We start from the raw sequence: 72,089 nt of genomic DNA on the forward strand, positions 1-72,089 counted from the left end.
CTTTGGTGCGAGCCGTTCTGAACCCTATCAGAGGCCCTTTGTCTGGAAGAGTACATTGCAGCAGAGAGTGCTTAAGTGAGAGCCCGACTGAAGCGAAGGATCGGTGTGTTCTTTTGGTCTGCCCGTCGCTTCGTCTTTGTGCTCATGTTCGCTTCGTTTTTGCTTGTGCTGCTTCTGTAGCCTGAAACGCCAGCTGCCCACATAGTCCACAGTTGGCGTCTTTTCTGGTACGCCTCTACTGCATCCCAGACACATCAGCCCATACCAGGCCCATCAGTTTTGACCATCAGTACCATGAACGCTTGTAGGGATTTTTGGTAATGTCTATTGACTCGACGGCACACTTTACCTTTACCCCCTTAAGAAGGCAAATAGGTGATAGCATTGTTGCACTTAAAGCGTTCTCTGTGTCCACACCCTTTCTTTATCCCCACCCTCAAACAGTGAGGGCAAAATTGTAGTCATTTTAGCACAGAGGAAAGGGTTAGGGTCAGAGTACAAATCATTGGAGGGGGCTCTGCCCTGCGTGCCGATGGTGAGAGAGGCTCAGTTGTCAAGCATGTGGGACAGGGCCTTCTCAGTCGTGGCCCCCAGGCTTTGGAATGTTCTCCCAGTTGATTTCCACTCCTCAGTCTCCTTGACAGTTTTTCGGGGGAAAGTAAAGACGTGGCTCTTCTCACAGGCTTTCGAATGAACGTATTGTTTTTGCTGCTGCTGCTTTGTGTTTTCTGTATTGTTTTTAAAGGGTTATTCAATTTTTAAATACATATATTATTGTTATTTTAATTTACATTATCTGTGCTTTTGTTTTTAATGATGTCTTGTTTTAATTATATTGAAAATTGCTTTGAAATCATCTGTACTTTTGCATTTTAATCATGCCTTGTTTTAATCCTATCGTAAATCACTCTGAGATTATTTTAATGAAAAGCGGTATATAAATCAAACAATAAACAGACAAACAAACAAAAGCATGAGAACACACTGGATGCTGAACATCTTGCCATGCCATCACCTCTTTTCCATCTCCAGGGGTGGAGACCCTGTCATCTGGCCTCCATAAATGACTCTACTCTAAAACACTATGGACAAGTTCATGTAAAGAAACCACCCCCTGGTAAATGTTAAATCCTAGATTTGTAAAGCACACGCACTCCCAATTTCTGCCATGCAAACCTGGAAATTCTTGGCGATGTGAGGTCAGCAACGCAACTGACTTGATATCGACCTTAGATCGACAACGGTGGCTCAGATCTTAGATTATTGATGTCAGGTACGTGTTGGGGTGGCAACCCCATATGGCCCAGAGTTTCCAAGTTGGCCCTCAGAATATGCGATCGTTTGAAACACAACGGAGGAGCTGAAACCCGGACAAATGCTTGCCTAACTTCAGATCTGGATAGTCTCCGTGTCCGAGGCTGCTGAGAACCTGCATGCCTGGCCCTCCCGAGGAAGAACAGCTCCAGGACAGCCACTAACTTGGAAATGATTAGTTGCCAAGGAGTATTTCAAAAGCTTCTGACCTGACAAGAGCTGACCTTTAATCTGGTAAATGGGAACTTTGCCCTACAGAGGCAGAGAAAGAGCATAGCGAAGAGGAGGAGGAGAGATGGTTGGAGAGGTGGGGAAGGACCGAGGGAGACAGGCTGATGCTAACCTGAGAAAGCTCAACAGGCACAAATTGCTGAACCAGTGATGTCTGCATTATGGGCAGAGATTTTGATGCTTGCCTTTGCTGAAGGACTTGGGCTATATCATGGGATGAACTTGTGAACTGAAGAGGAGACCCACAATTCCTATTTTCCCAGTGTATATATGTTTTATATAGAAAGCTGCCTTATATGGAGTCAGACTACTGGTCCATCTAGCTCAATATTATCCACACTGGCTGGTAGCAGCTCTTCAGGGTTTCAGGCAGGACTCTTTCCCAGGCCTACCTGGAGATGCTGCCAGGGATTGAACCTGGGACCTTCTGCACGCAAAGGAAATGCTCTTCCAGTGAGCTATGGCCCCATCATAAAAGCGCACAGAGTTTATTTTCTTGTGCTTACAGTATGTACCAGAAGAACCATCCTTCCCCTTAAAAACTCAAACAACAACTACAACTACTACTCCTTCCATATATTCACATACCACTATTCAACAAAAGGTTCTCAAAGAGGTTTACATAGCAAAAGAAAACAGAACATGGTTCCCTGTCCCTAAGGTCTCACAAACTAAGAAGAAAGACAAAGGAGACACCAGAAAGAGCCACTATGCTGGGCAGAAAAAGTAATGGACAGGAGCAACAGGGGCAGAAAGGAGAAAACTATTGGTGGAGAACAGGCAGAATTGACAGTTGACTGGAGTAGGGGAAGCAAGCAGGCATAGCAGCTGATGGAAGGACAGGCAGGAAAGGATTTATGGCGGAACAGGAGGAGGCCGAGGAGGAGAAAAATAGAGATGTGCACAAAATGAATTTTGCAATTCGTTTCAAATTCAAATCAAATTTTGAAAATTCACTTCAAATTTGAATCAAATTCGAATCTGAACCGAAAATGCGATTCAAATTTGAATTGGATTCAAATTGATTTGACCCTGTTTTGGAACCTTTTTTAACCAGTTCTGAACTGTTTCTAAAAGGTGCTAAACAGTTCTCAAATGGAAATTTCAGTTCCTCACTGGTGCTCCTCAGAACTGCTTCACCCCACGTACTCCCACCCAGAACATTGGGTTCCTACTGCCATGGCACTGGAAGACCATTACACTTCCACGTTGTTCCCATGTTTTTGCCTGGTTCCCTACTTTTTATTTTATTTGGAGGAGATCAAGTTGCCTGTGTGTTATTTAAAAGCCCCTGTGAGACCCCTCCCCCTGACACCCTCCTGCCCTCTCTCCCCCTGTAAATATTTTAGTACTTGTTGAAATCAATTGAGCCTCATCAATAGGAAATAGAGTGTAAATCACTGGGCCTGTGTGGTCACCCCAGAAATCAATTTTCACACATTAGGGCTATTAGCTTATTGAGAGGCACTTGATGGATGGCCGGGATGGATGTGGGTGATGGAGGAGCCACACCTTATGGGCCCCACCTATCTGCTGAGCCAAGGGATGAGGCAGCTGGGTGGGAAGAGAGGGATGGAGAGTGCTCAGACAGGATTCTGCCAGTGGATCAATATTATCTACAAAGCACTAACTCATTCTAGATAGGATTGGAGATGGCAGGCCACTCAAAGCCAACGTTGCTGTCAAGCAGGTGATTTCCCTTCTCGCTCTGAAACAAACTTAATTTAAGAGTCTGCCAGGCCTGGCCCTGCTCCAATCCCGGCGGCCTTGGGGGCTCAGGTTGCAGAGAAGACAGGTGAGGTATCTAGGCCAGGGGCACCATGAGTGGTCAAGACAGGCTGGGGCCAAGAGCCGGATGGAGTTGATGGGGTTTTGAAGGATCAGAGACAAGCATCATCAGAGCCAGGGTGGGAAAGAGATCGTAGACTATGACGGTATTTCCTGACACTTTGCTGTAACGTTCTAGTCCAGGGGTGGGGAACCTTGGCACTCCAGCTGTTGTTGAACTGCAACTCCCATCATCCCTTATTGTGGCTGGGGATGGTGGGAGTTGTAGTTCAAAAACAGCTGGAGTGCCAAGGTTCCCCACCCCTGTTCTAGTCTGTGGATGGAGGGAGTGGGAAATATTTTTAGGGGAGCGCCCGCTACTCCTTGCTACCCCTTGGAGTTGCCCCTGAAGACCGGTAACATACATTTATTTGTTTGTTTGTTTGTTTGTTTGAAACATTTAATATACCACCCACTCCGAAGACTCTGGGCGATATACAAAAACATGGAAAGCAAGACAGCATTAAAATTACATGTGACATTAAAAACTAAAGTAACTTAACAAAAAAAGGGAGTGGAAACAAATAGGTAACCTACAGGGTAAAAGCCTGGCCGAAAAGAAAAGTCTTCAAAAGAGATTTAAAAATCAATAAGGAGCTAAATGAATCTGAAGGGGAAAGGAGTTCCAGAGAGGTGGGGCAGCAACTCTGGGGGTTCACCACCCCATCTCTACTTTTTCTTTCCCTTGAAACGGGCCAGCGGTCCCAGACGTCGCTCCCCAAACCGGAGCACAGCAGAGTATTTCTGCTATCAAAAGACGTTGCCTGGACCCACTTTGTATATCGCGTTGTGTGGGATCAGCTTGGCAACTGCACTGCAGCAAATACAGGAGCAGTTCTTCCTAATCATGATGGGCGGGCGGGTGTCACGTTGGAAGCTGTTTCCATAGTCAACACTCTTGTATGATAAAGCAGAGCTAATGGAGAGGTCTGGGGTGGAGTAGGCCATGGCAACCTTCCCGATGAGCTTTCAAGTGGACGGCAATCAGTCCCTTGCAGAGGTTCGAGACAAGGTCTGTGCACCACTTACATACCACTCGAGGCCTATTTTAAGATCAAGTGGCGCTGGAGGGGCAGAACACAGGCCTCATTCCGACCCTTGGCATGAAGCTGAGATTTGCACCTTATCCGCAGCTGGCGACCACTCAGAGGCTTCTGAAATTAAAAAAAATCACTAGAGCTGGCGGAGACGTCCTGTGGGTCTATAGAGATGGAAGGTAGAGGGACCCTGAGCTGGACAAGTGGAAAGTCTTGGCCTGCTTCCAGGGAGGAGGAGAGCTGGTCTTGTGGTAGCAACTAGCAAGCATGAATTGTCCCCTTTGCTAAGCAGAGTCCGTCCTGGTTTGCATTTGGATGGGAAACTGCATGTGTAAGATATGGAGTTATGAATAGTACATCATCAACCCCTCTTGTGTCTCTCTCTTCATTCCGTGAGGCCTGTTTACTGAAGTTTGCATGCTGTTGACTCTGAGCATGTGTTACTCAGAGCAAGACCCCGATTTACTTTGTATGAATCTGTGTATGTCCGCAGTTCCTGAGCATGTGCAGAGTCATACATTTGTTCACCAACCTCGTTATAAAACTAAAAAGATTATATCAGCTGCTTGTGGACTACGAATTGGGGTTGGCGGGTAGACCAGTCCTTCGAGGCAAGCCAACAGACCAAATCCAGAGTGGAGGTCAGGTCTACCCACCAAGACCAGGCCTCCGCTCTGTCTCCCCAGAAAAAGTCCTCCAAAATGGCACTCAAAACACTCGAAATGTTTCAAGTTTGTTTCATTGGAACAGCTGGCTTGGCTGCTGTTTCAACAAAATGTTTCGTGCATTTTGGGGAAATCCATTTCGTGCACACCCAGAGTATCTAGTCTCTCTATCCCCTTCAGGGATGCCAAGCCACTATTTCCCCCCTTCCATTTTTTTTTCTTCAGAATGAAGATCATCCTGTGGAATGGGGGGATTTCCTTTCTGGAAAGTCAGTGGCTGTGTTGAAGAAAAAGTCCCGCATGAGAATTTCAGAGAACATCTGAAAGTTCAGCAGAAATTCCTCAGAATTCTCTCCCCCTCATATTTCCCCCCTAAGGAATTTTGGAGAATATTTGGGGGGCATATTCTCCCCGAGTCTATCTTAATGCATCAATTCTAGCCCAGAAACAAGAACAAGTAATTCAGCACTCTGAAACCTGGGAAGAAATTCAGATGAGAGGCATTTTAGAAGCATTCGTTCCTAACTGTAATGCCTAATATTGGTGGTTCTTGGCCTCAGTGGTACCTGGAATTACAGAGATCCTTTCATGGGTGCATTTTTTTCAAGACACCAGCACCACCTTTCACATTACCCAGTTTGTCTTTCTTATTATCCAGTTTGCTGTTGCCTCGTGTTGCTCGGGGCTGCGGATTACTACACCTGTGACAGGCAAATTGTGGTTGCATTGTCCAGGCGAAGGGCTGGATTAGTTCTCTGACAGTCCTGGGCTTTTACACTCAGCTAATTACTTTGATCCTTTACACTTGGTAAAAATCCCGACAACCGACGAGACGGACCCCCTGGCTTTAACCTTGTGACCTGGTTGGACCTTGTAAAAAAGGACGGGGGGGGCAGTGGACACACAGGCAGCAGGCCTCACACATATGCAGACACCATCCTGCAAACTTCCTAAAGCTCACTCCTTTATTAGTTTCCTCACAGGACTCCCCAAAACAAGCAAATAAAATCACATTTACAAGGTACTGGGCCTGCTCAGAGACTCGACTCAGTCGAGGAACAGACTCCGTCTCTACGACTTTCCACTGTAATTCCTTCACAGACTTCTCCATTCTGTTTCTTCCTCTTTCTGTGCCCTGACCATCCCATATCCCCTCTGTTTGATCAGATTTTTTAAATAAATAAGATCCGTTTATCTCCAGGGGCCCTGATTGCTCAGAACTGAGACTATAAAAATCAGAAGTTATATATTTGTTGCTGTTTACTGGTCATTCTTAATTTTAGGAGGCTGAAACATTCTACCACTTGCTGATAAATCTGAAGACCAATCAAGGGCCTTGGGTCAATTGCCTAATTTCAGCCTCATTTAACCTGTACAGGATTGTATTTGCCACAGGACTTTTCAAAATGCAAATAGACACAAAGTAACCTAACCCTCCACCCCACCAAAAAAGGGCAATTCTAGATTAATATGTATGCAGTTTAAAATTCAAGCCATGCATAAGTTAGATGATGTAAAAAGTGGCTGATAGGAATGAGAAAAAGTTAAGTGAATATTCCAGGTTCCTCTAGACCCTGATCTGGATACTCATCTGGTATCCAGTTTCAGTTCAGTTTATTGCAATCTTTGATCAAATACACAATCCAGATCAAATAAAAGAAACCTTGAGGGTAGATATCAGTATAAATACATACATGCATATATACATGTCGAATATGTTACATAGAAGATTGAGATAAAAGAGTATAGGATAAAACAAAATTAAGAAGAAAGAATAAGGAGGGACGATTAAAATTGACTGTTTCTGACACACCAAGAGTGGATTTTAATCACACCCATACAGAATCTGGCTACTGAGTACAAGACATAAGTGTGTTTATCAGAAAGAAATAAGGTTATATAAAATTCATCCAAATTGTCGGGGTATCTAAGAATAAGAGGAGCAATATATTTGGAACGCAGCTCACGATAGAAAGAACAATACAGAAGCATGTGGCCAACTGTCTCAATAGTCATTTCAGCAAAGTATTTGTGCACAGACAATGCACAAGTGTGTATTGCAGAGGTTCATGCTAGATGCACAAGCTGCACCCACATATCATTGTGTGTTCTGGGTTTTCTTTTTTTTAAAAGCCCTGGTCTTCCCTGACTGGTTTGTAAATGTCCAAAACAACTCTCATGACACCAATGTTTCTGACATTTACCAGTAAATCTCAAGATCTACTGAGTGCTCTCAGTAAATAACCAGGGACGAATATGTGAAAAGTCCTTTAAAAAAGTGGGATCAGATGGCACAGCCAAGCTATGAGTGCATGGAAGTAAGGCAATCCTAGTGGGTTGGATCCTGACTCATGCAATAATAGTACGAGTGCAAGGAATCTTTCTTAGAGATGTGCAAATCAATTCGAATTTGAATCAATTCAGCTCAGATCTGGGTGATCTGAGTGATTTGAATTCAAATCCAATCACCCTTTTAAAGGGCAATTCGATTTGAATTTGAATCAAATTTTCCTAATTCAATTCAAATTCGATTTGAGAGCCATTTGGCACCTTTTGAAAACCATTCAGGCCCCTGGGTTGTTTTTTAAAGGTGCCAAAACAGAGTTGGATCAATTTGAATTTGATTCAAATTTGGATCGAATATTCGGACCAGATTCAAAGTTGATTCAAATGTGAAATAATTTTTTCAAATTCAATTCAAATTCATAGCAAATTTTTAAAAAATCATTTTGTGCACATCTCTAATCTCTCTCACCCCTCCTCTCCACTGCAATGACTGAAGCTGGGGTGGAACTTGGCACATTTGAACACCTCATCACTTGGGGAAAGGTTCTTGGGCTGGGAGGTCAGCAGGTGGTAGAAAAAGCAATAGCCCACCACTCAACAGTTCTTGCAAGTAGATGATGGGTTGGACCCCAATCAGCATACAGAGTTCTGGGTCAGGAACATCCCGTTGGCACCCCTGAATTTACTTTACTCAAATAATCTCACTTAACTCAAATCAGAGGTCTTGGGGTATATGGAATAGATTAGCCAGAATAGATCCTTGGGCTGTGCTACAATCGCTTGGCACTGTCTCCGAAACAGGCTTGGCACTTGCCAAGTGTGGTGGGTCTTGGGTTTGCTATCAAAGCTTCTGGCCAACACTTCAGCAAGGATTCCATCAGAGCGGAAACAAGCGATGCTAGCACATGCTCAACAGGTTTGAGATGTACTTTGGGGGGGGGTTGGGCCATAGCTCAGAAGCAGAACATCTGCTTGACATGCAGAAGGTCCCAGGTTCAATCCCTGGCATATCCGAGTAGGGCTGGGAAAGACTCCTGCCTGGAACCCTGGAGGTCTTCCCCTTAGGGGATGGGGCTGCTCTGGGAAGAGAACCTGCCTGCTTGTGTGCAGAAGATTCCGAGTTCCCGCTCTGACATCTCCAGATATGGCTGAGAGAGTCTCCTGCCTGCAACCTTGGAGAAGCTGCTGCCAGTCTGGGTAGACAATACTGAGCTAGATGGACCAAGGGTCTGACTCAGTAGGAGGCAGCTTCCTCTGTTTCTGTGTTCTTTCAACTCCTCGGCCATTTCCCTTGTTCTGGCTCCATGATGCATTGTTCCTGGAGCCCAAACCTTTCCCTGGGATTCTCCGGAGCCAAAGCAGCTTCCCGTTCCCTCTGATCTCGGCCCCTCTTTGGCAGTCCTGCTGGAGTTCTTTCATCGCCAAGCCTCCGCTGGCTGCCAGCATTGCTCAAGACAGCCCCGTGAGTGCCGTGGCCCACGTCTCCCGTGCCAGCAGAGGGCTCCCTGGCCAGCCTCCTCTCCTTGATACTCGGGTGAGAGAAGCACCCTCTAAAAATGCTGAAAGAACAAAGCCTGCCAGGCCGTAAAGAGAGGCAATTAAACCTATAAAACTCAGGTTTACAAGGCAATTTATAGTGTCAGAGGCTTTTTATAGCTGTTTCAGATGAGTTTAAATTAAAAAAAAAAAGGAGAGACAGAGGACCTGAAACTTGAGGAGACTTAAAAGTTCAGAGAGAGGTTTTTAAGCAGAGAGGGGTAATAATTAGAGGCACATTTTTCCATTTCACTGTCTTTGCAAATGGCCGTGTGAGAACTCCAAGCTGTAGGAAGCTGTTTTGTCCTGAGATCAGAAGAGGAGACATTCGCCTTCACTCCAGAACCAACAGGCTGGTCTGAAGGGGAGAATCGGCGGCCGGCATTTCTGAAGTGGTGCCGCTTGTCATATGTCAAATGCGGCTACTTGGAGTCTGTCATCAATTAAAGCATGTCAGGAGAGGATGTCAGGACACTCAGACCTACGGACATAGTCGAAAGGAGCATCGGTTTCACCTCACTAACTGGGCAAGGCGGATAGGCCATTAGTCCATTCAGTCCTCTTTGTCCAAAATGTGGGGCCATGCAGACTTTCTCTCTGCTACAGAAATCGGCCCATACAAAACATAGGCACATTAGCAGCTGCCATTTATACTGAGTAAGATAGTCTAGTTCAGTATTGTCCACACTGACTGGCAGCAGCTTCTCCAAGGTTTCAGGCAGGAGTCGCTCCCAGGCCTACCTGCAGATGCAGCCAGGGAGTGAAACTGGGGCCTTCTGCATGCAAGGCAGTTGCTCTTCTGCTGAGCAATGGCCCCATCCCCTGAGGAGAAGGTCTTGCGGCAGATTGTGCTAACATGTGGTCACCCATCCAAGTGCAAACCAAGATGAAAGCTGCTTAACAAAAGAGACAAAGGAGGGGGAGGGGGAGCAGGAGGGGAAGGAGGAAGGGGGCAATATGGAGGAGGAGAGGAAGAATAAAAGGAGGAGGAGGGAGGAGGAGGAGGGGGCAGGTGGAAGAAGGGGGAGAGGTGGAGCAGGAGGAGAGGAGGATGATGATAGAAGGAGGAAGGAGGGGAGGAGGAGGTGAAGGGAGGAGGACGGGAGGAAGAAGAAAAGGAGGAGGAAGGAGGCGGAGAGAAAGAAGAGGAGGAAGGAGGAGGAGCACATAGGAGGAGTAGGAGGAGATGTGGAAGAGGAGATGTGGTGGAGGAGAAGGAGAAGGAGAATTAATTATCAGAGGACAGGAATTCTCCTGGAAAGTGCAAGAGAATCTAAATGCCTCTCTGGCTGCTGACAGGGCATGTAAAGAGCTGGCCCAAACTTAGAGAACTTTCAGTTCGATTGTGACAGTTTCTTTATCTGCTTCTAGGAATGACACGTTGCTTCAGGTGGTGTCTGACATACACACAGAGCATGGAGATTCTATCTCCACAGCTGCAAAGAGAGTAAAGCTGTCTGAAAAGCTGTCCTTGGAGATCATGGGTTGCAGGAGGATTCTGAGTTTCGGGAAGGCTTGGTGAGAGGGGCATCCTGGAAGCACATCTCCACAGCCAGCCCCTCCCAGGCCCTTCGATGCCCTGAGATGCAAGAGCCACCAGCGCCTTGATCTTTTACGGCTCTGGTTAATCATTGATGGTGATCGCATGCATGCATATTTCTTCTGCAACCGTCCTATCAGATCTAACCATCTGGAAGCATGGCTCTGCTGCTCCTGCCTCTTAGCTTTGCAACTCATATTAACTGCTGAACTGTAACAGCTCAGAACCTTTGAAGATCGAAAATGGGCTGGAGTGCAACTCTCTGTTGCTTTTGAGCCCAGGTTACAATTTAAGCTTCCAAAAAAAAAAAAAAGGGTTATCGTTCTTTGCATCTAGAGATTGGGGCAAGCGGCAAGCAGGATCTTGCTGATATACAAAAATCCGAATGTCCACGTCTCCTCCTGGGGAGGAAAGCTGAACTTATGGTATCAAATTGCCCCATTTGCTAAGCAGGGTCTGCCCTGGTTTGCATTTGGATGGGTGACTACATGCTGTAAGATATTCCCCTTAAGGGATGAGGCCGTAGTTCAATGGTAGAGCATCTGCTTTGCGTGCAGAAGGTCTCAGGTTCAATCCCTGGCAGCATCTCCAGGTAGGGCTGGGAGAGACTCCTGTCTGTAACTGGAGAGCTGCTGCCAGTCAGTGTTGACAATGCTGAACTGTAATTCTGCATGCATGTTTAACTTCGTGAGACCAGGATTTTATCCAGTCCAGTTGGGTCTCCTCTGACTTTCAGCAGCTCCCTAGGAGTTTAGGTTCTCCAGGGGTTTAGAGCACGTCTCCTATAAGGAAAGAGGACAACGTTTGGGCCTTTTAAGTTAAGTAAGAAGGCAGGGTAAAGAGGGACATGATAAGAGGTGTCTAAAATTATGCACGGTGTGGATCAAGTGGTTAGTGAGAAGCTTTCCTCCCTCTCTCATAATGTTAGAACTCAAGGTCATCCATTTAAATGCTTACGCTGATGGGATCTGAGCTGTCAGTGACTGACCAGAAGAGGGATCCTGGGGTCATGGGGGACAGCTCGTTGAAAGTGTCGACTCAGTGTGTGGCAGCTGTGAAAAAGGCTAATTCCATGCTAGGGATCATTAGGAAGGGGATTGAAAATAAAACGGCTAATATTATAATACCCTATGGTGTGGCCACACTTGGAGTACTGCATACAATTCTGGTCACCACATCTAAAAAAGGACATTGTAGAACTGGGAAAGGTGCAGAAGAGGGCAACCGAGATGATCAGGAGCCTAGAGCACCTTCCTTATGAGGCAAGGCTACAACACCTGGGGCTATTTAGTTTAGAAAAAAAGATGACTGCAGGGAGACACGATAGAGGTCTATAGAATCATGCATGGTATGGAGAAAGTGGAGAGAGAGAAACTCTTCTCCCTCTCCCATAACACTAGAACCAGGGGTCATCCCATGAAACTGATTGCCAGGAAAGTTAGGACCAGCAAATGGAAGTTCTTTTTCACACAACGCATAATCCGCTTGTGGAATTCTCTGCCACAAGATGTGGTGACAGCCCACAACCTGGATGGCTTGAAGAGCGGTTTGGATCACTTCATGGAGGAGAGGTTGATCAACGGCTACTAGTCGGAGGGCTACAGGCCACCTCCAGCCTCCGAGGCAGGATGCCTCTGAGTTCCAGTTGCAGGGGAGTCACAGCAGTAACAGCACCCGCTCCATTAACCTTGTTTAAGGGGAAGGATAAACCTCGTTTAAGGAGAGCCACTGGGCTAGCCGACTCGGAGCCACCCACAAGCCCGGCGGTTCTGACAATCACCAGGAAGTGGGCTTGGTTCCCTTAGCCCGCTTTCTGCTGATCGTCAGAATAGCGTCTCTGTTTCTAACCCTTCTGATCTAAGATCCAGGGTGTGGAAGCTAGCGGCAGCGACAAGCAGATCAAATGCTCTCCCACTGAGCTCCCACATTCCTGCTGAGCTCCCACGTCCCTCTGAACCCCTTCCCTGCTGCCGTTTCCTAGCGGGCCTGTCCGGACAGGGCAGGCGGCATGCAGCACCCCTTTTCTCCGTGACTCTTTCCCTCCTCCTCCCCACTTGGCCGCTTCTCTTCCTGCTCGCCACCCCAAGTCACTCTCTTCACTGTGCACACACCGACACCTCGCTCCGACACGGACTGCTCTCTTGGCTCCTTTCCGCTCTCTTCTAGGGTGGCTGTACACCCCGGAGGGATGCGCTTTGTCATAGGATATCAAACTTGCTCCTTCATCAACGACATTACTTCAACAGGCCTGCAGAGGGGAGGGCGAGGGAGGCGAAGGCACACCAACGCTTCCCGAGTGTTGCTCCCCACTGACAGCTCGGCTGCGGAGCGTCCCCACTGACAGCTCGGCTGCGGAGCGTCCCTGGGTAGCTCCTGTCTCTGCACCTGAAACAAGTGGAGTTAAGAAAATTGCAACCGAGAGAGGCAGCCGGAGCGAGAAAGCGTCCCTGAGATGAATACACAAGCATGCTGTCCTCAAGCAACCTCCTGGAAACCAGGCTAGGTTCCTCCACTCAGGCTAGGAGTGAGCCTCTTCTCATCGGAACATAGGCAGCTGCCTTCTACCGAGTCTGACCCTTGGTCCGTCTAGCTCAGTATTGTCTGCACAGACTGGCAGCGGCAGCTCCAAGGTTGCAGGAAGACATCTCTCTGAGCCCTCTCTGGAGAGGCCAGGGAAGGAACTTGGAACCTTCTGTATGCAAGCAGGCAGAGGATCTTCCCAGAGTGGCCCCATCTCTTAAGGGGAATATCTTACCGTGTTCACACATGTAGTCTCCCATCCAAATCCAAAGCAGGGCAGACCCTGCTTAACAGAGGGGACCATTCATACTTGCTATTAGAAAGCCAGCTCTTGGGATAGGCTGAGCATCTGAACTGTCATGTTATTATTTTTATTATTTTATTATTATTTTACATTTTATATCCCGCTCTTTCTCCAAGGAGCCCAGAACGGTGTACTACATACTTAGGTTTCTCCTCACAACAACCCTGTGAAGTAGGTTAGGCTGAGAGCGAAGTGACTGGCCCAGAGTCACCCAGCTAGTCTCATGGCTGAATGGGGATTTGAACTCGGGTCTCCCCGGTCCTAGTCCAGCAGCTCCTAACGGCTCTCTGACTTCAGTAGGCAAGACTGATGATTCCCTTATAAGAACAACCTTGCTAGATCTGACCCAAGGTCTTAGTTGGACCCATTCATGGAGGACGTGTCTATCAGTGGTGACTAGTCTTGATGGCTATCGGCTACCTCCAGGTCTAGAGGTAGGATGCCTCTGAACCCCAGCTGCAGCTGAGCACCTATTCCTCACCAGACCCAACCATCCTTCATAACCCGGGTTGAGGGGGAATGCCTTCCGGGGCAGGGGCTCAGGTCTCCCGGCCGGGGTTATTAAACCTGAGCACCCCCCCCCCCTTGCAAAATGGAGCACTAGGCAGCTCATCCTCATAAAGCCAAGTGTTTGCAGTTCAACTGCAAACGTGGCGCTTGCATCCAAGTTTGCTTTGAGACCAGGAAATCAGGAAAGTTGTGGCTTTGTGTGCTGCTCCCCTGCAGGGTGACACATTCCCAAGGCCGTGGCATGTTCCGTGCGGGAGAGATGGAGGGTGTCAAGAGATCTCCCGCTCCCCCGTGTACACACAGCCTCTCACACACTCCGAGTGAGGCAACGCCATAAAAGCTGCCGCGCTGGAAATGCAGAGACCATCCAGAGTTTTCAGGCCATCGCTGTCAGGATGCTTGGCGACATTCGTCACCCCCCACTCTGTGTTGATCAAGATTTACACAGCCGACGGAACGAAGATTAATTTCATGTGAAAAGCTGACAGAATGGCCCATGTCATGGCTTTATTTGTGCCAGCACTCAGTAACTCAATGCAAGTTCCACCGAGGTGGCAGACACCCTGTCCCCCGGAGCCTTGTCTGCCTGCCTCTAATGATGCGCCCATTTTGACAAAACCAAGCGGCAGAGCCGGTACGTGCGAAGTTGGAATTAATTTTCTTACAAAAGGTCAGGAATGTTAATGAGCTTTTGGCTGCCTGCGTTGTCTTCCCTCTGTTGTTGTTTCTTATGGAAGGAAGGAAGGAAGGAAGGAAGGAAGGAAGGAAGGAAGGAAGGAAGGAAGGAAGGTTGGTTACTAGTCCACATGAAGTTCCATGTGATGGATAAGGGAAGGAAGGAAGGAAAAAAAAGTTACTAGTCCATATGATGTTCCATGTTCTCCAAGGAAGGAAGGAAGGAAGGAAGGCAAGTTACTAGTCCACATGAAGTTCCATGTGATGCATAAGGGAAGGAAGGAAGGAAAAAAAGTTACTAGTCCACATGAAGTTCCATGTGATGAAGAAGATTTGTCTATGTGGTGACATCACTGAAGGCAAACAAAGATGATTGAGAGTGAGGGTTCTTTCCCAGCCATACAATTTGCCCTCACTCTAAAGCAGATGCATGAATGCTTTCCTAGTCATGTTACTAGGAGTGGGGGAGTCACAGAGGGGAATGCTGCTCTGTGCAGTCTGTTCATAAAATTTGTTCACCTAGGTTTTTAGTTAGATATTGCTTTGATTGTGTTTTTAATCGTTTTAACATTTTAAAGTTTAATTGTTGTAATGTTTTAATCTTTTTATCTGTTGTTTTTATTGTTTTGTTGTAAACCACCCAGAGACTTGGGGCAGTATACAAATGTGTTTGTTTAATTAATTAATTAATTAATTAATTATGCAATCCCTTTTATGCTTAATCCTCCTGATGGTGGTTACCACATTTTCCCACCCAGGCGTGGATGGAGGCCAGAGGCAGTCCAGGTGCTGTTGCTACTGTTGGCCCCCTAGCCCCACCCCCTGCATCTGACATCAGATGCAGGGAGCATTTAACTACGCCCCCTCATCTGACATCAGATGCAGGGGGCGTGTCTGGGGTGCGAGGCACGGCCCCTGAGGGGCGGTGGCCCAGGTTCTCTGAACCCATTCGCTCAGTGGTGACCTACATATATTTTCACATACCACACAATGTAACAGGGGCGTCTGGAATGACGCCCCCACTGCTCTGTGGGTGTAAGCATCCCTCAGTGGAGCTGTGAGTGAGAGCAGCTCCTCTCTAGTGTAAATGTCATTGCCAACTCCATCGCTCAACGAGATGCCCATTATCTCCAATGTGCACGCCATTTGTGCAACTGATGCTGGAGTGGAGCTCTCCTGCACAGCTCCATCGACGGTGCTTACACATGCGGGCGGTGTTCCATCCGCCCACATTGCACCGTGCAGTATGTGGACTGCAACGAATGAATAAATAATAATAACTATTGGAGATCAGGCTCATAAAATATCACAGGCTCTTTATTGTCCATCTCACGACTGCGGGCTCAGCCAGGAAGATTCGGAAGCAGACATAACGGAGCCAATAGCTGAGCCTTGGTGAATGGCTCAGAGGGCAGCAGCGATCCCGTCCGCACTTAGCGCATGTTGAACAGGACTTTTGGATGCACTCGCATAGGATTGGGTTGTTAGATCTGTTATGTATCCCAGGAGGAAGAACAAAGCTGGAGCCTCATGCATTGGCCACAAGGAGTTTGGATTGGAACGTAGGCAGTTGCCTTATATCAAGTGAGACCACTTTTCCCTTTCTTTTCCCTCATCTCCTGCAGCAGATACTGTGACCTGGCCAGTGAATTATGGCTCTAATGAGGTGTTTACCCTCCCTGCTCATCCATCACGGCTGTGTCTGAATGAAAGTGTCGAGTCCGATAGCCGGGAAGTGGTGCCACTTACTCTGCATCCCAAGCGATGGTGGGATCGGGCTTGAACTTAGCCCTTCTGTTCACACTGTAAGCACCTGAATGGGAGCTGAGAGGGTTGCATCGGTTGCTGCCGGTTAACTTTGATGGAGATCTCCTGTCATTCTGTATCAGATCCCTTGCCTCTCCTAGCCGCTTTGTCCCAGTGTCTGGTACATTTCATCACCTTCTAGGAGCAATGCATGACTTGAAACTGACTCCCTTGACAACTCAAGGGTCAGGTAACATAGGGTACCTTCTGATGCTGCGACACACGCACGCATGCATATACACGCACAGAGAGGATCGAAAAGACCACCTAGCATGTGGCTTATATGCAATTTTCTCTTCTGTCACCAGCTCTGTGTTTTCCTACACGTCTTTTCTGTTGAGCGTGGCCTTGCACGACAAGAGAGATGAGGATACCTTGCTGTTGCTACCAATGGTGGGGCTGTTGACTCAATTGCATTCAGTCCAATTAACTTCCTTCGGAACCCTCGTCAGACATTCTATTCAGGTGTATGCCCACACGTACACATTTTGGGGCTGAATGATTATATATACACCCATTTTAAAAGTGAATTTGGGTATGGACCCTCTCAAATGCAGAGTATCAATAAGATGATTGAACTGTTGTACATGAGTTCAACATAATGCGTGAATAACGCGTACAGTTCTACACCCGTGTTGTACACAGATTGTATATGCGTTGAACAGAACGTGAACTGTTTTCGAAAACCTGAGCAAGAGAAGAAGAAAGATCAGCCTGGAGGTGGGGAATAGCAATACAGCTTATTCTGGGGAGTTATATGAGGCTCAGAAGACAAAAAAACAAAAATCCCCTTTAATTGCTGGTAATGGCCAAGCAGTCGGAGCATTTGATTAACACTAATAGATTTTTATGGGATATTTCTCACTCTGCTCTCTGAGAGGCCAAAGAATGCATTAAATATTAAAAGTTAATGCTCTCGGTTGCTCTTTCAAAGGTGCTTTGGGCTAACAAGCTTTCCCGCAAGTTAGAGACTGAAAATGGATGAGCCTCTTACGGGCTCTGGAGGAATGTTGAGGATTTCCTGCGCGCATCGTGGGAAATGGCTTCTTCCACTCTCTCCACTCTCTCTTCTGGGCTGGTCCCCTAGTTTGCAGATGGGCAAATGTGAGGCCAGAAGTGATGACTTGAACGGGGATGACACACACATCAATCAATGAGGTTGGATCGATTGATCTATAGCCTAATTGCAGAGCATGTAATTTCATATAGAAGGTTTAAATCGGTTACCTGTAAGAAAAGGTAGAGCTGGTCTTGTGGTAGCAAATATGAATTGCCCCGGGTTTGCATTTGGGTGGTGACTACATGTGAGCACTGCCTGCTTGCTAAAAGAGATTTTAGCTAATATCTTGCTAAAAGATATTCCCCTTAAGGGATAGGGCTGAAGCTCAGTGGTACAGCATCGGCTTTGCATGCAGAAGGTCCCAGGTTCAATCCCTGGCAGCATCTCCTGGTAGGGCTGGGAAAACCTGAAACCTTGAAGAGTCACTGCCAGTCATTGTAGACAATACTGAGCTAAATGGACCAATGGTCTCACTCGGTGTTAGGCAACTTCCTAATGTTCGTAGGTAACAGTATCTAGTCTCAGCTTTCTCAATGATTCCTGAAAGACCCTGGAAAGGGGTTGTCCTGACCATCATAATGCTCGTGGGCCTCAAAGGTGTCCTTACTCCCTTCTTCTGAATGGCTGATTTTAGAAACTGTGTTCTTAGTTCAGTGCGGTGAGACTTGGACGGCGTTTTCAGGATGACAGCTAGGCAGGGATGGATGGAGAGCAGGCCTTCCAGGATCTATACCATAAATCCACCTTCTTGGAAAAGTTGAGGGTTTCCTCAATTGCTGCTTAGCAATAAAAACATCTTATTTACTTAACGGGAATCGACTTCCCCAGTCAGTCAATCTCTCCCCTCTTCTCCTGGTTGCCTCCCTTGTTTTCCCTCATGTGCAATAACAACATCGTTTCCTGATTAACCCCAAGGCTTTCAACAAACCTTTTTACTTAAACATATATTGACCCCTTGCTGGCTGGTGAATTATTTTGCAGCTGGTGACTTAAAAAGCAAAAGGTAGGACACCAACCTGTGCAACTGTCTGGTGAGGTGTGGATCCAAAATGCTATGGCCCAGTGCCTGCATGATTATAGTGGGCCCACTCTTCCTCCAAGCAGGCCAGAGCAGTGTACATGGTCATGTTTCTCCTCACAACAACCCTGTGAGGTAGATTAGGCTGAGAGATAAGCAACTGGTCCAGGATCACCCCTTGAATTTTGTAGCTGAATGGGGATTTGAACTCTTGTTTCCCTGGTCTTAATCCAGCACTGTGACCAAAGCATGGAGCAGGTCAGCACCTGCAACACACCAAGTAAAGCACAGGCTAGCAGTTCCACGTGTGCTTTTAGCCAGTGCCCTGTCCCATCTTGCAGACAAGAACTCATAGGCTAGGCTAGGCCAGGCCAGGCAAAGTGGGTTTCAGCACCACAGACAGCTCCATGTGACAAGTTGCTCTGGCAGCAGTCAGACGTGGACTGAGCTCTGAAAGACAGCTCAGACTACTCCTCCTGTGCTCCACCTCTTTGCCTGGGGAGTGGAACCCTCCAAGGAGCAGGTTCTGCCCTGGAGTATGGTTATTGCCATCCTCCTCCTCCTCCTCCTCCCTGTCTGATCCTGCCTAGCCTATTGCCAGTGCTGATATGTAGAGAATGGGAAGTAGAAAGGTGTGGGAAGGGCCTGCTTCTCAGGAAGCTCAGATCGTAAGGTGCTATTTCAGGGGGCCAAGCCTCTTTTTGCCTAACATCGGAGGAGGTCATGGCATGTGGCGTGAGACCCTGCAAAAATGGCATTGCTATCAGGAGGGGCATGCACTCACCCTTCCTCCTCCTCATGACATTAGTTATCTGGATTCAGTGATCTGTAATCTGTACGGGGGGAGCTCGTGCCAGATGACAGTAATCAGTAGTCTGGCACAAGCTTCTCCCGGCATCAGCGCCATACGAATATGTGATGAGTATTTATATATTGCTTTTCAACAAAAGTTCCCAAGCAGTTCTCAGGTTCTCGTTTTCTCCGGTTCTCACGATGTCTGCACTAGGAACCTGCATGGGTCTCCTGCTTCTGACTTTTGGCAGCAGGAGGATCATGAGAACCCACCCGATGTGACACTGACCATGAGCAGAAGGGAGAGAGACGAAGAAGCATGTTGTGCACTCCGGACTGAAGAATAAGGAAAGTCTTAAAAGCTGGAAGAATGGGGAAGTGGTTGGCGTACTTAAAATTCTTTCCATTTTAATCAGCCTCAGTGCAGTCTCAGGTAAATGGACTTTGGCTTTTTCAGTGTAAGATTTTGAAGCAGATAGCGCTGCTTTGAAAGAAAATAGTCATCCATAAAGGCTTTGAGATTACAGATACCAAGGTCTGTACATGGTGATGGTTCTGGGCTGATGGCATTCCTTGTGTGGTACAGCAGGAGACGTCCGGTGGCTGTTTTCTACAGAGATCAAAGGGTGGCAGGCCCTTTCAGAATGAGGCTTCAAACTTCTATTTAAAGCCAGATGCTGTGCTGTCAGGATTCTTTTGAACTGTTGATAAGGTGCTTTCCAAGGATCACCCTTGGTGAAAACCCACATTAGGAGCATAACAATTGAGGAATCGGCCATATACTGAGTCAGACACTTGGTCCATCTAGCTCAGTATTGTCTACACTGACTAGCAGTGACTCCTCCAGTCCTGAAAAACAGGGAGCCCTGCTGCATCTCTGACATCATGTCTTTAACTCAGCCTTTTGCAAACTTTAAAGAACCCTCATTATGTCATCTGGATGTGGTCCCACACGAACCCTGAAAATCTAGAGCTGCTCCAGTGAAGTCAAAGATGCCTAATAAACACCATGTGGTTTCTGCCATGTACAGCGCATATGTTTTTCCATGCTCTGGCCACGCCTTGCTTGGCAAGGGATCATGGGCAACTTGTGGGTTTCTTGCAGGCTGGTACATTGCCATCGAAGCCAGCCCACACAGCTAGCTTGTCGATATGAGTTCAGCAAAGCACGGGAGAAGGTGGAGGGGAGGATCAGCTGGCATCAGTGCTCTGGGCCCTGAAACCTGAAAGGCAGCCAGATTTGACAGGCAGGTTCGACAAGCACCACCATTCCCCTGCGAGGTTGTCCGAAGAATGATCCTGCTGTGAGGTCTGAGATGCAGGGGCGTAGCAAGGCTGGAGTGGGCCCAGAGACAAGATTTTAAAATGCGCCCCACACACACACACACACACACTGAAGCTCAGCTCATGAAATAAAAAAATCTTAAATGAGGTTGAATAGTGGTAACAAAAAGCATAGTTAGAGATAGAGATAGAGATAGAGAGATACACACACACATAGATATAGATATAAACACCTATGTGCCACAATAGAACACCATCCTAAATTATCTTTAAAAAGGTTTTGTAAATTGTGGACGCTGCAAGTCATTTCATGGTACTAGAGAAAGACATGCTGTTCTGGTAGCTCCAGGTCTTAACTGGATACAACTGAGGATGAATACAACTGAAGGAAGCCCGGGCGGGTGCGCAGCTGGGGGAGTCAGTCATGTGACTTGCCTCTGGGGGGGCCCAAGGCAGTGGGCCCCCGGACAATTGTCTCCCCTTGCCCTATTATAGTTACGCCCCTGCTGAGATGGCAACGGTCAAGGATGAGGAGGACACAGTTCTAAATCCCTCTTCATAAAGAAGGGTGAGTCTTTCCTGAAAATCAACACCAGCATCTTCCAGCCTCTGTGTTAACACCCCATAAACCATATTTACACACACACCCCTCAACATGCCCCCATGTCTTAAAAAGTGCTTATGTTTTATAAACTCCGCTTTTGCCACAGCATCTGGTCTTACTTGGGCGCCTTCAAAAGCGGCCCTTGATTAAATATTCCTGGAAACTGAAGGGGAAAATCTCTCAGGAGGGAGCGAAGGAGGCTTAGAGGATGTACTTCTCATTGAATTGGGTGGTTAAATGCTAACCACAACAACGGTAATGCTATTGTTAATAATTTCTACATCTCTGTTCTTCCAGAGCTGGGCTAGGCAATCCATCATCATGTGAAAGAGCTGCCCTTTAGCTCAGTGGGGACAGGCAGAGTCTTCCTGGGAACAGAACAATAGAGGAAAAGTTGGTTGGCATCAGAGGCTCCATGGTCTGGAAGCAGCAGGGCCTTTTAAAGGGAAAATGCAGGGCGGCCCTGTGCTATGGGGATGTTCTTTGTGTCCATAGCATGCCCCACTACAATGTGACCTGTGCATTTTCCTTGACTGTTGTCTAGAGCTGCATCCCATGGAATGTTTAGGAGCCTACCTAGAGGGGGAGAAAATCCGCAGAAAGGGTTACTAAATAGCACAAAGACTCATATTCGGTGGCGAAGACTCTGTGAAGAGTCGCAACGGAGTCTACAGGAAGCGTCGTACATGGAGATAACCGCGGAGTCCAAGAACTGCAGGCCCTCAGACCTGGCAGTGATGTCATCAGTGAGCACCAGGGTCTAGAGCAGGGGTTCTCAACCTTGGGTCCCCAAACATTGTTGGACTACAACTCCCATCAGCCACCATGGGTGGAGATGATGGGAGTTGTAGACCAACCACGTCTGGGGACCCAGTCAAAAACCCTTGGTCTGGAGGATTCTAGGCAGGCCTAACCCAGGACTTCTAAAAAGGGAAATTCAGAACTGCTGAGCAAAGAGGCTCCTTTTAAAGTGGTGATGCTCTTATATTTAACAGGGGGAGAGCATCTGGCCCTCTCCATCCCCAGCACAGCATCCATCCAGTGGCTGTCACTGGTGTCTACATTTCTTTTTAGATTGTGAGCCCTTTGAAGACAGGTATTCATTCTTTCTCTCTCTCTCTCTCTCTCTCTCTCTCTCTCTCTCTCTCTCTCTCTTTCTTTCAACCTCTTTATAAACTTTCATTGAAAAGCAGTATATAATTATTCGTAGTAGTAGTCATAGTAGTGGAACTGAACAATGTGTGTAATTTGTACATGTAGCATGCAACACAGACACACACACACGTGCATTTTCCCTATCTGTGCACACATACCTGGTTGCCTAGAGCCACGTTCCATGATATTTAGAAGCCTACCCAGAGTGGGAGATTTCTGCACTCTTGCAGAAGAGTGTTCTGTGCATTGGTGGAGACTCTGTGGAGAGTAGCAGAAGAGTCTGTGGGAAGCACCTTTGGCAAGGAGAGGAGAAACTGGCATGCTTGATCTAGAGGAGTCTGGATGACTGACTTTTACTTTTCTCATTGTTTTCAGTCACTTTTTACATAATCTAACAATGAATGGATATAGGACAACACCTAATGACTAATGTAGTTGAATAATGTATTATGTCATTATCTATTCATAAAAACTATACTGTTACTATTGTAACGTCACCTTAAGTGGTACAGCGGAGAAATGCTTGACTAACAAGCAGGAGGTGACTCGATGGCACACTTTACCTTTACTTTACTGTTGTAACAGGTGTAATATTATGTTGCTTCATGTCTCTGTACTGGTCAAATTCAGTAATAAAGTCCTATCTATCTATCTGTCTATCTATCTATACAATGCAACTTTTGTGGGACTTGAAGTTTTAAGCTACACAAATGTCCTTTTAGAACTTCATCATTCTTTTTAGAACTGTGCATTTAGAACATAAGAACATAACGTAAGAACATAAGAACATCCCTGCTGGATCAGGCCCAAGGCCCATCTAGTCCAGCATCCTGTTTCACACAGTGGCCCACCAGATGCTGCTGGAAGCCACGGGCAGGAGTTGGGGGCATGCCCTCTCTCCTGCTGTTACTCCCCTGCAACTGGTACTCGGAGGCATCCTGCCTTTGAGGCTAGAGGTGGCCCACAGCCCTCCGACTAGTAGCCATTGATAGACCTCTCCTCCATGAAGTTAATCCAAACCTTTCTTAAAGCCATCCAGGTTGTGGGCTGTCACCACATCTTGTGGCAGAGAATTCCACAAGTGGATTATGCATTGTGTGAAAAGGTACTTCCGTTTGTTGGTCCTAGATTTCCCGGCAATCAATTTCATGGGATGACCCCTGGTTCTAGTGTTATGAGGGAGGGAGAAGAATGTCATGTTTCATGTTTGGCTGCACATTAAAAAAAAAAAAAGTCTTGTGTGGAAGATGACCTACTGCTGACCACAGGCCGGGCCAATTCTGCCTTTCTGCCCATGGACAGAAGAACATGGACAGAAGAACGCCTTGGGGTTATCTTTTTAACGAAAAGCGGTATATAAATGCAAAAATAAATAAATAAATAAACAGAAGAATTAGGCCCATCTATTCCAGTATCCTGTTTCACAGGGTGGCCCACCAGATGCCTCTGAGAAGCCCACAGGCCAGTGGACATCTGTGTTCATGCCTTCGACACCATCATTTTGAGGGAGAAGAGATCCATGTGGAGGTGCTAGTCTTATCCCTTAAACCCTCATGGCAGGGGTTCTCAGCTGTTGTCAGATATTGTCCGACTACAACTTCCATCACCCCATGACCCTTTTGCCATTGTGGCTGCTGGCTGGGGATAGAGGGAGTTGTAGTCCGACAGCTTCTGGGGAGCTAAGTTTGAGAAGAACCCTTACCTTAAGCAGTTACTATTGCTATAAAGCTTGCCCTCAGGGATAGACAGTGACTTCATCTGGAAAAGACATCTGCCAATGCAGACTTCGAGTTCAAGGGAATGCCTTTGAGAAGACAACTCAGCTCTGGCTTTCTAAGGACAACAAAAACATCCACAAACATATTTCTCCTTTATAAGGGATTCTATCTCAGAAAGAGATTAGTAGGAGAATAACCTTCCAGACAGGCAGGCTACAGTAGAAGCAATCACCACTATGAAATGCTAAAATCTTCCTTTGAAATGTTGAGAAGGAATTCATTCTGGAAGAGATAACTGGAATGGTGAATCCTTTTCTCATTTATGGACATCAGACTCTTGGACAAACCGTGGGATTTGCACAAGGAATCTCTGAGGACACTGAAATGATCTTTCTTACGAAACTTCTTCTGAGGCAGAGGTTCTCAAACTTGGGTCCCCAGATGTTGTTGGACTACAATTCCCATGATCCGCAGTATCTTGGTCATTGTTTCTGGGGCTGATGGGGACTGTTTTCCAAATAGTATCTTGGGACCCTATTTGGAGAAGCCCTGCTGTGAGACATTCATGGTTGTCAAAGGAAGAGAACAGCTATGTACTCAACTGTACTCATCTTATTCATTTATTATTTCTCCACATAAACCGCTTTGATAACTTTTGTTGAAAAGAAGTATATAAATATGTTGTTGTTGTTGTTGTTTGTTGTTTCAGTTGATCAACATATTCAGAATGGGGCATAAACAATACTTGCAGACAGATAGACACACAGATAGGCAGGCAGACGTATAAAAGACAGTTTCCAACATTCTGTTCCATTTCCCCATGACTTCCTGTGATTTTGGCCTACACTGTGGATATGAACCCATCTACCCAACTACAAAACCATAGATGCCAAAGCCGCAGTTAACGAGGGCCACTTGTACTAACAAATGCCATTAAGAGTTGCCAGCCAAACAGGTTCCAACTTTTCCTGTCTTCTTCAGTGGCTTTCTCTTGGGCAATTTGTATACACATCGAGCTCAGGATTGCCTACACTGTCTGACAGCGGCTCTCCAAGGTTATAGGCAGGAGTATTTCCTAGCCGTCCCTGGAGATGCTGCCAGGGAGGGAACCTGGGACCTTCTGCACGCCAAGCAGATCCCCTTCCATGGACCTCTAGCCCCATCCCCACACTTTGATATTGAAGTGGGTGTGCCTTCAGCATCCTCTTAGCCTCGTTCATTGTCTCTTCTGCTTCATCACTCCATCAGGTTACCCTTAAGAACATAAGAACAGCCCTGCTGGATCAGGCCCAAGGCCCAGCTAGACCAGCATCCTGTTTCACACAGTGGCCCACCAGATGCCTCCGAGAAGCCCACAGGCAAGAGTTGAGGGCATGCCCTCCCTCCTGCTGTTACTCCCCTGCAACTGGTACTCAGAGGCATCCTGCCTTTGAGGCTAGAGGTGGCCTTTAGCCCTCCGACTAGTAGCCATTGATAGACCTCTCCTCCATGAAGTGATCCAAACCCCTCTTAAAGCCATCCAGGTTGTGGGCTGTCACCACATCTTGTGGCAGAGAATTCCACAAGTGGATTAGGCATTGTGTGAAAAAGTACTTCTGTGTGTTGGTCCTAGATTTTCAGGCAATCAATTTGATGGGGTGACCCCTGGTTCTAGTGTTCTGTGAGAGGGAGAAGAATTTCTCTCTATCCACTTTCTCCACACCATGCATGATTTTATAGACCTCTTATAGCCCTCTATCATATCTCCCTGCAGTTGTCTTTTTTCTAAACTAAAAAGCCCCAGGTGTTGTAGGTGTTGTAGCTTTGCCTCATAAGAAAGATGCTCTAGGCCCCTAATCATCTTGGTTGCCCTCTTCTGCAACCAGTTCTACAAATGTACTACCCTTGCTTGTAACAAGACAGTAAGGGGAGCATCTTTATGATTTAGGGATGGGATTGCACACCATACTAAGTCTCCAAGAAACTTGGATTCTGTTCCTCCTCTTGCTGCCTACATGCTGGGTGGTCTCTGGAGTTTAAGCGGTTCATCTGAAGCCACATGAAGATTGCTACGTATCTCCTAAGTCAACGCAAATTATAGACAAACAGTGCCAAAGTATCATGATTAGAGGGTGAACAAACCAAAGGAACCCGGAAGACCAAACTTGCCCTCCTTCGACCTTACTGAAGTCTCACCAGGCTTCCCACATTTAGGTCCCATCCATTAAAGGGAATTTCTTTCTCTTGCCTATCCACACTTTGCTGAATATCTCCTGCTGCCTTCCTTCTTCTGGAACAAAAGCAGATGTTGGGAAAGAGATCCAGAGTGGCACATCTCACCTCCCAGAGGTCATGTGCATAAATCTCTCTCATTTCTACAGCTGTGCACAGGTTTGGTTATCTTGTTAAAGGAGAATCTGAAGAGAGCTGAGGCCAGTGTCAAGGGCAGGCCCAGATGAGGGCAAGGCCTTTGGGGAATCCTGGTGATTCAAGAGGGCTGATAGATCTCCACGTGCCAAGAGAAAGGGAGGGGGAGGGAGGAACACGTCACAGTAACATCTGATGTGAATCAAGAGTTGAGCTGGTACAAGGCTATTTGAGCTGTAAATTGTGGACGATGCAAGTCATTTAATGGTGCTAGAGAAAGACATGCTGTTCTGGTAGCTCCAGGTCTTAACACTCACATCTATTTCGGAGGATGAATACAACTGAAGGAAGCCCGGGCGGGTGCATGGCTGGGGGAGTCAGTCATGTGACTTGCCTTTGAGGGGGCCCCCAGACAACTGTCTCCCCTTGCCCTATTATAGTTACGCCCCTGCTCCCAACAGAAAGCCATTCCAAAGCACAACAAGCTACTACAGGCAGAGGGAGAAAAGGGTGGGTCAAAGTTGCTCTTGAAGCTAATGTAAGGATAGAAAACTAGGTGAAAAGAAATGGGGGAGTGAAGATCTTAGCCTCTCCCGTAGCATCCAACACCCACGGCTCCCTCTGTTGTTAGTTTAAAGGCTTGCTGTACCCATGAACGGCGGGGCAAAGGGGGGAGATATCCCCAGGCACATCACTCAACCCCATGCCCCATTGCTCATGACTCCAATGAGGATTGTCTGAAGAAGGAAAGCCCCCCTCCATGAAGGCAGGCGGACCTGTGATTGCAAGGATGGATCATCCCTGCGACGGGCAACAGGGATGATTGACCCAGAGGGGCGGGACTTCCTCACCTTCATCCCGTCACTCATGGATATGGTGAGCCTTCAGACTAGCATCTGAAGGAGCCTATAGATATTTCTGTATCTGGAATATTGATGTTCTGTACATGAGACAAGTGTCTGGGGCACTTCATACAACCGTTAATAGGAATAGGACCAGTGCCAGATTTAGGTGCAAGCTAAATAAGCTACTGCTTAGGGTCTGACATGGTGAGGCAACTCTGAACACCCAAAAGGAGTCTAAATTTCAAATTTTACATCATGCATTTTCATTTAAGGTTATTTCTAATGCGAATGGGCTTATTGCAAGATAGCCGGTTTTGTTGGATTGTTGATTTTTTGTTGCATCGTTTCCAAGTAAAAATAAAATGTTATTTCTGTTGTAATGACATTCATGCATTGCATTCATTCATTTGGTTAGAATAAGATTTTGGGGGGTCATGCTATGGGGCCTTATAAGCTTGACATAGCTTACGGCCTCAGCATGTCATAATAAAGCCCTTGGTAGGTCAGGCATCCTACTAGATTTGGGAACTGTGCGTGCTCTGAATTCTCAGTCATCTGGTAGAGAAAACCTAGATATAGAAGGAGGGGGGAGTGATCATCTGTGAGATGGGAGCTGGGGAGGACGGCTTTTCCTTCTACCTCATCCAAGTGCTGGGTTCCCCAACCATGGGAAACCCCCACTGTCATGAAAAATAGTACAATCCAGAGTTTCACAGCCTCTGTGAGAATTGGGCCTGTGCCATAGGCCGAAAGGTGTTCCCAGGACACAACGTCCTCTCTGTCCACCCAGATCTACGTTTGATAACGGACCGTCCTTGTCCTTCTGTTTTCAACCGTCCAATTAGAAGACCGAGCTGAATTAAGCAAGGAAGCAAAACGGTAAAGAAGGCGAGGGGGAGAGAGAGAAGCGGAGCAGTGCATTGTGGGCAAAGCCAGCCTTCCCCTCCCCACCTCTCCTTCTCTCAAGAGCTTTGTGCTTGAAATGATATCTATTTCTCTTTGTGACAGCACACCCTGACTGCTGCCTTGACGTTCTCTGGAGCTGACATCACGACCAGTATGACACTGATGCCTTTGGGCAGAAATCAGAGCCGGTTTGCTCTTGTCCTCTCTGCAGCCACAGCGCCCATAGCACCTTCCGGAGCCTCCAGTGCCCCAGTGGGGAAATGGAGTGGGCACGTGGGCCCCGAACGAAATCGGGAAGAGCAGAGGCCTTCCCCAGTGTGCCGGCCAGCCTCGCCTCCAAAGGCGGAAACCACCCTCTCTTTCCCCTGCTTTTCTGTTGCCTTTTCAAGGGCTGATTTCGACGGCCACCCCCTCCTTTGCAGTCTGTAGGGAGACAGTCCCTCTGAGCCAAAGATCAAGTACCCGGCCATCTCATCCGCTGTTATTAGCGTCAGCAGAGAACTAATCGTTGGTGGCTCCTTGACTCATTACCTGTCGTCGGGCTTGATTAAGTCAATGAGGAGAAAGTTGAAAATTAAAGGCTTTGGGTTGGAAGCAAGGTCTGGAGCCCATGGAGGGGCCTTGGAAATGACACCCGGGCTGGACGCCTGGTGTCTCCAAATGCACGTCACATCAGGGATCCTCGTGCTGTCGGTGCACGGACAGAACTGGTTTGGGCAGCTGACATGGTCGCTCTGATGTGCCGTCTCCCACGAGCCCAAGTCCATGTATCTCCTCGGTGTACTGGAGAGTGGAGGACGAGGAAGCAAAAGGAATGAAGGCTTGAGCAATGGCAGTTGAAACCTCAAGAGGAATTTGATTGGGCATAGGTGAGAGCCCACTGGAAGGCCCTCTCTATGAGATTGGGAACATGGGCAGCTGTCATATATCGAGTCAGACCTTTGGTACAGCTAGCTCAGTATTGTCTACACAGACTGGCAGCGGCTTCTCCAAGGTTGCAAGCCGGAGTTTTTCCCAGCCCTACCTGGAGATGCTGCCAGGGACTGAACCTGGGACCTTCTGCCGGCAAAGCAGATGCTCTGGGGATTGTACTAGAATGAATGACAGGGAATGCCCACTGGAAAGCCTTGGTTCCTTCCAAGTGGCCAGCGAATGTCTGAACGGCCAATGGCCATTGCATGCATTCCTATGGAAGGAGGAATGTAGGAAGCTGCCTTCTAGGGAGTCAGGCCCTTGGTCTATCTAGCTCAGTATTGTCTTCACAGACTGGCAGCGGCTTCTCCAAGGTTGCAGGCAGGAGTCTCTCTCTGCCCTCTCTTGGAGATGCTGCCAGGGAGGGAACTTGGAACCTTCTGCTCTTCCCAGAGCGGCTTCATCCCCAAGGGGAATCTCTTCCAGTGCTCACACATCAGGTCTCCCATTCAGATGCAACCAGTGCAGACCCTGCTTAGCTAAGGGGACAAGTCATGCTTGCTACTCCATGACCAGTCTGAAGAAGCCTCAGACCAAGTGGTGGCACAGCTGCCCCCGCTCCAGTTGCCCCAGCATTAACAGGAGCTGTTCTGCCTGCAGGCTGGCCATTCGTCAGGGTGGTGGGTCCCTGTGGGATTTTGCCCATTGCCCCCTCCAAAACCTGGTTCTGCCCTTGCCTCTAACTCAGGCCATACAGCCAAGGGAGCACTCATCCAACTGCCCCTCTTGAACACCACCATGCAATCCTCTACCCCTCTTACATTTTTATTTTTTTTTAATCTAGCCTTCCATATGTCAAGGAACTTGAAAGCTGCCTAAGCCTCTTTGGGGTGGACGATGAATCGAGACTCCTGTATCTGGCTCCTTGGGCTCCATTCCCTCCAACCAGCCAAGGTCGCTGACGAGAATTTCCAGGAGATGATTCCGTTGGCTCGACCCAAGGATTAAAATGCTCAGCCGAGCAAGTGCTCTTAATTACATCCAAGCGCTTTGATGAAGGGTGTGCTGGAGAGAGACCGTATCTGGGATGGGGAAACCTTGAGTGTCGGATGATATGGAGGGAGTCAAGGACGACGCTGCATGATCAAGGCAAAGTTGCTTCCTCTGCAAAGCCAGTATCAGGCCAAAGCCACTTCTGGGTTCCATCATCTGGTGATAGGACTATCTCCTATGCATCTGACAAAAGGACTCAGGTTTTGGGGGTCTTTTGGTCTTTGACTGTGCCCAATAAAACCCCATTTGGCTTGGCTTTGGAAGAGACAGCCTTTTGCACTCCGTGGGAACACGGAGGTGGATGCCCCAAACACCCTGCTTGTATCCAGGATTTATACAATTGATACTGAGAGGAACAGGCATCGTAGATTATATATCATGTCTGAGCAGCAACTAGATAGAAGTGATTGTGTGGAAGCAAGGTTAGAGGAAAACCTGGGTACCTTTTGCTCCTACCTTGCTTCCACACAATCACTTCTATCCAGGTCTTCCTGTAACCTTGCTTCCACACAAGCAAAATTTGGGAGCACACACAACAACCAAACCCGGTTAGAACACAGTTTTTGATTGTGTGAATGTCCTCAATAAGGGGGAGAGAGAGAGAGAAAAGAGTTAGTTTTGTGTGTGCGTGCATTGTGTATGTGTGCACAATCTCTATGGGGTACCTGAGCTGAAGGTTTGTGAAAGAAGGGGTACACTTGTTTTAAAAAGTTGGGTGCCTCTGTTTTAAATATTATATTTGCACATATTTATGTATCCTTGCACAAACCCGAAATCGGGCTTAGCTAAGCAGTCCGAACAATGATGGGAGGAGAACCACCCCACACGGAAACACTGAACATGATTCCTGACTGCACCAAGTGTTAACAATGTACGCAATTAGGAACGGGCAGTGCTGTACAGTGAAGATCAGCAGAATTTCCTTTCGCTCCCAAGAGTCTTGTAAAATCCAGCGGGTTTGCCTGGGGAATTTAAGTCCATTTCCACAGAACATGACCAGCAAAGGCGTCTGCTTTCTATCAGGCCAGAGGCTCTGGATGAACCCACGAAAGGCATTTCAAATGAACGTAACGCGCCACCTACTAACAGAATAAATCAATTAAGAGAACAAACTTCCAGAGCGCCACAGTGGGAGGAACACTGTCATGGAAAGTTGATCCTCGGTTGCCACACTCCCCCCGCCCGCCCGCCCCCACTGAGCGATGAGATTAATACATTTTCGGTACATGGCGAATGGAACAATAGATCCCTCTGAAGAAAGACCTTGCTGAGGGGGGTCATTTGTTTTTGTTTAGTGGAGTATGCATTGAATGATTTCTTCTTTTCAGAAAAAGCTGGGTATTTGTACATTTCAGCTGCACATTAACAGCAGAAATCTTGTCGTCTCCAAAAGCGGGTGGAAAAAGCTGCATTTCTCTGTGTTCTTCTCCCTCCTGTCTGATTACAGGAGTGTAACGGCCCTCCTGTCAGGGATAGGATGGCTAGCCCCATAGCTACTCCCTCTTTACAGTTGTGTGACCCCAACCGCTAGACTTTGGGGCTGAGAGGGGGTGGGTGGGATCAGCCGCACTAAACACAGACCAGCAGTTACAAGATCAAAAGGGGGTTTATTTCACCAAAGGGCTATGGCCCTGCGATAGAAAAAGAAAGGGGGGAGAGAAAGGTTACCACACCACACATTCACCCAAATATAATTTTTTTAAAAACTAAGGAGCCTGAACTAGCTGATACAAGAGACCCTTGTTTTTTGCAGGCCTATGTTCCCGCCTAACACCATGGGAGTCAAAAACCACAATATTTGAAATTTAGCATCTATGGGAGGTACTGACTGCAGAAGCCAGAGATGCTCTTACCACTGGACTTTGGGGCTGAAGTCCCGGGCCCCCATAGCCCCTGGGGGCCAGTGTTTCCTCTAACAGGGATTCCCAGATGTTTATTTTATTTATTTATTTGTTTGTTTAAACATTTTTATACCGCCCAAAACTTACATCTCTGGGCCGTTTACAACAGAATGAAAACAAAGTAAAACATTTGTTAAGACAAAAGATGTTGTTGACTACAACTCCCATAATCCCCAAGCAAAAGCCATTGCAGCTGGGGCTCCTGAGAGTTGTAGTCAACAACATCTGAGAATCCCTGTTAGAGGGAACTAACACTGTTGGAGGACCCCAAATCCTCTTCAGTCTGGCCTGGGTGGTGTGGTCTCCCGGTAGAGCATGATGATGTTGAATTTGCAGTGGGGGGGTCTCCAAAGGCTTTGAGGTCCAGGCTCCAAAATTACCTAGGTACACCTCTGGCAGAACCTAAACCCATCATTTCCATCATAGGTACTGCTGGGCCCAGGCCTTGGGGTACATTTCCAAGACCCACACTCTCCTGGGTGGCCTCAGCACAGCTGTGGATCAGCAGTGCCACGAATTGCATGCAAAAGGTCCCAAGTTCACTCCCTGGTAGTATCTCCAGGTTGGGCTGGGAGAGACTCCTGCCTGGAACCTGGGAGAGCCGCTGCCAGTCAGTGTTGACAATACTGAGCTAGGTGGACCAATGGTCTGACTCGGTATAAGGCAGCTTCCTGTATCCCCCTGTTCGTAAGATCTTTCAGATCCCTCTCGTTTGGGAAGGGTGCTAATCACCCTCTAGGCTCTTCTCCCATGACTCCATTTCCTAGGATCTCCTGTCATAGGAACATAGAAAGCTGCCATATACTGAGTCAGACCCTTAGGCTATCTAGCTCAGTACTGTCTACCCCAACTGGCAGCGGCTTCTCCAAGGTTGCAAGCAGGAATCTCTCTCTCAGCCTGATCTTGGAGATGCTGCCAGGGAGGGAACTGGGAACCTCGTTGCTCTTCCCAAAGTGGCTCCATCCTTTAAGGGGAATCTCTTCCAGTGCTCACACATCAAGTCTCCCATTCAAATGCAACCAGGGCAGACCCTGCTTAGCTAAGGGGACCAGTCCTGCTTGCTGCCACCAGACCAGCTCTCCTCTCCTCGCCAAGGCCTGACAGTTAAATCCTAGATTGCTCTCATTGGCCAAGAACAGAGGAGCAAAAAAAGAAGGGATGGTTGTTTGCTCCCGTTTGGTTCCTGTACATGCTCCACATGCAAATTGCAGCAGCGAGAGCAGCCGAGGAGGGGAATCCTGCCTAGCAGAGGTTAATCTGACCCACATATCACTGTGTGAAAAAGACGCCTCTCCTCACCTATGTTACAGGCGCTGCTTTCCGCAGTCCTCACAGCCCCTTCAGCAAAATGGTGGCGCTGACGGGGGTGGCGGAGAAGGGGGGGTGAGAGAGCCTTGCGCTACGTCCCCGTCTCCCCCCCCCTCGCCAGCTGCTTAGCATTTGCACATTAGGCAGGGGAGATACATAACATCGATTCCGATTTAGGGACGCCCTGACAGATTGTCTCGTAACATATGCGGGGTGGCCTGGAAACGAGCTAGGTCCCCGTGATGGCCAACCCAAGGCCATCTGTGTGTGTGTGTGTGTGTGTGTGTGTGTGTGTGTGTGTGTGTGTGCACGGCCCACCACAAGTACACAGTCTGTAGCTCCCTCCTCCCTTTCCATCCAAAATCTGAGAGGCTGGGGCACATTGCGGTCTCCACGTCTGTCTCCCCTACCCCCCTCCCACCCCGTAATAGTTATGACGGGCTGCCAGCCGCCTTCCTTTGACACCTGCCACGTCTTTCTGCGCCACGGACGATAACTGCTGCTCAGTACAGCTGTCGGTAATGTGGCTGAGTGTGCCAGGTGATAAAGTGTCGTCGGGCAGGGGAGGCGCTTTGTGATGGATGACGGAGGCTTCGTGGACTCAGGGGGCACCCTGGGAACCTGACATGCCCTCCCGCTCGCCCACTTTTGTTCCCAGGAATGGAGCCGCTGGGCCTGGCGGCCTTGCCTTTCTCTTGACGGCCTTTGCTTCTCCAGGAGAACTATGGGCCGCTGTTGCCGCTAACAGGGCTTCCCAGATGTTGTGGACTACAACTCCCAGAATCCCCAAACAAAAGCCACTGCAGCTGGGGATTCTGGGAGTCGTAGTCCACAACACCTGGGCAGCCCTGTTAGAGGGAACACTGCTGTGGACCCCTGTGGGAGTGCAAGACCAAAATCCCACCTCACCTTGTGCATACACTTTCCCACTTCATTCCCCCCACACACACTTTTTTTAAAGTGGGGGGAAGGAGCCTCTTGCCGACTCACAGACACCCTGAGCTGCTTTCTACCGAGTCAGGCCCTTGGTCCATCTCGCTCAGTATTGTCTACACTGACTGGCAGCAGCTCTCCAAGGTTTCAGGTAGGAGGCTTTCCCAGTCATACAGCTACAAATACAAATATGCTGAGTATTTATATACCACTTTTCAACCACAGTTCCCAAAGCGGTTTGAAAGGTCGAGTCGATTCCAACTACTGGCACCCACAGAGCCCTGTGGTTGTCTTTTGGTAGAAAACAGGAGGGGTTGACCATTGCCTCCTCATGCACAGTTTGAGATGATGCCTTTCAGCATCTTCCTATATCGCTGCTGCTCGATATAGTACCAGCTGGGATTTGAACCGGCAACCTTCTGCTTGTTAGTCAAGCATTTCCCCAGATATAAATAAATAAATTGGCTCCCTCTCCTCAAAGGGCTCACAGTCTCGAAAAGAAACATAAAACAGACACCAGCAACAGCCACTGGAGGGATGCTGTGCCAGGGATAGAGAGGGCCAGTTGCTCTCCCTGCTGCTCTCTCAAGAGAATTGCCACTTTTAAAAAGTGCCTCTTTGCTCAGTTAGCAGGGGAGTGCTCAGTTAGCTCTCCAGGTTTCAGGCAGAAGTCTTTCCCAACCCTGCGTGGAGATGCTGCCAGGGACTGAACCTGGGACATGCTGCATGCAAAGCAGATGCTTTACCACATATCTACAACCCTGTCCCCTAAGGCGAATATCTTATGGAGAAGAGAGCTGGTCTGGTGGGAGCAAGCATGACTTGTCCCCTTAAGCTAAGCAGGATCCACCCTGGTTGCATACGAAAGGGAGACTAGAAGTGTGAGCCCTGTAAGAGATTCCCCTCAGGGGATGGCGCCGCTCTGGGTAGAGCATCTAGGTTCCAAGTTCCTTCCTTGGCAGCATCTCCAAGATAGGGCTGGGAGAGACTCCTGCCTGCAACCTTGGAGAAGCTGCTGCCAGTCTGGGTAGACAATACTGAGCTAGATGGATCTATGGTCTGACTCAGGATATGGCAACGTCCTATGTTCCTATGTTCCTACAACAACCAGAGTGAATCCTGCTTAGGAAATGGGACAATTCATGCTTGCTCCGGCAAGACCAGCTTAAGCCCTTGTTCTTTGGAGAGGTAGGAATATGATTTGGTGCAAAGCTGAGCAGAGGCCGCTCCAGAGAGGAACGAGGGGCCCCGAGCACAGCAAGGAGATTTAAAAATAGCCCAACCGAATGAGATGCTCACAGGCGCTTCTTGGACTGCAGCCGTCCTGGAGGGGACGGGAGATAAGGCGACGCACCGTACAAGTCCAGGGACACATTTATTTAAGATGGATATCGGACTTTGGTTTTACGAGGGAGCGCCTTGCTCGAGGGAAGAACAGGATGTAGCAGGAATGGAGGAGGCCAGGAGATGATTTATCCCAACAGGTCACTTGCAGGAAGTCCGTTGCGAAAGATAGGCCAAGATCCCAGGAAGGAGGCAACGGGGCCTACAACAGGGCCTAGCCAAGAGCTGGGTGGTCTTCTCTCAAGGTTGTCCTTGGTGGTCCCACACTGCTGGTTGCCTGACCCCTGGGGGATTGTTTTCCTTTCCCAACAGCATGTCCAGCTTCTCTCTCTTTTGTCCAGGATCCAGTTGGAGGAAAACAGTCAACAAACACAGCCCAGTGGAACCAAATGGCTTGGACCGAAGCCACGGGGGAGGGCTGTACAAATATTCTTCGCCGTAACGAAGCCACTTGCTCTGTGTGCTTGCAGCCGCCAGGCTTGGCTTGGAGTGGAATGGCCTGTCCGTTTTGTGCAGGGCTGGGGGAACTTGGCCCTCCAGCTGTTGTTGAACTACAACTCCCATCATCCCATTGGTATTTAATATCAATTTATTTTTATTTTAATAGGTCATTGCCAAAATGGAGCCATAACCTGTGCCCATGTCCAAATGACACCTCCAGCAACTGGAAGTTTGCAACCCGCCTTCATTAGAATGTGTCATATTCCACCCCGTCGCTATTTCGAACCTATAAAAACCTTTAAAAATCCATTTTTGCAGTCCTCCTGAGATCTCAACCCTTGATCATTTGTGTTCCACTCAGACAGACAATGGTTTGATTGCTTCCGTTCTTTAGTTCCTTGGTGTTGGGTTGCTTGTTTGTTTAAACCCAACAGGACCCAAAGTTGATCATATTTATATAAATATGATCAAATATTTGATGATATAAATATTATTCGTATTCGTATATTTAGAGAGAGAGAGAGAAGTAAATTTGAAATAGGAGGATTTCCTTATGAGGCGCCACACAGCTGCAGACAGAAGGACAGAAAGAGGAACAGCATGAGGATAATTGATTACTGAGACAAGTCTCGACGTGTTTTGGGTTGAAAACAACCCTCAGTGGGCTGTGGGTTGATATGAGGATACAAATATTAAAATACAAGGAGAAAGTACACAATTAAAAAGAGTGTGTGTGTGTGTGTGTGAGAGAGAGAGAGAGATCGTAATACAAAACAGAAGCACACACAATACAGAATAGACAATACAGTTCTTACGTATTGTGATACAAAAGACATATACGGTGTTTTATAGCTGCTTCCCTTAAACACACAAGGAAATCTTATGTAGATTGACTAAAGCTTTATTCAGCAACAACACAATTTTCTCCTCCTCCTTTTCTCGCTTTTCCTTTCTGGATCCCCACCCACCAGCCACACACACACATGCACACACAATCTCTACAGCATCCCCCCCCCCCCCGCCGCCCAGGACAAATGTCCAAACAAACTGAAAAAGAGACAAACTGTTTTTAAAAAACACCACCCCCAAACCAGCAGAACTCGTCCCAGTATTAAATTATTCCCATGACACTCCGCTTTCTGAATTTCCTTTTGTCGAAGGTTATCGAAAACAGATTTCCCCCAAAAGTGCATTTCTTTGGTTCAGACAAAAAGCTCTTTTGACAGGCGGCCTCATCATCACATGCTGGACCATGGATCCCTCCTCCCTGGTACGGACTCTTCTTTCATCTCACACAGTGTGTCGGGGGTCTCGCCCCTTTCCCATTGTGCCCTTGATTCCCCTCCATCTTATCTGCCCTTTCCTTCCCCTTCTTTACTTTCCCTGTTATTTGCTATCAGAGGATAAACCTTCTGCCGGGTTCCAGGCCACCTGGAGGGCAATGTACCCCAGGGATCAATCAAATATTTGCACCTTACCAACCTCTGGCTTGCTAGACGTGAGCAACGCCACGAGGAGGTGCAGGAGGGGGCGGCAGTGAAGCGGCGCATGGTGTGAAGTTCGTGCGCCGAGGCTGATGCAATTGTCTCTCGGCTGATTGCAGGAGGGCCTCTGGGGCACAGTGTCCGCAGAGCACCGGGAGAGATCTGGCACAGCTCTGGAATGGAGAACAAAGAGCTCCAGGAACACAGGAAGCTGCGTTATCCCGAGTCAGACCCTTGGTCCTTTTAGCTCAGTATTGTCTACCCAGACTGGCAGCGGCTTCTCCAAGGTTGCAGGTGGGAGTCTCTCTCAGCCCTATCTTGGAGATGCTTCCAGGGAGGGAACTTGGAACCTTCTGCATGCAAAGCAGATACTCTACGACTGAGCTACGACCCCATCCCTGATACAGGAACATAGGAAGCAGGCTTATATGGAGTCAGGCCCTTGGTGCATCTAGCTCAGTATTGTCTACACTGACTGGCAGCGGCTTCCCCAAGGTTCCAGGCAGGGGTCTCTCCCAGCCCTACCTGGAGATGCTGCCAGGGATTGGACCTGGGATTTTCTGCATACAAAGCAGATGCTCTAGCACAGAGCTACAGTCCTCCCCAGGCCACTGATCCATCTAGCTCAGTATTGTTTGCCCTAACTGGCAGTGGCTCCAGGGTTTCTGAATGATTACTCCTTCCCAGCCCAACCTGCAGACACAAGGGATTGAGCATAAGAACAGCCCTGCTGGATCAGACCTATGTAGTCCCATATTCTGTTTCCATCAGACTCCGCTTCTAAACTACGGACCCATCTCCAGTCCTTGGCAGGCAGAGAACCATCTCAATCCTATTCTTCTTTGGCTCCTGCTAATTGAACAAGGAGGCACCTTTTTAAAGTGGCGATTCTCTTGATTGAGCAGGGGGGAGAGCAACTGGCCCTATCCATCCCCAGCACAGCATCCCTCCAGTGGCTATTGCTGGTGTCTGCATTATCTTTCTGTTTTAGATTTTTAAAAGTTATTGTATTTAACATATTTGTATACCACCCAGAACACAAGTCTCTGGGCGGTTTACAACAAAACAATAAAAACAGGAAATAAAACGGTTAAAACATTGCAACAATTTAAAATTTAGAACGATAAAACTATGAAAAACCATCAAACTCTTAAAACAGTATCTAATTAAAAGCCTGGGTGAACAAATGTGACTTGACTGCCTTTTTAAAAGTTGTAAGAGATGGGGAGGCTCTTATTTCAGCAGGAAGTGGGTTCCAAAGCCTCGGGGCAGCAAAAGAAAAGGCCTGTGCCTGAGTAGCCCCAGTGACAACTGCAGATGAAACTCTCCTGATGATCTCAATGGGTGATGTGGTTCATAATGAAGAAGACATTCTCTTAAATAATTTTCTGAGCCCTTTGGGGACAGGGAGCCATCTTATCTATCTATCTATCTATCTATCTATCTATCTATCTATCTATCTATCTATGTAAACTGTTTTAGGAACTTTTGTTGAAAAGCAGTATATCAATATTCGTCTTCGTCTTTTTGTATACAAAATGCATTGAGAAGCTTTTCATTGAAAAGTGGCGTATATAAAAATGATTAATATCGGGCAGAAAATAATAATTTCCCACCAGCCTTTTTATTCTCTTAAGTGGTAGTTTTGGTGAGCTGGTAGCCTCCACTAGCAAACTTCCAGAGAAACAGAGCATGTCACTCTTTGAAAGAAGGAGTCATCTCAGTTGCCAAGAACGAAGACCATCAGTCAGGAGCGATGGATCCGATCCAAGCTAGGAGCAGGACATGACACTGAAATAGCGGCTCTTTGCAAATGGCACGTGTCCCTGGGCAAGGTCAGGAGGTGTGTGGAAAGGGTCAGATGCACAGCAGGCAGCAAACTTCAAACCAGGGCAGGGAAGACTGCAGTGAGCAAACAGTGCATGAGATAAATACACTGACACCGCTCCAGATCAAAGAGGATAGGCACAGCCGGGGAGGCACAATCAACTGTTAGCCATGAGATGATGATGCAGTGTGTGTGTGCTCACCCTTCAAACATTCCGCATCTGGTTACAAAATGCAATAATGTTGGCAGCAACTATACCCTCGGGAAGAGAGAGGGATAAACCTGTGAACCTTCCCGGTACAGTGTCCATCCATCTCAACCAGTACTGTCTGCTCTGACTGGCAGCCTCAGGGTATCAGGTAATAGGAGGTTGCCATATACTGGCTGCTTTCGGACTTAACGCAAAACCGCAGGTCCAATGAAGGGATGTGTGAACAGGTTCGAGGTCAAGCCAGTTCACCATCGAACCAGGCCAGCTCGAGGGCTCACCCTCAAGTTGGACTGGACCTGGTTTTGCTCGACCTCAAGCCAACCCTCACACCCCCGAGATGGCTCAGAGACGGTTTGGGGGTTCTAAGTTTTAAAAATAAAAAACAAAAAACAATTTAATCCAGAGTCGCTGCCGGGTCAGGGTTGGTGGTGGCTGCCGCAGAAGGGTCTCTGCCATCTCCCCTTCCACCCGCCGGCCTTCTCCCACTGTAAAAAGGGCTGGTTTGGCACATTTTGGGGCCGTTCTGGCCCTTCCTCTGGTGGCAGTGGCCATTTTGGATGCCGCCACACATGCCCAATGGGCGGTGAGTCTGGTTTTTAAAAAATCTATAAACTTAGAACCTCCAAGTCAGCTCAAATTTGAGCCAAGCCAGAGGTCTGTTGAGGGCCGCACAAAACTGAACATGCCCAGTTCAGTTCGAGTCCAGTCCAGGCAAACCAGTTTTGTGCACACCCCTAGTCCAATGGACCCACGGTTCTGCACCCCCTGCTCTCCTGTCCACATTCAGATGAAACAGAGAGCTCCCTCTCTGTAGTCTCACTGACTGCAGAGAATAGGGAGAATTGGCTGCTGGGCCTTCCTTCTTTTATGAAGGACAGCCCCGGCAGCCAATAGCAGTTGGAGCGAGGTGGGAGCTTAGTGCCTCAACTCTAGTTATAGAAGGGGGAAACTACAGTGCCAGTGTTCGGATGTAACACTGATACTGCCAAACTGGAATTGAAGGTGGCCAAACCTAATGATAGCTGAAGGTACAAATTGGGAAGGAAACCGTGGGTCCATTTTTAGCTCATCTACTGTAAGGCACTAGTCTGGAGCACAATACTCCAGTGTGACACTACAAGAAGAGCCAGCGTGGTGTAGTGGCTAGAGTGCTGGACTAGGACCGGGGAGACCCGAGTTCAAATCCCCATTCAGCCATGAGACTTTCTGGGTGACTCTGGGCCAATCACTTCTCTCTCAGCCTAACCGACTTCACAGGGTTGTTGTGAGGAGAAACTTAACTAGGTACACCGCTCTAGGCTCCTTGGAGGAAGAGCGGAATGTAAATGTAAAAATTAATTACCGTATTTTATGGACTATAAGACTCACTTTTTTCCTCAAAAAATATCCGCCAAAATTCAGGAGCATCTTATATGTTTTAACAGTTTAATATGTTAAAACTCTGAAAAACTGGATTAAAATTAAGGTGCGTCTTATAGTCCGTAGCGTCTTATAGTCCGTAAAATACGGTAATTAATTAATTGAATTCCAAACATTGCACATCTAGCTAGTGCAGCCGTTTTGTGCTTGCCCAACATCCTCCCATAAATGTTCCGTTCATCTGGATGTCACTGTTTGGGTAACATCCCAGGACCTTATTACCATTATTACCATTCTGGTTCCAAGGGCATGCCTTTCCTCCATGTTTATCTCTATTAGAGGGAGAGCCCACAGCTCGAAAGCTGAACACCAACTTTACACCCAGAAAATCTCAGCTTTGGCATTGCTCACTAAATGGTTCTTAGAAGCAACAATGGGGAAGATCTCTGCCTGGAACCCTGGAGAACCATTGCCGGTTAGAGCAGCCAAAGTTGGGTTAGATGAACCAATGACTTGGTCATAAAACTTAAGGCTTGCTATAGCACACCACTTTGGAGAATGTTAAGGGGGGATTGGCCCAGAACGGTTCCCTCTCCCTCTCAAAGTAGCCTTCCTGTAAAATTAGTTGCTGGCCAGGGATGTAAGCGCTGCCGCTGCTGCGTGTGAGAAGGGCATCGCAGTTGCACATAATGGCTTGGGCTGGTCGTGTGGTTTCGTTTTCCTTGAAACCTTCTGCCTTCATTTGCTTCAGCGTTGGAGCTGGAATGGAATGAACTCGCTAATGCAGTGGCTAAGAAGAACCATCGCCTAACTGGTGGGAAACCGGGCAGTTAAGTGTCGGGAGATTTATTTAATTGTCCAGCTATTAGGGAAAGTCAGGAGGGAAGCAGATGGTCGGCTGAGTGGAAGCTTTTATGCTTTTAACCGAGGTGTCGCTGCGGCCCGGTGCTGATTAGAATTTAAATAGCCCCGATTTCCTCAAATGTACCTTGGACATAATCACGGGCTTGTTCAACGGCTGTCAAGAAACTCATCTGAACCACTGGAAACAATTACTCTAACGGCAGACTCCTCCCCAACTCCATCCACTCATTAGCCTGCAAACAGACCAGCACTTTGAAGGCAGGATAGAAAACATCTTAATTAGAGAGCAGAGGCACTGCTCAGAGGGAGGCCTCGGGATTTAATGGGCTGATGTGGACTTTGGGGTTAAGCTATGGGAAAGGAAATGGGTACAGCAGAGATGGCAACCTTCAGAAGCAGACCTGTAGCTGGCCAGGACAGGGGCTGTGGCTAAGGCCTGCCCTCCGTATGTTGTTTTACAAGCAAATACTGTTAAAATAACGGAACGTTGCGTTCACTTAGGACTGGTGGGGGAAAGATAAGTTGCCCCCCTACTGTTCTGTGCCCCACAAAACTGGTGGGCTGGCTGCAGGCCTGCTAATCCATAAAGCCCTAAACAACTTAGGGCTGGGGTATTGAAGAGAGCGTCTTCTTCACGATGAGCCCCACCGCACTTTGCGATCATCTGGAGAGGCTCGTCCGCGGTTGCCACCAGCTTGTCTGGTGGCCACTAGGGGTGTGCACGGGACCAGCTGGCCCGGGTTGGTTCGAGTCTGGACCGGACCCAGACCAGACTGGGCCAGTTCAGTCTGGAACCCCCTTGACCCAACACCACCACCACCACCCCTCAGTTCAGTCCAGTCCTGGGAGGATCCACAAACATTTTTTAAAAAATTATTTTTAACTTACCCCATTTGGGGGAGTTGTTGGAAGTGGCAGGGGGGTCCAAGGAGGTTCCCTCTCCCCCCCCCCGCCTCCCTTTTTGCCGCCACCAGCCATTCGGCCAGCTCTTCGGCCCATTCAGGCCTTCCCCCTTTGGTGTGTCAGCCATTTTGGAGGCCGCTGCGCCTGCACAATTGGCCTCTGAGTGACCCAGGCTTGTGGGGCAACTGTGAAGTGATGACATTATGCCCTCTTCCTGTTTTAAAAGGGGAGAAAGAAGGGGAGTAGGGTCACATGGTGAGAGGGGGGACATATGATACCAGGACTCTGGTGCAGAGAGGCCTCGAACCGTCCCTGCCTGGTGCTCACGCCAAAGAGGAACATCTCCCTTGAGAGGGCTCGTGAAATCCGACTTCCTGTATTCCGCACTTGAAAAGGTCACATGTCTCCCTCGATCTTTCTGAACGTGCCCTTCTCCTTCCCGAAAAGAGGCTCTTGAGTCTTCACGGCCACAAAATGTTGGCAACGGTGGTGACCCTTGTGAAGCAAAACGACGGGGCTCGGAGGGAGACATCAGGTGCCGGCGGGTTACCTGACCTTGCTCAGGGCTCTTGACCTTCATCTCCCCATTGGTATTTGCATGAGAATGTCACAGAATACATCCAGGGAGGGAGAAACAAACCGATGCATAGGAGGGTGTCCTTTTCAAAAAATAAAAAATTGTTGTACAATAGCTCTCTTTTTTCTTTCAGAAAACAACTTAGTTCCTTGATTCCATGAATGCCATTCGGAAGTCAAACTCATTCTGAAAGGGAGGACCAGACATACCTGGTTCTGCTCCAGCTGAGAACCCTCTCCTCCCACCCTTTATTTATTGTTACAATTACTATTGTTTCTATACTTTTTTCCAGCTCAAAGTTCTCAAAGCCATTTAAGTAGAAAGAGAATAATAATAAGATGTCTCCCTATCCTCAAAGGGTTCACAGTCTAAAAAGAAACACAAGGTAGACACCCTCAACAGCCACTGGAGGGATGCTGTGCTGCAGTTGGATAGGACCAGTCGCTTTCCCCCTGCTTAATTCAAAGAGAAGCTATTCACACATGCACCGAAAAACGGGCTAAGGAAGCCCAGCCCCGAAACTTCCCTGCTCCATCCCTGCGACCAGCCGAAGCCGGCAATAATCTGGGCAGCTGATCCAGCTGCCCAGCAACATGGACGGGATTGTCTGCAGGGGAGGTAAGCTTTCTGCGGCTTCCTCCCCTCCCCTCCCTGCGCCCGAGCCCATTCTCCAACCGGGAGAATGGGTTCAGAGAATCACTACTTTGAAATAATCCATAAGCCAGCTGGGGTGGTTAGTAGCACCTGGGGGCATGAATGCTCCTTGTGATTTTTGACAGGACCTACCACCCTAGAGGTGGAAAAGAGATGAGAGCCCTGCAAGACCTTCAGCTTTCAGCCTGTTGTCAAGGCTTAATTGTCCTGACCGTGGGGCCCCATGGTGGCCAGGTGGGCAAAGGTGTTTTAGAAGCTTTTAGAAACGACTATTTAAAAAAAAGTCTTGGAATGGAAATGAAAATGAAAACTGGCAGGAATGTCCTCTGACAACAATCTTCTTGTCCTGGCTTTCTCCTGGCTGCGTGGCTTGGGTGCTCACATGAGAGGCTCTCCCAGGAGCCACGTGGCCACCTGGAGGCTGGGAAAATTGGGTCCTGGCCTCCAGAAATCCCTTACTGCACGGCACGACCAACGCAGTGCATTGAGGGATTTCTCCTCAAGCCGGGCACTCTAGGCTCTCGGCTTTGTGCCTGTTCAGGCTGGCTGCAACCCAAGCGGACACATGACTCCCGACCTGGGGGAAAGGGCACAGGAAATGGGTTTACCCAGGTAAAAGGCCGGGTAATGTCTGGGTTAATGGGTTGCCTGGCCTCTTGCGTTCCCGTGCAGGAAGGTCCACTTGGTCATTTCCCTGCCATATTTCATGGTTCCCCATGGCAGCTTGGCTGAAGAGTTAACAAAATTCATATCCTCTCGGACTGCTGGAGAATGGCAACCCAAAAGATTTAATGCCCCACAGGGGTAGGATAGGAAGCAGGGTTGGGGAGGAGGCGGGGAAGAAGGGGAGGCAGTCTGAGACTGTGGGGATTTCAGGGGATCTGTAAAAAGCAGGATCTGGAAAAGTGGAGGGGAAAAGCTGAATTCCAAACGTTTGTGGGCCCCTCCTTTCAAGAGTTTGTCTTAGAAAAACCATTTCTTATTATTTTATGATGATTTTAAAATATGTATATCCCACCACTGCAGTAAAATACTGCTCGGGGCAGTGCACAAAAATAAAACAATAGAAGTGATATAAAATTTAACACAATAAAACAAACAAAAAACCACAATGTGGAATAAAAACAAAACAAACCATTAAAATTAAAAACCCACCGGGCTCAAATAAAAACACATGAAAAAGTCTCTCTGAGCAATTAGGTTTTTAAGATCTTTTTTTTAAAACCCTAAGGGAGGGAGCATGGCAAAGCTCTTTGGTGAGGGCATTCCAGAGCCAAGGGGCCACAACCGAAAAGGTCCTGTCTCTTGTCCCCACCAACTGAATCTCAATCAATGGCGGTTTCTTCTTCTTGAATGTGCTTCTTTCCTTTCCTTTTCTTTCTTTCGTGGGTGGTTTTTGTTTGTTTGTTTGTTTTTTATTTTTGGGGTAGCAGCAAATCCCCAATTCAGCTTAGGGATCCAGCTTCAGAAATTCAGCTTTCTGGCTGACAAACTGTGCAGCATCCAGCGTGTTTTAACAACCCGCATGTGCAGCTGCGCTTGAGGACTTCTGTGCAAAAATGTTACAATGCACTTGAGCCATGGAGAGCAATGATTTCCAATGGCCTTCTTTTTTTTGTTTTAACAAATGTTCACAATTCTTGTGTTTTGTACAGGAGTGGGAGGAGCATCTGCCTGCTTGCATGCAGAAGGTCCTAGGTTCCCACCTCCAGAGAGGGCTGAGAGAGACTCCTGCCTGCAACCCTGGAGAAGCTGCTGCCAGCCTGGGTAGACAATCCTGAGCGAGATGGACCAATGATCTGTCTCGGTAGAAGGCAGCTTCTTGTGTTCCTAAGCTATTGGATTTCTTCCCACGCTGGGCTGGCCAGATCACATCCTCCTACTGACAAGCCTAACTCCCGCAAGAGGGGCTAAAACCCAACTGCCACCGTAGGCACCTCTAAGGAGGCGGCTGCTAACCGCTGCTGCAAAGTTTGGAGGAGGGATTTTGATGGATGCACGCAGCCAAGTGGCTGCGAAGGGATGGATAAACATGCCGAGAGATCTAACTAGTGTGCCCCATCACTCTGCATCGCCGATCATAGCAGGAGTGCTGCAGGCCAATGTCAGCAGCAATTTGTCGATGCGAGAGCTCGTGTCGGCATGAGAGAATCAGGCTGTTTGGGGGATGACAGACCACCCAGAAAGAGCTGCGGCACAGAAGAACGCAACGTCCAGAACAACTCGGGGGGCCGAAGGTTGTACAAAGACTCACAGGTGCTTTCACGAAGGCAAAGATCAGCAGCACCGGGGCTGCTGGAATCCGGAGGTTTTTCTCCTCACTGCAGCCTGGCATTGCTAGGATAGAAACGCATGACTACATGACTGCATTTTTATGCTTCTGCATTTTGTTTTTGATTGATTGATTGATTGATTGATTGATTGATTGGAGTTCTATATCACCCTTCCAGAAATGGCTCAGGGCAGTTTACACAGAGAGATAATGAATGAATGAATGAATGAACAAAACAAACAAACAAATGTATACGTATAAATAAATAAATGTATAAATAAATAAATGCATTTTTAAGGAGTGTTGGGGCATTGAAATGATCATCTTGATGCTCCTATTTGGCAAAGCCACACCCCGCATCACTGACGTATAGGTTACATAGGAAGCTGCCCTATACTGAGTCAGACCCTTGCTCAGAATTGTCTACACTGACTGGCAGCGGATACCTTTCCCAGCCCTACCTGCAGATGCTGCCAGGGATTAAGCCTGCCCAGGAATAGAACCTGGGACCTTCTGTGTGCAAAGCAGATGCTCTACCATTGATACAACCCCAGCCCCAATATACGTAGCTGATTTTGACTGTCATATTTTATATACTGTCATTGCATTTAAAAGACCATTCTTATGCTTATAATTTGCAATGACACTCCCCTCATCAGTGAGGGGCATATAGGTTACATAAAACAGTGCCTTATAACTGAATCAGAACCTTGGTTGTAGGAACATAGGAATACCAGAAGCAACTTTATAGCAAGTTAGACCATTTGTCCATCAGGATTGTGTTGACACTGACGGGCAATGGCTCTCCAAGGTTTCAGACAGCAGGTGTATTTCCCAGCCCTACAAGAAGAAGAAGAGGAGGAGGAGGAGGAGGAATTTAAAAATACCACTTTCTTTCAGGATACTTGGATTATGTTTCAAAGTGCAAACAGTTCTGTCCAAACTGCTAAGGATTCTTCTTCTTTACCTTAGCAACAAAGAAAACCCCAGTTCAAATGCAGGCAAAGAACACATATCTGTAATCCAAAGTTGTAATTCAGAAGTAAATCTGTCCTTCCAGTGTTGTATTATAATCCTTTTGGCAACACCCCAAGCACGGAGAATCCACCGTTTTTGAAGTAGTGCTAAATTCCATATGCTGGGGATATACCTTAACAAAACACGAACATCTTTGACGGACAATGATAGCTGCAATGTCATGTTGACAACCTTATAAATTTCAGATCAAAACAGTGCGATAACGGGTCAGGATTAAGCCATATGTGTAAACCATATGTTTCTGAAGCAATCTGAAACATATCGGGTGTTTCTGTAAACTAGTCCGATTCACACAATTTGGTATCAGAAGTGGTCCGGCAGAAAGTCATCCAATATTTTCCACACGGGATCAGATACAATAATTGTTCCAATCTGATTCACAGCCATGCACACCATAAGTATGATACTACTGGATATCATTGAGAGCACCTGTATTCCAAAGACAGATGGAATGAAGAAGAGGGCAATTCCATCTGCAGAGGAATTAGAATCATGTCAACCAAAGCTACTGCAGATGAAACCATCTGCAAGTGAACCACTTTGAGCACCACTGAGAACCATTATGGCTGGAAAGTTGTTGTATACAGATAACAGTCGTCCTTCGTCAACTGCAAGGGTGCTGTTCCAGGAAAACCTCATGGTTGGCAAGTCATTGAAATCAATGGCAAACGGGATTAGGGGAATCGCGGCCGCGAAAGGACAGCAAAATACCGTAAAAAATAGAAAAAATTCTTCCAAATCCCCCAAATCACCACAAGTCAGTAAGAGAAGTGGAAGAGAACCCCTGAAAATCACCCCAACCCCCCCAAAACCCTGATGTCCAAAAATCATCCCTGACCCCCCAAAATCACATCCTTGTTTCACACCCTGGCAGCATCTCCAAGAGAGGGCTGAGAGAGATTCCTGCCTGCAACCTTGGAGAAGCCGCTGCCAGTCTGGGTAGACCAAATGAGCTAGATAGACCAATGGTCTGACTCGGTAGAAGGCAACTTCCTCCATTCCGAATGACTTCCACAGAGCTGAAGCCACCGTTCCACAGTGACAACATTTTTGGAGGGGCTGTCTCAGTAAACAAGACGTATGTGCCGCGATTACCCTTTAAATAACAAGGCAAACAAATTGAGATTAGCCACAGCCGTTCTCGGCAGGCCTGGCACGCATAGATCGAGGGCCTGACTTGATTTATCTGGATGTCTGGTTGAATTCCATGCATTTTGGGTCCTCTTCAGTAACCTTTTCACCTCGTTCGCTTTTTTTTAGGTGGCTGACTGGCTGTTTTAATTTATCATGAGCACATCTCACTTCACTCTTGGCTCCTGTGACGGAAGGAGCAGCCGGTCTCCTGGAGGTCAAGCACATTACTCGCCTTCCATCTTTCTCAGTTTCCAACATAGATTTGTCACTTTCAAAAAGCATGAATTCAAGATTTGATGCCCTTTAATTGATTTCACCCTCAACAAGTCGGACTGTCCATCATTCCTCCTCGTCAATTGTTTGCTTTCTTCTCTCCTCCGTCCTTCAGTTTCAGGTCAAGATTTTCACCCGTCTGCAAGCAGGAGCTGACATCCAACCCACGACCCTGGCAATGTTGACTGTCACCAATGATTTTATCTCATGGCTTAGATTTTCAAGTGGGGCTTAAGCTAGGCAGAAGAAGAGAGATTAGGATAGTCTGCCGGCATGAGAATATATCTCCTCCTTCCTGGTGATCTTTAAGTGACTCGGTCAACTTCCTGCGGATTAAAGGATGGGTTGATGGGGCAAAGGTGAGCTTAGGAACGTAGGAAACTGCCTTATACTGAATCAGACTCTTGGTCCGTCTAACTCAGGGTTGTCTACTAGGGATGTGCATGGAACCGGCTGGCCCGGTTAGGTTTGAGTCCAGTTTGGTCTAGCACCCCCTCGAATCCTCGGCAGACCTCCACCACCACCACCTCCAGGAACTCCCCCGAGGGGAATAAAGCCCCCCCCAAATTATTTAAAAAGAAAAAGGTCCACGAACCCCCAAACAGTCCAGGGGTGCTTGGTCCGGGGTCGGACTGAACAGGGGACAGGTTCGAACTGAACAGGTACGACGTCGAACTTTTCGAACGTCAAACCTGTTTGCACATCCCTATTGTCTACACAGACTGGCAGTGGCTTCTCCAAGATTGCAGGCAGGAGTCTCTCCCAGGACCTGAAATGGCTGCAAAGAACTCGGCTTTCTAACTGAACATAGGAAGCTGGCCTTTGGTCCATCCAGCTCAATGTTGACTACTCTGACTACTACTCAGCCAATTACAAAAAGCAGCTTTACTGGGAACAGCCTATATTCCGCGACGATATCTATAATAATAACAGCAACAACACTGATAATAAAATTCAGCCATCCCAGGTCCTTGGGAAGGACTCGATGTCTGGATAAAAACCAGTCAATAACACCTGTTTGACTGTGTAAACAAGAAATAATAATAACTGTTGTTGTTAATTGGTATTGGTATTGTTGTTCACCACCTAGAGTCTTTGGAGGAGGCGGTATATCTGAAATGTTTCATATATATATCTGGACCGGTCCCCAAGTGTCTGACTTAATAGATGGCATGGCAGCTTCCTAGGGGATATGGCCACAGCTCAGTGGAAGAGCATCTGTTTTGCCTGCAGAAGGTCCCAGTTTCAATCCCTGGCAACACCTAAGCATGGCTGGGTGAGACTCCTGCCTGGAACCTAGGAGAAGCCGCTGCCAGTCTGTGTAGATAATCCTGTGCTAGATGGACCAATAGTCGGCATAAGGCAGCTTCCTATGCTCCTTTGTCAAGATGTTTTGGGTGGACAGATTCCTTGGAATATCCCCAAAATAAGATATGAACGGATGAAACTGAATCCTATCGTTTGCTCTATTATTCCAAGCACATATTTCCAAAAGCCTCCAAGCACTTCCCCGTTTTCCTCTATGAAATGTTGCTGTTTGCTTAACAGCATTTTGCTAGGTCAGCTGCTCTGGGGACATGTTTGTTGTTAAATAGCAGTCTATAAAGATGCTTGAGGACAACACGTCAGCAACACAATGGCACTGCAAGCCGTTCGGTTCGGTGGCGGTGCGGGACACCCCGGCATTCTCTCTCCGCTGCCCCTTTTCCATCTCCCGCTCGGCCTCTTCCCTTTCTTCCCATAACGGACAAGGAGGAAGCAATTCAAGCCAAATGCCCCAAGCTGTGAGGAGAAGCCCAGCAGCCTGCAGGACCTTGACCTTCCTGTTGTAGGTAACAAATTGGACGGCATGTAAGCTCCAGGCGCCTGAGGACGGAGGAAGAATGGAGGCGGGGTGGGGAATTAAATGGGGTTAGAGTTACAGACCCACCATCTATTACTTAGGGGATCAGCCGCACAGGACCCGCCATCCTCCAGCAGGAAATAGGCCTGCCTCAGGGGCAGGCAGAGACCGAGGGCTCCAGGTCAGCAGAGGACGTAGAGGTAGGGGCCTGCCCCTGTTTGTATGTGAAAGGAGCCCACCGAAAAAATGGATGCACAAGATGAGAAAAAAACCAGGAGCAGAGAGACGGTGGTTTCCAGATTTGAGCCATCTGCATGACAAGCATCTGATATTGATTTCCCATGATCTCAAGGAATTTAGCCATTATTTTTCATCGCAGAGTGGCAGGCCATCAGGCAAACACACACACACACACCCCGCCCTGGCAATCTAATATCAGCTTTAAAAAGAAGCTATCATTGGTTTGCAAACTCCCGGCCCCATCCCACTACCTGAACGGCTATGATGCTCTATCGGAGAGCTGGTCTTGTCATAGCAAGCATGAATTGTTTTCTTTGCTAAGCAGGGTCTAATGGGAGACCATGTGTGTGGACACTGTAAGATATTCCCCTGAGGGGATGGGCAGCTCTGGGAAGAGCAGAAGAAGGTTCCAAGTTCTCTCCCTGTCAGCATCTCCAAGGCAGGGCTGAGAGAGATTCCTGCCTGCAACCTTGGAGAAGCTGCCACCAGTCTGTGGAGACAATTCTGAGCTAGATGGACCAAGGGTCTGACTCAGTATATGGCAGCTTCCTTTGTTCCTATCTGCAAATGCAAAAAAAAAAAAAAAAATTGCAAATGAGGCTACACAAGAGTAATCCCTTTTGAAATAATGGGCTTACCCTTGGGTAACACAATTTGTGCAGTTGAGCAACCTGTGTGCATGCAACATTACTGGGCTAATGTACCCTTCTGCGGAGGAAAGCCGGTCTTGTAGAAGCAAGCATGAATTTTCCCCTTTGCAAAGCAGGGTCCACCCGAGTTGCATTTGAATGGGAAACTACATGTGAGCACCAAAAAATATTCCCCTTAGTGGATGGGGCCGCTCTGGGAAGAACATCAAGGTTCCAAGTTCCCTCCCTGGCAGCATCTCCAAGATAGGGCTGAGAGAGACTCCTGCCTGCAACCTTGGAGAAGCTGCTGGCAGTCTGGGTAGACAATACTGAGCTAGATGTACAATGATCTGACTCAGTAGATGGCAACTTTCTGTTTCCGGTAGTATGTCAACCACTAGGTTTAAAACGCTTTTAGTTCACCCAGTCTACCAAGGTGTTTCAAGGGTGTCAAGAACGTCTTCCGAAGGTAGAGAAGAGGCTCCGAGTTGCAAGGCAATCAAACCCTTCTTTGAAGCAGAATGGTGCTTCACTTCCTGACTGTCAATCACACACAACGGAAGCAACCTTGGCCCTCAACACCTGGCTGTCAGATGTCATCCGCTTTGACTTTTGAAGGGGACAAGGCAAGTAATGAGAGCAAATCACGAAGCCGGAGCAGAGGAAGGTCCTTCCCTGATTGCGTGGCGCAGATGTCAGGCCTACCGAGACCTAATCAGGTTGAGGGCAAGCCAAAGGGACCTTTCCCCATTGCCGTGGAAAGAGGTGCAAACTTTCAAAGGAGAGGAGAGAGAAACAGACCCGCAGTGCATATTTCAGGATTGTCGGAGGGTGCAATGTGAAACCATTCTGAATGAAAAGGGGGGGGATTGAAAATGATGGTAAGTTAAGTAAAGTTGTGCTGTCGAATCGGCGTCGACTCGTGTTGAGCACAGAGCCCTGTGGTTGTCTTTGGTAGAATACAGGAGGCCTTCTCCCGCAGTCTGTGATGGTGCCTTTCACTATCTTCCTATATCACTGCTGCCCGATATAGATGTTTCCCAGTGGGGATTCACAACAGCAACCCATGGCTTGCTAGTCAAGTTACTTCCCGGCTGTGCCATTAGGTGGCCATTCGGTAGAGCAGCACATATAAGGAGAGGTGTTGTTCATTTCAAGGCCCTTTCCCACTGGCTTGCTTGGAACAACTACCTCCCACCTACTTGTAAGGATAACACTTAGGCTCTTGGGCTATATCTCCAGTACATGGAATTGAGCTCTACATCAAAGATTATGGATTCTCCTAGCCTGGGGAGTTGTGAAGAGAATAATGACACAACACTGGAAGGAGAGGTGCATTCCCTATTTGCAGTTGTGGATAACCAATTTATGTTCCTTGTCCACTTTTGATTTGGTTCTTTTTCGACAGAGTGGAAAAGAGGATTTCTTGGCAATTTAGTCCAACAGTAATGAACCATTTGTCTTGTGAGCAAGTCCAGAGACATAGGAAGCTGCCATATACTGAGTCAGATCATAGGTCCATCTCGCTCAGTATTTTCTACCCAGACTAGCAACGGCTTCTCCAAGGTGGCAGGCAGGGATCTCTCTCAGCCCTGTCTTGGAGATGCTGCCAGGGATGGAACTTGGAACCGTCTGCTCTTCCCAGAGCAGCTCCATCCCCTGAGGGGAATCTCTTCCAGTGCTCACACATCATCAAGTCTCCCATTCAAATGCAAACCAAGGTGCACCCTGCTTAGCTAAGGGGACAAGTCATGCTTTGTTGCTACCACAAGACCAGCTCTCCTCTCCTCACACACACTCTCTCCTTACAAGTTTTACATATATGCCTACATCTAGATATTAGCAATTAGGGTTTTTGTTTTTTTAAAAAAACAATTCTTCATTCTGTTATTTTAAATTATACTATCAATGTATGCGGTAACATTTTATTTGAGTTGGGATCCCTTCGCAGCAAGGATGAAGACACTTCATGGCAGCAGTTGGGTGGGGAGAGGTTGCTTCTCCCTTCCCCTGTCTCTTGAGTCAAGGAAAAAATGCAATGTAGAAGATGCTTTTAAAATATGCATCCCGCCCCCCTGCAAAACCCCAGTGCCCTTCGTCTGCATTCAGCCATTCCCAATCAGTTGTACCCTCATCAGCTGGGAGGGATCTTGCTGGCCTCTCAGGACAGATAGCAGATGGGCCTACAGGCCCCAGCCATTACCTTCACCAAGTTTGCCTGCAAGCCTGTGGCTATGGAGATTTTTCCCTGTCTCTTTCAAGCCATCAGAAATAAGCCTCCTTGCTAAATCACAGAGAGAAAGAGAGAGCGCCAAGCAGACCCCCTTTGGCACCGTACATCACAAACAAAAAGCGTGCAACAGCAACCAGACCTTTGTTTCAGTTAGGAAAAGCATATGCGGCGTTTGTCAGGTGCCTACAGGAATGGGGCAAAATTGGCTGCATCCAGCGGTGCCCTCTGTCGGACAGGGGCTTTTCTGAAGGCAGGGATGGTTCATCTCAGGATAATTAGACCTCAAGTCTACAGACCGGAGGTCTGGCACATGGACTCCAGGGAGCAACCAGGGCTGGTTTCAGGGAGGACCAGCCCACCGATCAGTGCAAGGATGGAGGAAGGTTCATCAGCGGAGACAAGCCAGTCCTCTGAGCCGACACGGCAAGAAGGGGCCTGCAGGAAATCAAGCCCCCTGGCCTCAGATGCGAAGACACAGTTAAGGGGCACAGCATTGGCTTCTAGGTAACCAGCCGGGCAGGGCCAAGAGCAGCATTTCAGCAAAATGCGGGTTGGAGGCTGATGGCAAGATAGATGCTCCCAAGACAACTAGCCTTTAGTCAAGCAATTAATGGCATGGTACAGGGACGTACGCCTAAAGGGGAGGAGAGAGAGGGCAGGGGATACATTCTTCTCAAGAAGGATACCTTAGGGAGCATTTCTCCTCCTCCTCCCTCCTCTCTCCTCCCTCCTCCTCCCAGTTAATACAGCCCCCAAATTCTCAAGATCTTGCTGCTACTCTCCCCAAAGTCTCCACCAAAGAGTGCCACGCTCTTCCACAACAGTGTTGTCAAATTTCCACTTCTGGAGCTTTCTCCCATTCTGCGTAGGCTTCCCAATGCCATGGGATGTTACTCTCGACCAGTGTTTGGCACTATTTGTCAAGCGGGGCCCACTTTGGCACAAACAAACAACAACCCTTCAACGTGAGAGAGACAGAGTGACAGAACCCCCTCTTAAGAGCTCTAGGAGGTAAGCACTGGGAAGGGTTAGACTGCCCAGCTCTCTGTGCCACACCTTCCATGACGATGCAGGGGTTCAAGGAGGCTCTGTCTCTGTTAAAGGAGCCCCACCCGCTTTGGGCAAAGTGCAGCATTGCACGGTAGGAATGGTTGCCTCCGCATGGCAAGCTAGTGGGAGTATGCCGAGTGCCAGGCCCAATGGACAATTATTCAGGAAACCATACTTAGGGTAGATGGACCACTAGCCTCTGGATCTTACAACGCTCTAGACCAGGAATTCTCAACATTGGGTCCCCAGATGTTATTGGACTTCAACTCCCATAATCCCCAGCCAAAGGCCACTGGGGCAGGGGATTATGGGAGCTGAAGTCCAATAACATCTGGAGACCCAACGTTGAGAACCCCTGCTCTAGACAGCAATATATGTGGACACAGTAAAGGAAAAGGCACAGGTCTGTGTTGCAGTGGTACACGCTACACACACGAATTACATTCACATACCCTTGTGCTGTTCTGATTTCCCTTTTTTTAAAAGCTCTGCTACGTATGCGTTCTGTTGTGTGTGCTTAGCACTGCTCTTGCCGAAGCAAAAGGTCACTACACTTGGGATGAGAGCAGGGAACCCATATTCACAATAGCACGTGGACGATGGCCCCAGAAGAAATCAATGCACAGTTAGCCTCTGAGTCAGAGAGGATCTAAAGTGGGAGGTGTCCACTGGAGGGGGGGGGAACATCCACCCCGTGAACTTTTTGAACTTAAGCGAGACATCCACATCAAAGAGGCACTTTCACAAGCTGCCTGTCCAAGGCTGTTGGCTTGGCTCAGCCCTAATCCACAGGGCCAGAAATCATTGCACATTTGGCATGCTACTAAATGGATTTATTGTTAATATTTCTAGGATATAGAGGCCACGTGATCTGCCACATGGCACTCAGTGGAGCACAGCAGTGGCAGCAAAGCACCAGAAAATATCAAAATGTTCAAACCACAAAGAGCAGATGTTTACAGCCAAGATATCCAACTACAAGAAAGCTAGCACACATACATGAGGCTAAAAACTAGGCCTGGGCACTGGAGAAAAAGTCAGAGCCGATCCGACACGATCCAATGCAACAGGAAATTGGTCAGATTTGGTAAGGCGGCACTAGGATCCTGTAGGATCAGGGCACATTAGGATCGGGGCAATTTAAAAACACCCTAATCAATTCCTTTATTTTATGGCAGAAAGTTACAGACTGCTAAGCACAAAGAAGATGAAGACTGAGACAGATACAAGCAAAAACTCCTCTCTCTTCCCACAGAATCTCTTTCAGTGTTCTCCACACAGAGTACCAGCAAAAGTGTAGAGGACAGCAGGGATAATAAAAGAACCCATGTCCCTCCCTACAAGCACTGTGATTGGAAGACCTCAGATTTGAACCTTTGACCAGATCCAGTTGCTAATGGCCAACCAGAACTGTCACTCCAAACGTAATCCCCCTTCCACTTCACCCGTGTCCTCTAGAGAAGGCACTGTAAATTGTTGCACTTAGAAAACATTGTTTGGACTTCCAGAAATCCTTAAATACTTAATAAATCCAGCAATTTCGACAAATCTGACCAAAAATCTGACGGAATAGAGATGTATTCCGACAATTCTGATACGATAAAGGCTGTTGTGTCTGATTAGATCTGACATAATCCGACATAGACACTATTGGATCCAACAGCTCCAATATCACCGGCTCAGTAGGTTGGGGTTGTTGTTTTTTTGTTTGTTTTTTAAACTTGTCAGCCCAAAGCTCTGTTCAAAGGTTGAAATCCAGATTATGTGGATTTGCTTGATCTTTGGTGTCATTCTTAGGACCAAACTAGATATGACCTTAAATGGTTCATTGTTTAGTTTGGGGCTTATTTGCAGTCTAAAATGACAACCTTGCTGAGACTGAAATGAACTGGGGCCAGAGCATGGAAGTATTATATGTTTAGTAGGGATGTGCAAATTGATTCAAATTTGAATCAATTTGACTCAAATCTGGATCATTCAAGTGATTCGGATTCAAATCGAATCACCCCTTAAAAGGGCAATTCGATTCGAATTCAATTTGAGAGCCATTTTGCACCTTTTAAAAACCATTCAGGCCCCCTGATCGGTTAAAAAAAGGTGCCAAAACAGGGTAAAATCAATTTGAATTCAATTTGAATTTGAACTGAATTTTTAGACCCGATTCAAATTTGATTTAAATTCAAAACAAATTTTCAGAATTGGCTTTGAATTCAAAACAAATCAAAAAATTCATTTCGGGCACATCTCTAATTTTTAGCCCATGAGATTTTCTGCTAAAATTCCCCCCAAAGCTGCTACAGACCTCTGAAAGTCCCTGAAGACTCCGCCTACGCTCTCCAGTTTATCTTCAATATAAATGTGCAGCATAGCTGTGTGAAAAAAGAGAGAGAGAGAGATGAAATGGAAGTAACAAGTCAATGAAGGAAGGATGCTTAGAAGCCTTCAGACTAATGCATACCAGATCTCGCCACCATGAGCCGTGCTTCCCGCTCACACTTTTTTACCAATTGCTGCCTGCTCAACTTCTGAAACACCCCTTGCCTTTTTGACCCCTCAACTTGCCTTGAACTTAAGCGAAATTACAGGCTGGGGGGAGGCACGAATGAATATGTACAGTGTGTGAGAGTGCGCACATTAAGGATGGTGACCATGAGATGGAACAAAGAACAAACTGTAATCTTATGTGGAGGATACAACATGGATTAAAATGTTGATAGAGTGAGGGCATTCTGGTTTTCCTGCAGTTATTTCTGGGGTCTTTCAGTATAGTATTATCATTATCATTATCATTATTATTCTTGGCTGACACAGTGTGCAATGTTACATACACACCATAGCATGATGCACACACCATGCTGCAGGAGCACTGTTGCTCAAGTGCAAACATCGTATAAATGGAGTTGCCACTGGAAATGATGGCTGTACCATGATGCAGCAGTATTATTGGCAATTTGAAAGGCTGCAATTTCTTCAAAGAAGCCGATCTTCATTAAAAGATAAGTCCCCTCACCTTCCAATCCCATTCAATGCAATGCCAATAGGATTCGGGGCTGAGGTCCAGGGCCTCCACACACCCTAGGGCCCCCCAAATCCTCTTTAGTCTGTCCTGGATGGTGTGGTTTGTACCCTCAAGAATCTACATGTTTAAAAATGATGCTTAACTTGCAGTAGGGGGACTCCAAAGAGCTTTAGGTCCAGGCTCCAAAATGACCAAGATGCACCTCTGTTCAGTATTGTATCAAATCATCTACCATTACTGGAGACATTTTTCATCTGGAATCATTCTCAATGGAAAATGCCCCAATGGGGTTTGCATCTCCTCGGGCCTGATTATCAGTCTGCTCAGCCTGACTGCGAGGGTTTCCTTCCAGCCTAGCCCCGCCCCCTTCCTATTGCTTGTGGCTTAAACAAATATTTTTGTCAGGGCGATGATAAATTTTTATTTTTTTATTTTTTTATTTATTTAGAAATATTTCTATACCACCCAAAACGTGCATCTCTGGGCGGTTGACAGTTAAAATCATCATTATGCAATTATGCCAAGAAGCATGACCTTTGGGGTTCTATCTATTTATCTGTGTAAACTGCCCTGACCCATTTTTGGAAGGGCGGTATAGAAATCGAATGAATGAATGAATGAATGAATATCCGCAGAACTCAGAAAGCTGATCAATTTACAGTAGTATTACCTTGGTGCTTGTTATTTATTTTTCACACAGAGTAGACCCCTGATTATACCCTGTAAAATGTGTCTTGTCCCTGGAATATAGGTGGAGGAAATAAAACATTTGAATGTACTTGACCTTTATTACACATGAACGCCGCACTTGATACGTTGCTTCGACAGGAAGTCAGAAAGCCCAGCAAAATGAGGTCTTCCTGTTTGTGCCCTCTCTGTTGTTTTGCTTCCTCTTTCCTTTGGTTTCTTGAAGCCAGACTGGCTTGTAAACCCAGGTCTCCTTTAATTTTATAATTGCTGGAGGACATTTCCTTGGCCTGTCATCAGTTGTCTTTTTCTAATTCTCTAATTTGTCCTAATCTGCTTGCTGCCTGCACATCAAGCCAGCCACGAAGACACTCCATTTCCAAGTTCCTTCCTCCCAAAGAAATTAGAGAAAGCCGGCTGCTGGACCACAAGTGCAGGAAATAGAATTAGGGGACATATTAATTGGGGCATCAAGTGGGATTTTGTTCCAGGCGGTTTCCTTCCATCAGCCACTTTGATGCTTCTCATTGGCAGTTCTGTTTCTCATTAAAAGTATCCTCTAATGGCAAATGTTGTTTATGCATTCTGCAATTATGTTATGATGTAACCCCCTACGCTGGCAGGGGAAGGAGGTCAATTTTGGGAGGGGAGGGGGAAGAAGGGGGGCACGAAAAAAGCAATGGTTTCGGCTTCTTAGTCAGAGCCCTGTTATTTTAAACTTTACGATGTGTCCACAAATAGGGATGTGTTTATATTCCCGTCTTTTCGAAAGGATCGTTTCTCCATACAATAATTCGTGATGTCTCTGAGACGCTTAATTACCTGATTCAGATATGACACTTGCATTCTTTCATTAGGGATGTGGGAAAAATATATTTTGTGCTTCCTTTATTTTTGGATCCTATAACTCTTTTTTTTTTTTCCCCTGGTGGAATGGTGATCTTACAGTGTTTGGCCTATTCACACACCCCGTTTTGCATGCCTGTTTTCCTAGCTGGACACCATTCTCCTAATAGTTCTTCTCTGACTCAGATTGTAATCTTCACCTTCTACTACACATTTAGCTCACTGTTGTTGCAGTAGCAGCAGGGAGGAAGGGAGGCAGACCTCTCTCTTCTTCCTTCTTTCCCCACTCCTTGGAACTTGGAATATTGCTACAGTTGCATCCTAGGTGCCAGGGACCTTGGGAAATGTAGTTCTCTAAGGGTACCTGACATTCATAGGGTGTGTTCAGATGACCGCCGGTTGGTCCATAAACTGGTAACAAGTTAGGGAAGTGGGTCATGACAGTGTTCACTCCCAGTGTGCATGATGTCTCTGTTCCTGCATTTCTTTACCGATATTCACCGGACATTCCCACCCAGCTTCAGCCCAACATTTGATAATGGGTAGGGAATGTCGGACGAATGTGGGCAATGCAACAAGAGAAGCAGACATGGGCAGGTTCAGATGTCATGCTCGCCGGGAGTGCACACTCTTGCATCCCAACATTTCCCCAATCTGTTACCAGTTTATGAACCGAATGGCAGTCATCTGAACCTGCTCTTGTATGGTTTTCAGGTGCCCTCGAAACTCCATTTCCCGTGGCTCCCAACAATTTTACAGCTGATGCAGATGCAGGGAGATAGGCAATAAAATCTTTTCACAAACATGTACCACCCCATTCAGAACCCACGTGTGGAAGGATGCTTGTGTGAAAGCAGGACGGATTCAAGCTATTAATTCCCTCTGTGAATTCTGAAGGGGCGCCGTCCCATTAGAAGTGGCTGCATCGCATCCTTGGTGCTTTGGATTGGCTCTTCAAGATGATGCAAGTGGACAAAAGTAACGTTCAGAGCAGTTCTCACTCAGCGTAAAAAGAACATACCTATTTATAGCTGACACTTTTTGGAAGATATCTGTTCCGGGTACTTGCTGGTGCATTGAGCCTTCCTGGAATTAAACACAAAACTACAACCCAAAATAGTGGAGAGAGTAAATTGGCATGAAATTTACAAGGTCATGATCTATCGCTGCCCTGTGCAATTTTCTGCCTTTTATATGCTTTTCCCATGTCCTCTTGGTCATTTCCCACCAACCATAAGCCCTCTCCCTTGTATATTTAAATGCAAGCGCACCCCTCTCATTTTCAGAGGCCTCCCAAGTCACACAGTCATTTGCCTGTAATTGCTGATTCACACAGGCCTTGTGGTTGGAGGAACCCTCCCTGATAAAAGATTTCCTGATGGAAATCTCCCCCACAGTCTTGTTTCTGTTTATGAAAAGCACAAGAGAGCACCAAGGGCAAAAAAGGGTAGAATATTATGTGGGTGGCCAATCAAAACCAGTGATTTGTAGGTGCAGATCTCAAACAATCCCCCGTGTTAATTAGAGGGGGAAATCATGTCAAGAAGAGAACTGCCAAGGCTTACTGGGGGCAGTGGAGCTCCATTTGTCTTCTTTTTGAGCAAAAGAAAGCTCCCAGCCAATGGGCTGAAAACACTGTACCGTTTTCCCTCTAAGTTCAAAAGTGTGTTTAACCCACTCTTTCACTTTTAGAAAAACAATGAGCCTTATCACCACAAATCCCTGACTAGGAAGGAGTAACCCAGGGATCTGTGGTCATCTGGGGACGGAGCGAGGAGACCACTCTACCCAGCAGCTCTGAAACTAGGTAGTGATGAAGTGCCATCAAGTCGATGTCGACTCTTAACGACCACATGGAGAGATTCTCTCCAGGATGATCTGTCTTCCACATGGCCTTTAAGGGCTCTCAGTGGTGCATTCACTGCTGCTGTAATCAAGTCCATCCACCTTGCTGCTGGTCATCCTCTTCTTCTCTTTCCTTCCACTTTTCCCAGCATTATGGACTTCTCAAGGCAGCTGGATCTTCACATAATGTTTCTGAGGTATGATAGTTTGAGCCTGGTCATTTGTGGAGCACTCGCTCCACAAACCTGGTTTAAGGGGAGGGGTACTGTAGCGGGTGACCCGCTTACGAACCACCAGGTACTTAAACCCGGTTTAAGGAGAGGGTACTGTAGCAGGTGACCCACTTACGAACCACCGGACTTGCAGCCTCCATTAGCCTGATTTTCTCCCATTGTGTGAATAGCCTCAGAGTGTGTGTGTGTGTGTGTGTGTGTGTGTGTGTGTGTGTGTGTGGTTGCCTAAAAAGCTGCACACACTTTGGCCTTTTCTTGAATGAAAGGTGCTCCAGTCCCTTGATCATTTTGATTTCCCATGATCATTTAGGTTTCCCTTTTCTGTGCTTCTCCTGCCCCTTGCTCCTTGGGGAACTTACATGCCTTTCTATATATCTCTGTACATCGAGAAGCTCAAGACTAACTGGACTGCCCTCTTTCCCACCCCCGCGTCCCTGTGGCCAGCTCAGAACTTCCTGAATGAAAGTGTTTTATGCGGAGAGATGATGAACAACCTTGCTTGGGGAGACTAGCCCCCAGTGGCCCTTGCCAGTTCTGCTCTGTGTATTTGATCATGCCAGTTTGTACCAGACGTGTGGTTTTGTGTGATTACTGATGTATGCCCTGTGCTCAACGTTGGCGCCATTCCTCCAGCCCCGTTGGCAGTGTGCTCTTCTTGGACTTCTGGCAACCCATTTGCCTGTTCCAAATCCAGCCCTGGCATTTGATTTATGAGCTGACCCAGCCTGCCTGCTTATTTTGCAGAGAGATCAAGCTCACTATGACAGATCGGCAACTCATTGATTCTCCCATCCACAGTCCAGTGGGAACTCTCTAATCATTGCCAGTTTCCTATGTGGTCAACGAGACAATGATCAACCATTTTTCATTTTAAAATCAGTAGCGGTGGTGCCAAGGTTCATAATGACCTGGCTCGGTATACAAATAAATGCATAAGGTTCAGCTGAATCCCACAGAAGTCCTTCTGTAGCATGGAATGTCAAATGATCCACTGTGCATGTGCGATCAGCTTTCAACAGATTGGACACCCAAATCCAGGGTGGTTGAGGAGGACACGGCCCAGTGGTCGAGCTCATTTTCTGCACACAAGGTCCTCGTTTGAATCCATGACATCTCCAGTTAAAAAGAGATCTCTACTGGCCTGAATCCCTGAAGAGTTTTTCTCAGTCAGATCTGGGCTACCATAATGTGAGCTGCACATCATCTGTAGAGGACCAGCACTAGTTGTGCCTTGACCAGCATGCAATGGTGAGGTCAAATTTCAGGGTTCCTGCCTTCTCCCCAGATTGCCCTGCAACTGGTAGAAATATGACCCTGAAGGTTGCACAGCCCTCAGGGACATACTTCCATGTCCACTTCTTTTAATTCACACAATAGGGAATAAACTGCACAGAGCAATTTTGAGATGCAAATCCCAAAAGGTTACCATGGGTGAATGTGGAGAGGTGTAGTGTGCTTTAAAGGATTGTGGGTCCACAGCAATCTCGATCTTAAGCCTTAACTATTGAAGGTTTGTGTTATTTTGATTCTCCAGATCTTCATCCTAGACAAGCAGCTTTCCTGCGTGAGGATGGTGGGGATGGATAATCCCCACCTTCCCGGATTATCTGTTATCATTTGTTTTTCCTCTCCAAATCACCTTCTGTATCATCAAAGCCCTAGAAATAGGCAAGCCAAGAAATTGCAGTGTGTGGATTTCTCAATCTTTGGAACCTCGTCAATCAGAGCTTATCTCTCCTGATAAATGAAAGGACACACAGAACACACATCCCTTATCACAAGGCTAACCCAATGCTTGCCTTGTCTCACCAAAGGTGAAGACCCGGGAAGCCTGCAGGAGCCACACTGTGAAAACACATCTGGGAGATTTTCTGCAAGTAGACATTGCAACTTTGCAGCTGCAGCATGACATGGGCATGTTTCTGGATGGCAGCTTGCATGCTAAACTGAAGGTGTGGAGGGTGGCACAGGGTAGGAAATCCAGTTACCTTTTTTGCTTTTCGTCTTTTTTGTTTTGCAGACCTGAGCTTGCTTTGGAAATGGGTCACAAATTAGGAGTATTAGTAGAGCTCTTTCTTCTTAAAGTTGCCTCGTCTGCAGTGGATGTTGGCAAGATTTTATTCGCAAATCCTGAGTAGTGAGTTTATACATACAGCAAGAAATCCTTCCAAAGTCCAAAGCTCAAAGACAACATGTGGGTTCAGGGCAGAGAAAAGGAAGTCCTGCTTCACACAGTGCCCAATTCTTTGATGGAATTTGTTGCCACAAGGTGTGACAAGGGACCCTAAAGACCTGCATATTCTTCTATTCTAATCGCTTGGAAAGTGCTAAAATCTAAGCCAGAGGTGGGGGAGGGGGAGTCTGGAGTGCTGATGCTTAACTTACATATGAGATTAATTCCAAGGATCAGGCGTGAATCTATTGCAAAGATGCAGGCGACCCTTGTTATTCACATGGGTTCCATTCCCACCAATCAGTGTGAACATGGAAACCGCAAATAAATAAACCTTTATTTCTCGAGGTAAGGTTTCTCTGAATGACAACTCCCAGAATACTAAGGTACAATTTATTGTGGTTGGGGGTGATGGAAGTTGTAGTTCAGCAACATCTGGTGGAGCAGAGGTTGCTGAACCCCACTGTAGAAAATACTGAGCTAGATGGGTCAACAGTGTGACTCGCTATAAGGCAGCTTCCGATATTCTGTGCTCCTTTTAAGAGATGCTTGTGGTCTGAGTATGAGTGGGGGTCTCAGCGATAGGGAAAGGTGCTGGGAGATCATGGATGGGAAGATAATATAAGAAAGTGACATTAGGAAATGCCATGAGACCATGATGGAAATGATGCAGCTGGTGACGGAAGGATGGATATCAGTGATGGAGGGAGGGGTTGATGGTCCGTCATCTGTGAACACTCCCCAAGGAGGAGGGAGCTAAGGAATTCCTCCCATCATTCTAAAGAGCTTGGTAACAAATGTGCATTTCATTTTCCGAACATTTCATGGTGAAACCTAAAACCTCCCCAAAATTTGGGGGACTGAGCCGCTCAAGGGATTAGTAACAAGATCTGGAGCCTTTCATCTCAACGCTCCCTTTTCAACTCCCATTCGAGTTGATACAAATGACGGAAAGTGGTTACCATCTGATGGGATTGAAGGGCTTACTGGTAATGAGCTGGTGGCCTCACTCCATTTCCTGGTTGTCAGGCATCCCCCACATCTTACCTCCCTCCTCCCCCACCCCGCACTCTGGTGCAAGCACACCATACAAATTGGCCACTGGCCAACAACAGCAAAGAGACCCACAATGGAAGCTGCAGGCATGGCCAAGTGCAATTTCCCTTTCAAAAAGGTTGAGAAGGCAGGTGTTGCACTGATGACAGTGGTGGAGTGGGGACCAAATCTTCATTAAGTTCTGACGGACGTTCTGTGCCCAGGAAACCAAGAATTGTGTGATTGGGTTTTGCAGACCTGACCCCCATATTTTGTGATTTTGCATGCTTTATTCTTCAGTCAAGACTCAGATTTTAAATACATTTAAATTGGGCCTTTTTTAAATGATGGGGCAAACTCTTTCGGTTATGCTTAGATCTTGCATGGCAGAATCAAGCTATTCTTCCAAGAACTCACTAATAACCCTGCTTATTCTGGGCCACATGTTGAGCTAGTTAGAACCTATTGCAGCCCCATGGTGTCAGTGAGTCTCTGCCCTTCCATCCAATTCATGGTCCACATCTGTCAGTAGTCCTGCTAGGAGCAGAGGAACATAGGAAGCTGCCTTGGTGTCATGGCTCAGACTTCTGACTCAGAAGAGTCAGAGCAGGACGACTTACCAGCTAGTGAGGGCTTAGAGGCACAGCCACAGGATTTGGCAGAGAAACCAGACTCTGGAGCTGAGGATTCACAACAGCTGCCAGACATGATCTCTGATGGGGAAGAGCCTGAGATTTCACCTGTCTTGAGAAGACATCTCAAGAGGCAGGCTCAGTGGGAGTCACGCAGGTGTAGGAGATCCCAAGAAAGAAAGCCAAAGTGCTGACTCAGGGAAGCCTGATTGGCTGCTGGTTCTCTTGAGCCATATATATTCAACAGTCTCTCTTTGCTCTGATGCTGTTTGCAACTTCATTGGCTGCAGATAGTGTGCTCTTGAATTCCAACCATTTCTGTGTCCCAGTTTGCCTTGTCTGTACTTTACTGCATTGTTCCCTTAGTTCCTTGTTCTGTGTTCTTTGCTTGTTTCATTCCTTGTTTTGTCTTTTCCTTCCTCTTATTACTCAGTTAGTGTTAGAGGGGGGTACCTAGTTTCAGTTCAGGGGACTTAATCCATTGACTAATTGCTTTGTGAGCCTTTTATTTTCCTTCATTTGGTTTTGCTGCTGCTTTCTGGTTACTCTCAGGGGGAGTGCTGAAGGGGGTTGTAAAATCCTGTTGGGTTAGGCGAGCTAACAGATTCATGACACTTCTACTGAGTCAGACTTTGAACTAGATCAGTCTAGCTCAGGATCGGCTGCAGTGACCTGCAGTGGCTCTACAAAGTTTCAGGCAGGAGCCTTTGCCAGCCTTTCCTGGAGATGCTGCCAGGGATTGAACCTGGGATCTTCTACATGCAAAGGAGATGCTCTGCCCCTAAGCTACAACCCCATTCCCTAAGGAGAATATCCTATTGAGATGTGCATGAAATAATTTTTTAAATTTGTTTCGAATCCAAACTGAATTCCAAAAATTTGTTATGAATTTGAATCAAATTCAAGTCTGGTCCGAACATTCAATTCAGATTCGAATATAATTTGAATCAACTTGACCCTGTTTTGACACCTTTTTTTTAGGGGGCTTGAATGATTTTTTTAAAAGATGCCAAACAACTTTCAAATCAAATTCAAATCAAATTTCAAAAATTCTATTCGAATTCAAATAGAATTGCCCTTTTCAGGGGTGATTCGATTTGAATTCATATCTATCTATCTATTTATTACACTTGTATACCTCACCAAACTCGTGTCTCTGGGCGGTTCACAATGATAAAACAGTTAAAAACACATATAAAAACACATAAAAGCAATTAAAAAGTAATAATTTAAAAATCAATCACAGAATGAGCAACCTATACATGATCAAGAAGCTGAAAAAGCCTGAGTAAAAGGATGGGCTTTAAAATGTTTTTTTCAAAATTGTCAGAGATGGGGAGGATCATATCTCAACAGGGAGCGCATTCCATAGTCCCGGGGCAGCAACCAAGAAGGCCCGTCTCCGTGTGGCCACCAGACGAATTGGCAGCAACTGGAGTGGGACTTTAATTGCCCAGTTGAATTGCCCAATTCAAAACTGAATCAGTTTGCACATCCATAATTTTCTTAACCGTGGCAGTGGGACCAGAACTCCCAGTTGAACACAGGTTCTCATGTCACACTTGGTGGGAACACACCCAGCTCAACAATCAGAGTTAACCCTTTAACTATGATCACACTGGATATGAGAATGCAGCCTTTATCTTGTTCACCTGTTACTTGAGTCTCATTCACTCATCCCTTATGTGCACGCTTGCTCTCCCAAACACACCCACAGACTTCCCCCCCCCATTAACAGCAACATCTGTAAGTTTGCTCTGCAGCAAAATAGAGCCATCCATCTCCTCCTGGCACCAGTGATGTCATGCAGGCTCAGGAAAGCTGGCTCCGCCGAGGTTTATAATAGCGTACAGTGGGAACGTCACTTATCTGCAGAGGACGTTGTGCAGTTCTCAAGAAGGCATTCTTCCCCCTGACAGCGAGGGTGGCTTTTGTTTATCCTTTGGCACACAATGAAATGATGGGAAAACATGCTTGGATGCACTGCAGCCTTAAGGTGGGGCAAGGCCGTGGATAAAAATGGAACGAGGCCTTTGATCCCGAGCCAATACAGATGACTCCCAGGGTTCTGGGTTTGAGAATGGACGTCATGTTCTTTTGCTCCGTCTCCCCTCCTACCTAGGCAAGGGGAATAAAGCCTCAAAAACAAGTGACATCAGGAAAAAGGAGAGGATGAATGAGAGCACCGTTGCAAAGATGGAAACACCATGGAAAGGGGGTGGTGGAAAAGACAGAGCTGCCTCACTCAGGTCCCCTTGATGGCTCCCCAGACATATTCTGGTTGGGCAGAAATTCACCTTCATGCTTTGAAGAGGCTTCTGTTTAAAGACAGTGCAAGAAGCAGGCATAACAGTCTCTAAGGCCCTACCAGAATTAACCCTTGGCTTATTGCAGTCTGTCGATCAGCCTTGTATGATAGCCACAAATACAATTTCAGATTTATTTATTTTTACATTACATTGGAGTCATTTCCAGTTACATCTTTTAGAAAAAAGCTTTCTAACACGTTATTTGGTTTTTGAAGGCTACGATTCAGGATATGGGTTTAGACTCAGATCTGGTGGGCCCTCTTATACAAACAATTTTTAAAATGAGGTTTGCTTGAAAATAAAAGGGGGGGAATAGGGTGGTGTGGCCGCTTACAATTTTCAAGCAAATTTCTATGCATGTTAACTCAGAAGTCTGACCACAGAGGCATTGCTAGGTACTTAAAAGATACAAGGCCCAGACCCCTCTTTTAATAATGAATCTCAATCATATCTCCCCAAGAACAATGATGTATGTTTTAAAAAGCCTCAAATGCAGCCATTAGATGGGACTACGACTAAATGTAAAGAAGACTAAACTGATGACAACGGGTACAGCAACCAGCCTCAGAACTGACAATGACGATATTGAAGTGGTGGACAGTTTCTGTCTTTTAGGATCGACCAACAACAATAAAGGATCCAGCAGTCAAGAAATACGCCACAAACTAGTACTTGGTAGGGTTGCAATGACAGCCTTGAAGAGGATATTGAGATGCTGGGACGTGTCTACACCTACAAAGATTAGAATCGTTTGGACAATGGTTTTTCCCATGACACTCTATGGATGAGAAAGCTGGACTTTGAAGAAGCAAGATAGAAAAAGCAGTGACACATTTGAACTTTGGTGCTGGAGAAGACTTTTGAGGATACCATGGACAGCCAGGAAACCAAACCAATGGATCATAGAACAAATCCATCCAGAATTTTCACTCGAGGCACAAATGACCAGGCTCAAACTATCCGACTTCGGACACATTATGCAAAGACCCAGCTCCCTTGAAAAGTCCATAATGCTGGGGAAAGTGGAAGGCAAGAGAAGAAGAGGACGACCATCAGCAAGGTAGATGGACTCGATTATGACAGCAATGAATGCAGCACTGAGAGATCTTCAAGGTCAAGTAGAAGACAGATCATCCTGGAGAGAATCTATCTATGTGTTTGCTAAGAGTCGACACCGACTTGATGACACTTAATCAATCAATCAATCAATGCAGCCAGCACCTCTGATGGTGAAAGCAACAGAGAGTCAGGTGTGGTGAGGAGCTCTCTCCCTTGCTCTGTGCAGGTGCCTTCACTGCTGAACTTCCTTTCTGGAAGAAGTCAGGAAGGAGGGTCTGATGAGATTTGGGGCTCTGCGCTATTCAGTGGAGGCCTGTACCCCATGGGCCAACCCATAATGATGTCCTGGATGAAAACCCACATGTGGTATTCGGCCAAGGATCGCAAAGCCCTTGGAAAGTACAGCGTGCTCCAGAGATATGCTGTTGCCTCAGGGCTGGAACATGGTGGCAATTCTGTGCCAACTCGTCCTTCACTGATAAACTATAACTGCAGCCATGTTCCTCTTACTAGAAGCAGATGGTTGCTTGGTGGATAAAGCGGATGTTGCTGATGCAAGGCAATATCACCCCAGACCTCACCGGGTATATGCGAGGCCTCTCCAAAGGAGGTATCCCACTTGGAAGCCCTTTGTCTCAAGTTGATAGAAGTATCAGAGGAAATGGCCAGAGAAATCAACCCCCACATCTGAAGGCACAACACAAAGAAAAACACAGAACAATGTGTTGGGAGAAAGGGCCATGACTTTATTAAAGGAACTGGATTTATGAGGCTGGTAGGTGGCCACATTGGGAAATCATTCCCTCTCACCTCCAAATGTGCCATGATTGAGAAGGTTAACCCTCTTAAAGCTGCAGACAGCTGACTCACTGGGACAGAGGAGAATTCAAGTACATGTTTGCACACCTGTTTATGTCTCAAGTTTCCCTTCTGGTTAGTCTCCATCAGCAGGGTCTCAATTTTAAATAAACTATAAAGGGGAGCTTGCTAATTCATCTCTTTGCTGACTTTTTGGCATACCGTCAAATGTTACGAGCTTCCTATGTATTTTTACTTCCTCTCACTTTATTTTTTTAGATCCAGAGCCCAAGAGAAGTGAATATTTTGCTAGAGATCAGGGGCAGGCAACCTTTGGTACTCCACTTGTTGTTGAACTACAACTCCCAGGATCCCCAACCACAGTGGTCAGTAGGCAGGGATTATGGGAGCTGTAGGCCAACATCTGCAGCAGGTGTATGTAGCCCTGATCTATCAGTCTCCAGTGATGAGAACATCAGGTGCCCAGGACTGGATTGCAGTTTCTTAACTGATAACTGGCTTCAAAATTCTCCTTTGCAAATGTCAGTGGGAAATATTCTGCAGCTGTTATCTGGGTGTGCAACTATTTGATTTTCACAATCAGCATTCACCAAAGATTCTGCAATTGCAATCAATATCTGATAGTATGTAACCTACAGTAACAGTCAGGATATAACAGCATCCGACAACTGATGAAGAAACAGTCAGCATTTTCAGTAACTGGTGATGCCTTGACTGAGTACAGTGGTCCCTTGATTTACGTAGTTAATCCGTTCCGAACGGACGTTCGTAAGTCGAAATTTTCGTAGGTCGAAAAGCGCACCCACAGAGGTCTGGAAACACTCGTAAGTCGAGGAAACCGCATCTAAAAATTCGTAAGTCGAGGAAGCCAAATCTAAACCGCCAACTACTTCCGGTCTTTTTTGGCGTTCGTAAGTCGAAAACGTTGGTTGTCGAGTAGTTCGTAGGTCGAGGGACTACTGTATATGAAGTACTTAATTAGGTACATTTTCTATTTATTTTGTTCAAGCCAAACAGGCATTTTTTAAAAAAATTTTGATGCCTGATCCTGGTTCTCAAATTTCAGGGTTAGATTTCGCCAAAATTCTGAAATTTGAAAATGAAGTCACAAAAAAAACCCCAAAAAACACCCACAAACAAACAACAACACCAGCAGCCACCCAAGAAGTTCTTGTAAGAACTATGCTTTTTAAAAATGCTTTTTTAGGCTTGTGTTTTTATATTTTTTATATTTTTAGCTCAATATTTTAATGTGTCTTTTTTATAATCTTGTTTTTAAATTTTATTGTGAGCCACCTTGGGATTTTCTTAATGAAAGGCAGGGTATAAATTTAACAATAAATAACATAAAATTAAAAATGAATTTGTGTACTTTCACTACAATCTTAATTGATAATTACCATCTTCACAAGTTAGCCCACTTGCTTATTCATACATCCACCATCTCGAATTTGGTGGGTGACATCATCACAAACTATGCCATTGAGGTGTCCCTATGTGCCCCTATAACAGGCCTGCTTAACTTACCCCCCCCCTTCTGTTTCTAAACTACAACTCCCATAACCACCAGCCACAGTGGCCAATAGCCAGGGTTTATGGGAGTTGTAGGCCAACATCTGCAGGAGGGCCAAAGCTGAACAACTTGCCTTACAACTATACCAAATTGTGACGTTGAGAAAGAGAGAGAGAGAGAGAGCGCGCGCACACTGGGTGATCTCATAAGCTTACTTTCCTTAAGGAAAGTAGGCTAAAAATCACAAAACATTAGCACTGAGAGTTGGAGATGATTTGCTGCAGCTCCAAACCAATGTATATTTTCCTGTCCTGCAGTGAGCTCTGAAAAAACTCTGGTTCTGCAAATGCCCAGTGTAGATCAGTTCCTGAATTTTGTAGGCAGACAGTAGGCAGGTGAGCTGTTTCCAAGGGGCCCCACCCTCCCAGCTCTGGCTAAAGTGAGGGCCTAATCCTGTGTGTGGCAACAAGACGCACTGTCTCTACCAGGATCAGTTTGATCTTGGGGAAACCAGACTGTGATGGGCTCATTGGCTATCACCTGTGCCATCACTAACTTAATTTCCTCCCATCCTTGCAACAGTTCTGTATGGCTTTTAAAATATTTCTCAGAGTTGTTTTTGAGAAGATGTTAATTGATAAACACAGTTCAATCTAAACACATAGCTTAAAAGGACAGACAGCCCACATAAAAAATGAGGCAAGGAGAAATCTTTGTGGGAAAGGTGCAAAGCCAAGTTTTCCATGCAGATGAAAAATTATTTGTAGTTCTTAAGAGCAGCAGCAATGGTCAGCCCCTGACCACTGAACTGCCCAACAGTGGCCAGTTCAGCCCCTCTTCCCATGGCTTTTTAAATTTGAGGGTTTCATTAAAATGGCACTGGGGTCAATTAGACCCCAATCAAAAGTGAATAAGAGCTGCACATCAAAGACATTGAATCAATCTAGTAAAAACTTTCATTGAACAAATCACTATTTTCTGCTGATGCAAGCTGGGAGGTTTTACCCAAGTCACCGGGAGCATTCCAAGACAGCAGGCTTAAACGCGGGAGAGGGGTTTCCTAGAATGGATCTACTAGCCAACATACACAGAGAGAGAGAGCAAAAAGTGCATTTTTTTTAACCCCAGAAATAAAATTGGGCAGTGCTCAATCATGTCAAATCAATGTCTGGAGTGCCCCCCGATAGCTAAATCTGGAGGATATGTGAACGCACACCTGCTCTTCCGTGGGGAAGCAAAGTTAAATTCGCCATCTGGGAAAGCTCCAGGGGTTAATAGATTTGAAGGAGGAAGTGCCTGAGGAAGGCATCAGGAGTCTGTTATTACACAGGGGTCACTATGGACCCCAGATGCCATTCCTGTTGTACACCTGTATATTATAGACAATGATCGTCCACACAATTCTGTATTTTTAATATTGCACCACAGCAATAATTCCCAGTGCCATTCTTCAAAG

The sequence above is a fragment of the Hemicordylus capensis genome, chromosome 15, assembly GCF_027244095.1.
Source record: "Hemicordylus capensis ecotype Gifberg chromosome 15, rHemCap1.1.pri, whole genome shotgun sequence".
In the NCBI taxonomy this organism is placed as follows: Eukaryota; Metazoa; Chordata; class Lepidosauria; order Squamata; family Cordylidae; genus Hemicordylus; species Hemicordylus capensis.